Raw genomic sequence first — 72,076 nt, forward strand, 5'->3', positions numbered from 1 at the left:
CAAAAACTGACTTTGCGGGTACTTGACTTTAAGGAATTTATAACAAGACTTCAATTATGCCCAGAATCAGAATATTATAAGCAAAAAATTCTACTGTCCCTAGACATTTCTGTGACCCAATAGACTAGTGCCTACGCCTCATTAATTATCATAATCTATGTCTCATTAGTGGCTTTACTCTTCTGTTATCTTTCTTTAATCAGAATCGAATTCAGAACAACAAGTAAATAGGTCTACAAGGCTTCCGAGTACTTAACTACATTAAACTACCTAGAATATGTTAATGAATACGACGCGAAACTACACTTAGAAAGTTTATTCTTCTCTGTTCTTCCACAACGAAATAGAATTCTAATATTAATATTAATATTTTGACACAAATATGAAGCAAGGGTGGAAGTGAATATGAAGAAGTCTTTATATTTCATTAACTACTAAGATTACGGTAAAGATCTACATTACCAAAGCAATAATCAAATTGTAAACCAAAACAGTAATCTATTCTAAAAAGCAGTAAGGTGAGCGGCCAAATGAAGAGAAGATCTCAACTCCTCTGACCATTATTATCTAGAGAACTCCCTTATAGGGTTGGAACTCTCGGAAAGCACAAAAATGTGCAGAAAGTAATGTATGTTGTGGATCACATAGTGATATGTTACAAATGGCATATGTCCTTATTTATAGGTCTATGGGGATGGCGGTTGCAGAGCAGTTAAACGGAAATTGAAACTTTTTGGGCAATTAGACGATTGATGGAGGTTAATCTATTAAAGAAGTTGCACCGGCCATAACTCCCTGGATGCCACTTCGATCGGTCCGAAATGTAAGGGCACAGGTCTTCTTCTCTTGCCATGATGGCTGGAGGGTATCAGTGCAGCTCAAGCGGTGCTATCGTTGTTGACTGATAGTGGAATGGCTGGACCGCTAAGTGATGAACACTTAGTAAATTTTTGGAGTAGTCCATTCTCGCTTCTGCAGCGGAGGATGTCTAGTTGCTGGCACTGGTGCAAGCGGTAAGAGCGTCGCTTGCCAAGCTGGAGCGTTGTCGCTTGACTTTCAATACTTGGGTTTTCTGGGTCAGAAACATCGCTTAAAAAGGCCAAAAATATCAAAAATCTCAACAGACGAGCTCTAGGTCATGCCAATCGAAACAAATCAATAAAGTATGCCATAAATCATATGTGATGAATTTCACATAAAAATTCAAGTAATACACAATTTTGTCAAGCGAAAAATATACTGTTATTTGAAGTTATCAAACCTCCTCACACTAAACCTTTGTTTGTCCTCAACAAACTCAATTGTGTGAATAAAGAGTTAACTCGTTCAAGGCAGTCAAGTATTGCATAAGATTAGTGTTATGGTTGTGAATAGAGTGAATCTCAAACATAAGCAATTGATCCTTAAGCATTCAAAACTTGTCAAGTTGATTTAAACATGAGCGGAGTCATCCAGGTATAGTCAACTTTGTTCGCTTAGCAGGAACTCTTTTTTTTTGGATAAGAGACCTTCAGCCGAAAGTTGCGGAATTTTTTTTTCATCGCTCATTATATTTTGTGATAGGTCACAGAGTTTCAAACAAACAATGTGTTTTCTCGTGACCTTATTTGATTTTCATCGCACCTAAGCCTTTTCAGACCCTTTAATAATAGGTCCTCCCCGTTTCGCTTACATCATCTCTCAAACCATATTTAAGAACTTTCATTTTCAATGTCATTTCATTTAAGCAAAATCAATAGGCAGAATTTCGCTTGCCCTACTGAGTATGCAAAAATTGAAACGAATGGGGCACTAACATTTTCAACTCATATCAGTTGGTACTTGGTTTAACTCAACATTCATATTATTGAATAAGGTAAAGGAAAAATTACTAAGTTTAGTGTTTTCAAGTTGTCTAACCTTACTCTAAAACATATTGTAAGTCTAACACAATGATGTGTTAAAAGAATTTCAAGTAATAACGCATGTTTCCAGTTATGATAGGCATACAGTATTGAAAAGTTCAACTTGTAACCAAAAGTCCGTCGCGTCATTGATCATCAGAATTTTTTGTACATGCCTTGCCATTATTTTCAAAAATTTGTACAAGACAGGGGAAAGATCCTAGTTCATTTATCGCTGGGCTATGAGGATCCTAGTTCCTCCCATCGTTGTTGGCTCCGGGCTGAGTCAAGCTGTAGTTTTATCAAGATCGCATTCTGCCGGGTTACAACTGCGAGAGCCTTTAAGATATCGCTCTGTCCTTTCTCGATGCTCTTCATCTTCTTCTCCAAATTTGTAGCTTGAGACTCCAACCTTTCTACACGCGATTCTGGCGCGGCAGTTATAGAGCTCTCAGCAGCCAGGTGGTTAGCCAAATTTTTGACATGGTTATCGATCAGTGATTGCAACAAGACATATTGGCTAAGTAACGCCGCATTGAGGTCATCCAGTTGTCTTTCGATTCGATTCAAATGCCACACAAGAGGCAGAAGTGTTTGCTCGGCGGTTGCTGGTGACTGTTGTTCAGAAGTAGAGCTGATATCTACCGGCTCTGGCTTCTTCACGGGGTGCTGGCTTGGGCTGAGCCAAGTTGTAGTTCTATCAAGATCGCATTCTGTTGGGTTACAGCTGCGAGAACCTTTAGGATATCGCTCTATCGTTTCTCGATGCTCTCCATCATCTTCTCCAGATTTGTAGCTTGAGACTTCAACCTTCCCACACGCGATTCTAGCGCGGTAGTTATAGAGCTCTCAGCAGCCAGGTGGTTAGCCAATTTTTTGACATGGTTTTCGATCAGTGATTGAAACAAGACATATTGGCTAAGTAGCACCGCATCGAGGTCATCCAGTCGTCTTTCGATTCGATCCAAATGCCATGCAAGGGGTAGAAGTGTTTGCTTGGCAGTTGCTGATGACTGTTGCTCGGAAGCGGAACTGATATCTACCGGCTCTGGCTCTTCTTTCACGGGGTGATGGCTCAGGGGTGACTTCTCTCAAATATACTAGTTACCTCGTTGTCTCATACTCCCGTTGCGCTGCTTTCTTCGCCTCGAAATCTCTTCTGAATAGCAGTTGGAGTTGGGTCGACAGCTTCCACCATCTGAACAGCTTGGCCAGCACCTTCATTTTACTTTTCTTTTTTCGCTCGCACTCTCGCTCTTGTTCTAGTTTTTGCATCTCTACGAGCAGTCGAGCCTGTTGCTCCTTAAATTGTCTTTCCTCCTCATCGATAATAGTTTTGTCAGATTTAGCTGAGGATGGAGTCGGAGCTTTTTCTAGTGTGGTTGTCTCTGTTGGTGTCTAAAGGCTGTAAGGCATGGGTTCATTTTCCACTGCCCGCAGAGTTGTTGGCTCTGTTGTTTTTGGAGGCACCTACAAAATAGGCTACAACGTTATCACTGTCTCGACCCTGTCGGTTTCATCGGCAGATTCAGCGATTATGGCAGTGGGGACCTTGACGGCTTGGTACTTGAATGATTCCACAGTTACATCTATGTCGTCGATGATTTCTTTAGTGATCACGGTCTCCTGCTCCTCCTTTGTTTCAACATGTGTTGGTTGCATCCGAGGTCGAAAGCGCTCTGTCTCCTTCCTTGAATTTCCTTGCACTAACCCTTTTTTTTTAATATTTCATTCGAGTCTGGCTTTCCAAATACATACGATCGATAGCTTCCATTCGAGACACGTCCACCCGGTCCTTTTTCTGCCCGAGAATATAGGATCTCAGATGAGGGACCCTGGGGGAGCCGCCGACTCCAACTACTTTCTTCTTCTATTCGATTGTGCTCTAAGGATCATATAACATTGATCAACTGGTAGAGTATGAAAGAAAATCTCTTACATGCTCCTTATGTGGAGCTGTAGCTTAAAGCTAGCTCCAAACCAAAGGAACAGCAGTTGGCTTTCCAACTTCCAGCTGGTTAACGGGAATGAATTTATCGTCAGGTGTTCCAGCAGCAGTTGGCTCACTTACCCCTTGCTAGTCGAAGGGAGTAGGTTCATCGCTAGTTGAATTATGTTGACAGAGTGGCGTCTCTTCGCGCGGTTGGCCCACTGGCGAGGGTTGCTCGGATTGGTCAGTGGGCTCTCTAATTGTGATCCTCTTTCTCAAGCGAGAAAAAGGGATCTCATCCAATTTGTCCTTCTCCTCCACCGCTTTACCCTTCCCCTTTTATATAATTATTTTTAATAATATTTAATTTGTTTAATTCAAATATGTATTATTTTTTATGATTAAATAATAAAAATAATAAATATCGGTATAATATTTAAAATATTAATAGAAAATATTATTATAAGTTAAATGTGTAAAAATAGTAAAATATTTAATGTGTATGTAAATTTTTTAAAAAAAGACACTTAGATTTAAATCCCCCTAGCATAAAAACATTTATATTCAGTCTTTTTTCATTTTTATAAAGTATTGAACTATCTACTTTTTATTTTTATTTACATTTGACTCACCAATACTCATTTTACCCTTAAAATCATCATATATTGTAACGAATATTGTATGTGCTTCCGTTATTTTTATATAAACCTACATTATTTAATTACACATTCCACAATTATTCGTTGTACAAAGACAATGTCAGAGTCATATGCTTGAAAATTTTATTTATGTACTAAAATCACTTACAGAAATTTAACCTAAAAAATAAAACAAAACCTTAACAAACCCACCATCCGAAGTTGTGGCTTAGTTATTTCTTCCAAACTTTTCCTCTCACACGTTTTCCCTCACCGAAGTAATTGCTGCCGAGCCTCCCCGCATAAACTTTCACCACTGCCGAGCCTCCCCTCATAAACCTCCTTCCCGAAGTAGAGTTCGAAAAAGTAAGTTGATTTATATTTTTTGTTGGATCGAGTTTTTGAGTTCATGGTGTGCTTGGATCTATTTTATTTGTGCCTTGATTGGTTTTATACAAGCCTCGATGACGGATCATTCTACTTGCACATTGTATTGCACTATCAGGTCGAATATGCGTTATTTTGATGTGTTTGAAATTATAAATAATCTTGTTGTCTATAGATGTATCTTAATTTGCATTTTTATTAGTTTACATTTATAGTAAAATGATTGAGATGTGAGGCGGTGCTTCTTGTTTTTTTTCAAATACCATAGGTAACTTGTTTCTTGTTGGATATTTTTTAAGTACTAAGGTGTTAGACGATGTCTTCATGGAATTGGTTATAGATGTATATATTTTGTCAATTACTGAAAATTTTGTTTGTTCTTTTTATTATTTGCGAGTGTCTCATATTGCCTTTGGTGTGGGTTGATTTTTAATTTATATGCCTTGAATAGAATGTTACTTACCTTCGTAGTTATGCCATAAACTTGTGTTTGTGTTGAGTATACTCATGAAGACATGTCTTTGTTTTGAAATAATGGCAGACCGAAAAAAAATACAAAGGACTTATCTCTAGATTCTCTATACATTTTTTCTATACAACAATTACTAAACTTAAAGCTATGATAAACGATAAACATCTAAAAGCTCTGCAACTCACACCTTTTGGGTATTTCTAGATTGTCCGAAAATGAAGCTACCTTAGCATCAATTGTGGGTGATTTTGAGGTCGAATCTTAGTCATTAAAATTTGGTGATGAAATTGAATAAATTCGTATGCTGAAGAATTCACTGTAGTTCTTGAATTACACTTGAAGACATATATCTGTCTGAGAATATTATCGCACCAAGTGAAAGATTTTCAAAATTGTTCGGGGGGAAAATGAAGTCCATCACCAGGATTGAGATTCTTGCGAAGTTAAAATAAATTATAGCAACTGAAAATGATGTTGTGGCCATCGATGACTTTGTCGTATTAGGGTAGTTAGTCATTGATGTTATGTTTTGCCAAAAATTTTAAGAATCATTATAATGTCTAATTTAAGATATGACCTATGCGGTTATCCATAAGTATGAACATTTGTTTTAGAGTTACATACACAAAAAATTAAAAAATTTACTTCGATTCACAAAATATTATGGTTGAGTATGAGAAACCCCAAGTTTGAACAACATACCACCAATGAAGATATTTGTTCCTCATTTTAACTAAATTATATACTTTTGATATAATTGCATGTACATCACATTGAGGAATATATTTTATAAGTAACCATATGTGTATTCAATAAGCAGTAAAGTGATGTGTATTCACTATATTGTCTTCAAAGCTTCGATAGACACTTTCATTGTACACATCAATGGAAAATGCTTACTTATAGTGTGTGTAGTTCTAATATATTTTGTGTATAATATTTACTTATCATATATTCTAAATCATTGTAAGAACTACATATAAAAGTTTAAAACCCGTATTAATCAATGTAATTCATATGAATGTGACTTCAAGTAAACGAATGAAATATTCTATATACCAAGCACTATCAAAAAAATCATTCAGCCTTCCAAGGATTTATCTATATACACCTTCATTTCGATAATGTATATGCTTGTATATATGATGTATACTTCGGTTCGTAAAATTTTATGGTTGGGTGTCGCAAGACCTTTAAGTGAAAGCCACACACTTGCAATAATGATATTTTTTATTTCATTTCACTAATTTACATACTTTTGAATTGATTAAATGTACTCATTTTAAATAATAGTCTTTATAAGTAACTTTATACATATTCGACTTATATTGAGAAGACGTGTACTTACCAAATTATTTTGAAAGCACCGGTGAACCCGTTTTATGTACACATCAATGAATAATGCGTTCTCTAAAGTGTGGAAATGCCTAATATGTCTCATGATTAATACTTTCTACCTTGTAATACATCTCTTCTTGTTGGATGTTTATTTCCACTCTAAAAAATACTTGACAGACAATCATAATACACAGAAAATTATACGTCATTAGTCATGCACTAACTTCAAAATATCTATTATTATGGTTCACCACACTATATGTTATGTCACATCGATCATAAGTGACATTCACATCCTTCCTTAAATACATAGATATGTGATCTTATATGTCGTCTCAAAAGTATTTGTTGATGCACGTTAACTTCCGAGAAAATGGATGTAATGTAATCAATTTGTCGTTGTTTGATCCAACAACAATCATTAACTCTGCCTTCATTACTTAAATACCTGTGTTAACAATAATAATTCTTGGACACAAATATAAATACTTTCATACACAAAGATGCAATCTCTTACTTGGATTATTATATCTTTAGCATTAATAAATATATTATATGAATGTCACAATATATTCATTTTTATTGTAATAAATCTGACAAAAAAAATTAAATACTTGCATAAATGACGAGAGTACATTGTGGGCCCTGTTATACCGTAACGAGTACTTAGAAGACACATTTAATAGGTCAATATCATGGGTAATGTACTATCGTTGTTGATAATTACTACTTCACATTATAATTTATATAACTACAATAACTCGCAACGTGCTTCTGTTGTTAATTCACATATCTTTGGATACTATTCTGGAAGAATTGGTTTGGAATGCTACGTACCTTGATATAATAATTGTGTACGTCTAGGAATATACAGAGGATTATCATCTAATTTCCAAATAGTTCAATAGTGGTCTCGTACACAGATCTACGTTCAATATACAATCTTCTAAAAACAAAAGAAAATTCTAGCCACAAAATGAGAAACCAGAAATATCTACGATAAAAGCCTCCTTGCAACTTCGTTGGTCATGTCCTAGACGACCACAACGACTATATTTTTTAGTCTATTTCACCTAATGTTATTCAAATAACCTTTTTTTTCGGGCCTAATTGGACAGATGATGTGGGAGGAATTATCTCTGCCTACAGGTTGTTCCGCGCTACGTCCATACTATGAGTTGGCACCGGATTAATGAGTTCTTGATAAGTTCTTTTTGCAACGTTCAACGATATAATATTTATTACAAAAATCATATATAGACATATGACAACAAATGTTATACGTTGCTCAAAATCCTTCCATAGAGATGCATAACCTGCTTTGATGAAAACAGACGTCCATCGTTTCTTGTTATGCATCGAATATTTCTGCATTATTTATACAAAATATAATTACCTTGTGCGGAAGTTGTCCATTAGGTGCAGGGGACAATGACTCTAGGAAATACGGCGAGGATAGATTTTAGGAGTCTCGAGTGTCTATTTGAGAAAAAAATGTATTCTTTCCAATTATATCAACCATTTACATAAAGAACAACCCTTAACCCCCAGCAAAAATATTTTTAATCTTCATCATTTTCATCATATACCGTTGCATAGCAACAAGATTTTACGAACATCCAATATACTAAGCACATGAAATAAATATCAAAGTTCATAGATGAATGATCGTAGTATATATCAACAAAATCATAGTATTTCCAAACAAATACATCATACAATATCAAACAATATGAGTATAAGATTACTAAAGATAGGTATACTACACTGAAAAAAACTTTCATGGGAAAATTCTAATGCGTAGGGATGGCATACCGTACCGTACTGAAAATACCGGTCGATACCGATACCGTACCGAACTTTTCGGTATGACGGAAATACATACCGGTACCGTACCGAAAGTTTCAATATACCGAATTTCGGTATACCGAAATTTTTGGTACGGTACCGGTATATACCGTTTATACCGAAAATTTCAATTTTGGTACGATACCGGTATATACCTCTATACCGAAAATTTTGATTTCGGTAGATACCGGTATATATCGAAAATATAATTTTAAATTTCAAAATAATTAAAAAATTAATAAATATCATCATTCTCCACCACAAAAATATTATGAAAAAATCAATAAATTTTCAATAGTTTACATATTTTTTGTTATGATTTAAGAAAAAATTAATAATTATTATTTATATTAATAATTAAATTATTTAATTAAAATAATATCGGTAAGGTATCATACCGAAATACCAAACTCTCCGAAAATTCATACCGATACCATACCGAAAACTTCGGTACGATATCCATACCGTACCGAAATTTTCGGTATTTTCGACACGATACGGTACGATAAGTCGGTATTTCAGTATGTTCGATAAATTTCTCCATCCCTACTAATGCGTACTACTAGAAAACCACATTCTGACTATACCTAAAAATAAAAACAAAAAAAAGATATCCAAAAATCAAATAAGAACATCGATTGATCACAAAAATTATTTTAAACAATACAGTTACTTATAACATCAAATATATAATCAATCATACCTGAGTTCTGATCTTCATGTTCAACTGAACGTGGGTGGGATTGATCGCTAGCCCTAATAACACCACCATAATCAACAAATAAAATTATCGCACCGAAAGAATATCACACGCAGAGGAATTAAACATTTGCCTTACCCGTTTCTCTCACGTACAAAATAAACCTAAAGCTTGAGATTTGGATTCAGAATCCATCAAAGATTAGCCATTGATTATAGAATCCTTCGCACGATGAAAATCAACATTGGACATATGAGCCTTCCTTCGTGCAAAAAAAAAAACCTAACGTTGGAAAAATAAAAATTGATAAAATGAATTTTTGATTGAGACAAGGGTAATAATGGAATAAGGTAGAAGTAAGAAGTTAATAGTAAAAGTTTTTAAGAAAGAGGAAGTATTCTTGCATGTAAACTACTAAACTTGAAAATAGAAAAAAATATTTAATTTCAATTGTCCGTTTAAAAATCATACAAAATAATACTATCATATATACTATATATTTGGAGACGAAAGTTGTTCGCCACGTATCGCACTTTGGTTTTTTATTTTTTTTCAATTTTTGGTGGTGGGACCCACATGTAATTATTATGTATTTTCTCCGTCCCATATAATATGGGTATAGTAACGTAGATACAATAATTTATGTAAAATATAATTAGTAAGTAATTAAGAAGTGTATTAGTAAAAATAATTATTGTATAATAAAAATAATTATATATTAAGATTAAGTAACTAAATAATTTAATTAAAATTTAAAAAATTCTAAAATTTAAAAGTTAAAATATGATTAAAGTGTATAATTATATTTTTTAAAAAGAAAATGACAAATTATGTAGGACAGACAAAATAGAAATAAGAAAAAATTATATGGAATGGATGATGTAATAATCATATATACAATCCTTTGTCTGTTTAAATTATCTATTTTCGTTTCTTAAATTTTTCATGTGATTTTTTTTTTTAATTTTTTTTAATTTTGAAATGGTGAAAATGTAATATATAATTAAATTTTATTTGATTTTCTTAATTAATTAAACCTTTCTAAATAATATTTAATTTTTTTACATTTGTTTTAATTATTTACTTATTTTTTATGTGGACTTATTTTTATTTTAAGTATATTATGTGCATTGTTTTTTTTAAAAAAAAAAAATTATATGTGAATCTCAAATTTAATTTAATGATAATTTTTTATTTTAATTAATTTATTATATTTTATTTTAATATTGTCGGAGTTCCAAGATAAAGATAAAGTGGTGGAGTTCATTTTTTTGAAAAAAAAAAAAAAACCATTTTTATAGAAATATTGATTATATCACTAATATTTTTAGAAATATTGATTATATCACTAATAATATAATATACTCTTTTTATCCAGCAAAATACACAGGTTTGTTTGAACACTATAAGACTAAAAAATAGTGATGTTTTAATATTAAAATAAGATATGCAAAAAATAAAGTGATGATATTATGATAAATTTATTAAAATAATTTATAGAAATGATGGAATAAGTAAAAAAATAGTGACAATTTGATTATTATTTGTTAAAGTAAGAATGAAAAAATTATAGTAGGATAAAATTGTTTACTATAAATAAATTGTATATAAATTTAAAGGATAAAAAAAATGATGAAATAATTTTGACGGACATATAGCGTGTTCTGTTATATTATTATTTGTTTAATATTCTTTTGTATGACAAAATTTCACTTAAAATAATTATTGAATTTGATATAAATAAAATAAAATCGGTATTTTTAAATGTAAAGAATGTAATATATTATATATAAAAAATATGTATATATTTTGATATTTTTTTAGAAAATTTATATTATATTTTAATATCTCATCCGTACTGAATATATCGTTACGGTTATTATTCATAGGGAAACTAGAAGAAGTATAATTAATAAATAATTAAAGATATATTGGTACAATTAATTATAATATAATGCAATAATTATAAGTTAAGATTAAGATAAAAATTAGTCTAATTAAAATTAAAAATTTTAAAATGGTGTGTAATTATTATTTAAAAAATAAAAATGACAGGAGATATGAAACATACATACATAAAAAATATGACATTAATGTGGGATGAAGAAAATAGTAATTTTGTTTACTTTGTATGAATATATTATTTTGTCACCGCATTTTTCAGTTTTATTGAAATTGTATCATATTTTAATAGGATATATCAATGTAAATAAAAATAAATATTGTGATATGTGATAGAATTTACATTTCATAAAAAAAAAATTGATAATTTGTATTTGAATATTGGAACAATTGTAAATTTATTATTTTTCAAACCAATAAGATGAATATGTTATTCTATATGAATAATAAAATAGGCGGTTGAAAATAAATAAACAAATAGTATAATTTTCACACTTTGTCACTTATTTCTATAATATAACTGGGAATTTAGAAAAATAAAAATAAAAAACATTATTATCAAAATAATTTTTTTATGTAAATATAAACTTAAAAAAAAAATAAATTTAGATAGATTATATACAATTACATACATTATAAAATACAAAGATAAAAAGATAATATATGGCATCGTTAATTTTTGTAAGAGGATAAAACATATGTTGGGAATCGTATTGAAAAAAAAAAGATGGTGGATGAACAAACTTCAAAATCTTTCTTATACACATTTATTTATTAATCTATTAAAATACTAAAATGGTACATGTGATTGGGATGGTGGGTATGATATTTAGATTATTATTATTATTTTAAAAAAAATATCAAATCAAAATTCTATTTAAATCAAACCATAAAGAAATATTTGATTTTAAATCAGAATCAAACAAACACAATTATACTCTTATAATACAAAATATAATAAACTTTAAATTGATTGTTTTTTGGATCAATTGCAAATTCTATAATTATTATTATTTTTTTTTTAAAAAAAAGTTAATTTCTTTTTACCTTTTTATTTATAATTAATAGAAAAAACCTTAATTTAATAACAACTATAAATGTATAAAATTTTTATCTTATTTATGTGTTATTTTTTTTGAATATATAAAATTAGAAAGATAAATATATTGATAAGATGATCAATCAAATTTTCAATAACAATATTTAAATTAGCTGATATAAATATATATATTATTCAGTATAGGATAAATAAGTAGATTATGCATTAGTTTTACTCCATTAGTCTGGATTTTTTATATCATATTGTTTTGATATAAAGACTAAAACTATTTTAATGAAAAATTTGATTTTTAAAAATAAATTAAGGATATTACAATAGATAAGTAGAGAAATAGTACAAAGTTGATCATTATTTGTTGAAATAAGAATAATAAAATTATGGAGGAATAAATTTTTTATTATAAATAAATTATGTATAAGTTTAATGGATAAAAAATATGACAAAATTATCACAAGTGGATGAAGTATTTTATAATTTAATTATATTAAAATGACAGTAACAAATTAATGAAATTTGACTTTGTCTTTATTCAAAAATCATCAATTTTTAACGATATAATAATTAGACACCCCTAATATTATATATAAACATCATTTTCCCAATATCTAAAATCTATCAATTTCTAATATTTAAAATACTAAACTTGATCGTGAAATATTTTAAAATATTAAATTATTATATATTTAATAATAAAAATTAATTTTAACAATTTAATAAAATTTATAACTACCGCAGTTCCCCTCTAGTATATAAAGAAAATAGAAAATTCATCTGTTCAAACCAGGATATCAAGAAAATAGAAAATTCATCTGTTCAAACCAGGACGTCTCAGGTCACCTGTTTCGCCTAATATGACTTGCCAGCAGGTATTAGGTTTGGCCGGATATTTACGGTGTACTCTCGAGTAGCGGCGGGCGAATTTTCACATAAATAAATAAATAAATAATAGAATGTATAATGGGAGATTATGTTGCAAAAATGGCTATGGGTTTGAAGATGTTTTAACACTGTATGTATGTATGTATGTATGTTTGTTTGTGTTTGTATCGTGTATGGATATTGGCCCGCTCATTCCTATCCACAGACGCGCAGGCGAGTCGACCTTTCCCTCCGACTTCTCCAAGTCTCCTCCAATCTTCCTCTCCCTTCCGTTCTCTCTCGTGTAACCAAATACACCACACCTGCATCCTTCACTTTCCGATTATTCCATTTCCTTCGCCAAATCTGGTAGCAATCCGCTCTCCACCTTCTTCGCCGCCCATTAATTCCAACTTGCTCGCACCACTTTTGCCTTACCCATTCTTTTTTCCTCCCACGATTTCTTCCTTTACCCTCTACTACTTTCTTCGCGCTTCGCTTGCGTCGCGGTCCCCCAATTTCAGTCCCACTCCGATTTCAGCCCCTCCACTTTTCGCCGGATCGTTCCGTCACCGCTCTACTCCGATAAGGTAATGGCAAAAAATTCTTCAACTTTTTTTGTTATTTCCCGGTGAGCGAAATTTCGAATGTGACGAATTGTTCAGTCAATATTGGTAGTCAAGTTCGTAATGGGAATGAAAAAGCCAATGTATTGAGATTTTGATTGCATAAAGGGGCCACATTTGTGAGTTATTAACTGATTTTAATTAAACGTTAGAGGTTGGCATGTATTGAATATAAGTGTAATCAAATTTTCCCTAATAGCAGCATTGTTTGAAATAGCCCTGGAGGAAGTAAGAGAAAGATATCATTGAATGGGTTTATTCCTTGGCAAGCTAAAACGAGTTTCTATACTAACTCTTGTGACCTAATTATGTGTTGGAATTGTGTTGTGCATGACACTGCATCAATTTTCTAGGAATCTTGAGATATTGTGTTGTGACGATTATGTGAATATGGGTATCAGGGTTTGTTAGATATGTTCTGGAAGTGTTACGAAGCTTTGGGTTGGTTTGGAAAAAGAGAAAAGTGTTTGATAACATATATAGGTGTTGGATTTTATGCATTATTAGATAGATAATAATATTTTAAATGAACATTTGGTTTTGAATGTGATGTTTTTTAGAGTGAATTTTTTGTGAGTAGTGCAAAAACATAAAAAAGTCGGAAAGCATAAGTAAATAGAGTGTTTGTGTTTGGATTTGGTTTTGGATGTTTTGGATTTGAAATTTTGAGAGGAATAGATGTCATGTTGTTGAAAATACAAACATCTCCAAATCAATTTTGGAATGGAAACTCAATTCAAAAGTCATAAAAAGTTTTTTTTTCCTGGAAAATCCGTGAAGTTTGTCCTACCTATAATATTTGAGATGGTCACTTCAGAAATTTAAGGATATTGCAATGGAAGTTTTGTGCCTTGGGTGTTATCTATTAAATTTGCATGCATTTTTACTTCTTAAGTTTAAATTTATAAATTGCTGAATAAGTGCCTTCAGCTAACTTCTCCATGTCCCTGTTCTTCTGCAGTCTTCTGCAGCAAATTGCAAAAAACATTCTAATCTAACTGATTTTTGAGCCCTCATGATGTCTTTCCCTCTTGTCTCCCTATCATCAGCCCCTAATATAGTGCCCGACGGAAGAAATTTTTTCCCTTTTATCCCCTGTGCTGGACTTGCTTTAGTTCCCTCCCCTCTTTGTAATCCATCTTTCTCTTGCTGTTCCTCCCCACGCTCCAATTTTAATCCCATTACCCTTCAACGCCATCATCTCTCGTGTTTCCGTTCAATTTCCAACATTTCTTTTACATCTAGCATCTCCAACATTTATGGTTCCATCCATAGTACCCGTTGCAATTCCTCGGCTGGTAATGATGAGTTAGGAGAATTTGATTCCGATGAAGATGAAGTCCACCTCGAGGTTGGCAATGACAACAAGGAATCCTCCCCCACCATGCAGGACAGATGGCATGTTTTGGGCCTTGGTCAAGCTATGGTAATTTTCTATCTTTTTCAATAACCTTTCTCAGTTATATTTATTTGTTCTTTCCTGTGATCCATGCTAGTTTTTCTTGCAAGATGCATTGCTTCAAATCCTTTTAGTCAATTTTAAAGATTTTTTATTTGTGTGTGAGTGTGTGTGTGCACGGACCCTCACAGCTGTATGCATCTCTCACTGCAAAGTAAATAGTTTAACCTAGAAAATTATATTCTTATTTCAAAGCTTTGACGTTCAAATTTGAAGTAATGTTGATGAATAGCCCAACCTGGATAGATTGTACGTGAAACCTTTGCACGCATAGGAAATTAGAATCTCAAAAGGGTTCAGCATTCAATTTGGTGTTAGTGGAGCCTCAGTGGTGTCACATATGACTGGTTGGTTGGTTGGTGATCTTTAATCATTCGTAATGAGATCAATCCTAGGTCATAACTGATTTGGTTTTGAGAAAAGCTAGTCCTATTTGCATAGAGAAGGAAGATGGACTAAATTGCATAAATTTAACACTATTCTTGGGCTAATGGCTGAAAATGTAACAACACTATTGCAAACTGGTTGCTTTATTAGTTTTCTGTGTGCCTATTTCTACTTTTCCATCCACATACTGCCCACCACATATACTGTTGTACAATCCAAAATGTATTCCTTCATCACGTTGCACCATGCTTAGTGTTGTCTATTTTCATAAGACTCCAATATCTCATCAGGTGAGATATTGTTGGGTCCAAGGAAACTGCTCTATCCATTTGCATTGATACACGATCTTATCTATATTTGTAAGCATGAATTAAATGAATCTATATTCATCATCTTAGGTGGACTTTTCTGGCATGGTTAGTGAAGAATTTCTTCATAGACTTGGAGTAGAGAAGGGTACAAGGACTGTAGTGAATCATGAAGAAAGGGGTCGAGTTTTACAGGCCATGGATGGCTGCAACTACAAAGCTGCTGCTGGGGGTTCTCTTTCCAACACCTTGGTGGCCTTGGCAAGACTTGGTGGCCAATGCACTGGAGGACCTTCACTGAATGTTGCCATGGCGGGCAGCGTTGGAAGTGATCCATTAGGCGGATTCTATCGGTATGCTTTCATTTCTAGTTTCTGCCTCTTAAACTTTCAACACACTTCTCTGATACTTTTGTAAGTAAACTGTAGAATGATAGATCATTTTATATTATTTTATTTTATTTTATTTGAGCACGGGCTAATCATTCCCAACTGTATCTTGTCTTTAACATGAATCATTTCATTGCTTATAAGTAATTCGACTTTCGCAATATTTCTGAGTTTTTTCATTCTCATGCTTTCTAATGGAGGAAATAAGTCAATCTTTTGCTATCCTACCATATACATTGCCATCTTTAAACATTTAACCACTCATGTATCCTATTAGCCTTTTCAATTATATGAACCATTTATTCAATTAACAGAGGATTATTATTGAGTTTGGCTCACGCATACTTCTCATGTTTTATATTTCTTGCATTAGTTTTAATTGTTCTGATGAATTGATTGTGCTTTCTGGTCTTTTGCACAGGTCAAAACTACATAGAGCTAATGTAAATTTCCTTTCATCACCAGTGAAGGATGGAACAACAGGAACAGTTATTGTCCTAACAACACCTGATGCTCAACGTACAATGCTTGCATACCAGGTCAGTAGTATATTCGCTGTCAAAAGATCTTGGTGATTCTTTTACTGACTAAATGTGTTTTGAGAGTGTGCTTCTGTAGACAAGAATAAACTCTATGGATTATGTGGTAAATTTTCTCAGGATGCTTCTCTATCAGAATTTATTTAAGTTATCAATAAATGTATTTTGTTTTTTAATAATCTTTTTCCATTATACGAATTTATGTACTTCCTCCGTCCACAAAAAATAGAACATTTTGGTCCGGTACGGAGATTAAGAAAAATGAATATTTTATTGAAAAAAGTGATAAAAGTATAAAGTAGTTGGAGGTATTTTTGAAAATTTTGTTATAAATTAGAGAAATGAGAAGAGAGAATGTAATAAAAGTAATGTCAACTATTGAATGGAGGATAATAGTTAAATGTTGATTTGTTGACTGTGTCAAAATTAGTAATTGGGTAAATTCAGCGGACTTACTAAAAATTAGAGTAAATTTGGTAGACGGAGGGAGTATTTCTTTTCTAGCAGGTCTTCAGAAATTATAAGAAAATTTTATAATTATTACTCATAAATAAGTAGGCAAATGGTGTTTGTGAGCCTATCATATGCTTATGTTAAGTTGTTTCAAATAAATTATTTGGGTTGAGATAGTTGAATTCTTGTCATATGTAATTTATTTTTTGTAAAAGACATAAAGATGAAATGAGTTTGACGTCTTTATTTTCCCTGCGTAACTGCAAATGACTCATTTTTATTCAAAATAGAAACAGCTCCATGATTTTTGTGTAAACATAGCATTGTTTGTTTGAGGTCAAAATTCGAATTTGGTGTGGGAAAATTGCACAAGATAGTTGTGGCAGATTATGAAGGGAAGGCGATGCACTGGAGAGTGTTGGATATTAAGTGGGGATGCATACAATAACTTTGGTCATGGTGGAAATAGTAAACATTGGTTGGAGAGGGGTGTAATGGTTATGGGGATGACATGAAAAGTCATTAAGGATCAGAGGATGGGAGCAGAGTGGATAAGATGGTGATACACTTACATAGTGTATGATATATTTTACATTTAAGTGGAAGTGGCATTTTTGTTCAGACAAATTTTTCTCAGAAGTCTCACAACCTCTTGTTGCACCTGCTGCGGTATATTTGTATAATCTATGAGGAAGACTCCATTTATTTGACAGATTTAAATTAGTTAATTGAAATTCTGGATTATCATAATTATTCATATGTATGTAATCATTGCCTAGCATTTGTTTTAATCTCAAATGGAAGAATTTTCAATGCTTCACATAATTAAACACAGGTTCTTTTGAGATAGCATAATAAATTGATTAAAGATTTTCCTTTGATAATACCAGGGAACATCTTCAAGGGTAAATTATGATTCCTGCTTGGCAACTTTGATATCGAGAACAAGCATATTGATTGTTGAAGGATACCTATTTGAATTTCCTGACACAATTAAAACAATTAAACTGGCATGTGAGGAGGCCCATCAGCATGGTGCTCTAGTCGCCATCACAGCTTCAGATGTAACCTGCATTGAGAGACATTATGATGATTTCTGGTAAGTAAATTGCTGAACACTTCTATTTTAGGACTGTGTATTAAATTAAATTACTTCAAAGTGTCTTGGCAACAGAAAATTTTATGGCAGGAGTTAGCATTGGACTCCATAATTCTGTTGGATACATATTTCTTGTTTGTGAACCAAAAATAAAATATTGGTTTTATCATTCACTGGTTGATTCTAGCATGCAAATCAATTTTTCTCTACCCTGGATGGTTGGATTGATATCACCTGTTGTTTCGGTTGGGATTTTGGAATTGCCCTATGCTTAGTTTCTTGGGAAGGTTAAAGAAGCAAATCTTGTAGAAGATATGAATGTCTATTTGCGCTTCATATCCTTTGTTGAAACCGGAGGATGTTTGAGATTATTGACATCACATGATTCCTCCTTTACGTTTTAAGATATTGTAATTTTCAGGGACATCATGGCAAATGAGGCTGACATCATCTTTGCAAACAGTGATGAGGCCAGAACTTTCTGTCATTTTTCCTCACAAGAAAGCCCTGCTTCTGCCACAAGGTACCTGAGCCACTTTGTTCCATTTGTCTCAGTCACAGATGGCCCTAGGGGATCGTATATAGGTGTAAAAGGAGAAGCTATTTATATCCCTCCATGGCCTTGTGTTCCGGTAGACACTTGTGGAGCTGGGGATGCCTATGCGTCTGGCATACTTTATAGTTTGTTACATGGTGTATCTGATTTAAATGGGATGGGTTCAATAGCTTCTAAGGTTGCATCCGTTGTGGTTGGACAACAAGGGACTCGATTGAGGGTGCAGGATGCTGTAAAATTAGCTGATGCGTTTGCATTGCATCATGATATATCCCCTAGATGGGCAGATGTGGGTTCTGATCATATTTCCAGTTAGTAAAGTAATTTGTGTGAGAAAGAGGGTGAGAAATAGAGATCAGTTAACCTACATCTATCTAGTCATGTAGACCCCCTGAATATTCTTTATTAGAATCAAATATACATATATTATTGAATTTGTACATGTTATGTTCTAAGCTACTGAAAAATGGTGATGATAATTTGTTTAGCTTCTATTGAATCAAGAAACAAAATAGGTTTGGTTGGCCTTGTTTTGACATTCTCTAGATAATTCATTTCAAGGCAATTTGATGTCCCAATCAAGCTGATGGGACCGATTAATAGAAAATAATCTACTTTTGTTGTATATTTCACCTATTTATGGAGTTAGGTGCACATTCTAGTGCCTTGGTACTGAAGTACTGAACTGGTGACATTAAGATCCCACGTGAAAGAGTTTTAGTTCTTTTCAAGGTATTACATTAAAGAGAGTTCAACTTGGCTTGGTATTGATTTATCAATTCGACCTCTTGGAATTAGAATAGGCTGAGAGTGGATTTTCTGTCAAATGGATGATTTTGCACGTATTTGAGAGTATAAACTTCAATAAGATTAACATACTAGGGAATCAGCAATCTCTTTTGATGAAATGACCTTGTCTCCGAGCAAATAAGTTGCATTTCATAATTAAATAGGGAAATTCATCTAATGTTTAATGCGATTTTCCATTGACAAGAAATTAGCCATAACGTAACATAATTTTCCAACACATATCTGCATTTTATGTTTGTATACTGTAGATATCTGCATTTTATGTTTGTTCTTCCTTTGAAGCTATATCTTATGAGTTCAACATTGTTAACTAGCATAGACATCTCATATAAGGTATAGAATTCTATGCTAAAATATAGATGTATATAAACTAAAGGAAATCTTTAAGAGAAAAAGGAAAAGGTGAAAAAAAAGACGCACGTTTTATTATCGCACGTCTTGTTGGATAATTTAAATATAATCTAATATATGGGACAATAAATTCTACTGCCAATATCCTGAAGGGAGCGACAGTTCTCTTCTTTGAAGGATTTATCTCTGCACAGTTCACTGCGGAAACCTGCTATTGATCTCATTCAATCAATTATAGTGTCTGATGCAGCAGCATTTAGCTCTATAATCTTGAGAGATCACATGCATCCTGGTGATAAACCAATAAAGCCCATTCATTACCAGGATATAGAAGAGGAAGAGAGAAGAGATTCTGTCTCTTCCATGCCAAAGAAAATAACCTTAATTGTTGGAAGGAGTTCAGTCTGCAGTATAAATATAAAGAGTTCAGTGTGCAGCTATGGTATGGTTGGAGGTGTTGGTCGAAATAGATTCATTGGTTTTTCCACTGTCCTCCAAACATGTTTTTAGGGCAATGTCTCGATTGTCAGTTGATGAGCTGAAAATAGCATGGATATCTCTCTCAGTTAAAAACTGGTTTACAACCCATGCTTCAGAGATGTCACATCTTTTTGGGTGGAAGGTACCTCATGGTGGTTCTGATGATGGTCGGGGTGGAACAGAATTGAGAAACTCTATTCAAGAGGTTAGTTCCTACATTATACTTTTGGCTTCTGCTTTGTTATTAACTACGTCTGATCATAAATTTTCGTTCCATATAATAAATCTTTAAGAGTTGATCCACTGAATGAGTATTGCAGGTCACAGCTGATTGACTTGTTAGAATGGGACAAGGAGAGCTGCTTAGGAAGCAGTGGACCTGGGAGCCAGTAATAAGCAGTCATTTGATTCTCTTGCTTCAGGACCTGAACGCAGTTGTTTGAGGTTTTCATGAATACTATTGTCCATTATATATTTATAGATAGAATCCATTCAAACTTGGCCCCCAAATTTATCTGATGGCTGTAGAGTACATGGTAAGTTGGCAGGCTTATATTAGACCAAGTTTCTAATTTGCATGGTCTTACTGTTGGCCTGCAATTTCTATGCTGCATTCAGTCATCATTGTTGGGCATCCTTTTGGGATTGTGGCGTGCTTTGAAATTGGTAAAAGATTTAGTATTAAAGTGTCCTTTTGTTTGAGTGTAAAAACTCATGCTTCTGGAAAATGATAAAGTCCACACGAATAATGTCTTGTCATCGATCTACGTTACTATCTTTAATTCCTTTTATGTATCTGTTACAGATTCATGGGTTTGTTTTGTGATGATTTTTATTGTTAACAGTCTTGAACTCTTAATAGAATTGAAGCTAATTTTCGTAGATTTGCATAGCTTGTAGTGCATATCTCATGCTAAAGTTTTTGCTTTACTGTTGAAGCCAGTATGGTGTCATTTCTAAAACTGTGCTCGAACTGCTAGTTATTAGATTTGTTCAACTTCATTTCTGGACTCAGTTCTGTTGAGCTTTCCAACTTCACATCATCTCTCTTGCTTTTTTTTTTTTCGTTCTTTCTTTTATTTTTTGATCGGATTGCATCATCTTTTTTTCATCGTTTGCTAAGTGTTCAGAGAAGGAAATTCATCTGCTCTGTCCATATGCCAAAATCAACAAGATGTTTCTAACATTTCATCAATACTTTGCTACCGTGAACTTGGAAGTTGTGGGAGAAGTTTTGCTGCTTGCTGTGCTGTCACAACTATCATCTCAGGTCATTGCAAAGCTTTTTGGTTTTGATATTCAATGTCATTGTGCTCTGTGTTCTTTAGATGCATTCAACAACATTGAACACAGCGTTATTGTCCTTGCAAAATTTTCTGCAACTTTGCCAGCATTTATGTGTTGTGTTGATGAATATAGATTGGAATATTTGATGCTGTTTTTTTTACTTCCATTCAGGTCAAATATGTTACACATTTCTGTGAATTTTTTATGGCGGAGAGTTATTTTTGTGCTAAATTTCGGCTTCACTGTGTAATCAGGATTTAGCTTAGGGAAGCTTCTATGAAGTTTAAGAAAATTTCTATATTTTTTTTAGAGGAAAGATCAAAGGAATAATATAAGATGTTGTAAGAACATAATTTAATTTAATTTACAGAAATTGGACGAAATTGCTACTCTTTGCATCTTATAATGTGTGTAAAATCATTTTTTTAATTATACTCCGTCAGTCCCGTATCTATGTATCCATTTACTTTTTGCACGGAGTTTTAGGTAAATTAGTATTATATTGGAATGTAGTAGAAGTAAAGATAAAAAAGACTAAATTGCCCTTATTAGTATTGTATGATATTTGTGTAATATATTGTAAATTGAAATTATATTTGTAATGTTAGGTAGATAGTACAGTTACTAAAAAAAGAAAAAAAGGAAATGGATACTTTTTTATGGGACGGACGAAAATGGAAAAATGAATAGATTGTTAAGGGATGAAGAATATTTAATTTTCATCATTCACATGCATCTGTGTATTCTTGAAGTCGTCTCCCTGTTGATTTTGAAGAGCTTCCCTAAAATTCTTAGATATTGGTGGAAATATTGAGGGGAGTCGTCACTTGAAGGAAACACTGGTGGGCATATTGAGGGGAATCATCTACTATATAGATGCATACCCGCACCATACATACATTTAGGGCTAGCAAACGAATTAGGTCGATTTCAGGTTGAGATCAATTATAACCGGGTTAGAAAATCTTTGACTTGAACCTGATCTATTTAATTAAACGGGTTGATATTTGCAACCTTAACTTGATCTTTTATTAATCGGGTCAATCTGAATATGAACTGTATAACGTGTTTAAGTCTGAAATTTTTAAATTTTAATTTAAAATTACAATTTCTACTAACAAAATTTTCAAATGCATAATATATATACATATTAAAGTAAAAACTATTTATTCATATGGAATTAAGAAACACTATGTAATAGTATACAACAAAACCATTTGTTTAATCTTAATTTTGTAGAATTTTAGCTTAAGTTTTATTTTATTTTATTTTTAGAGTAAATTGCGTATATCATACCCGTGTTTTAATAAATTTGCAAGAAATCCCCTTTATTGAAAAAATCATATCAAAATCCCCTATATTACAAAGATATTGCAGACGTCTCATAATTACTAACGGTGTTAATTTAGTTGTTGAAGTGACCGTTATGCCCTTTGACTTTAAACTCATTAATATCTCTTTTATGAAAATTCATAAACAATTCTTTTATTAATTAAATGAAATTAACTTTCACTGATTGCCCAGTTTACATCCATTAGCAACAGATTCCATTAACGAGGGTTTTATTCTTCATTCTCTTCTCCCATTGAATGTAGCGAAAGGAGTAGGGCTTTCGTTTTTCTATTCTCTTCTCCCGCTAAATCTTATTTTCGACTATTGTTCCATTAGACTTTGGTGCTCGATCTTAGTTTTTGTTGTCGGCAGAGTTAGGTTTTGAAGGTAAGAAGATGCTTTGGCAAACTTTTATAATTTTGTTGGGTTTTTTCCTGATATTATTGTTCTTATTACTAGTAATTATAAAAAAAACTTTACCTTATGTCATCTTTGGATAAATATTGAAAGTTCTTTTCGGGTTTGAAGATTTTGTATGCGATTTGTTTAATTTTTTTTTGCGACATCCGTTTGGGAGGGGACCGTGTTTTATAATTTTTTTTAATTTTGATAGGGTGTGGTAAATATACTATTTTTTGTTGGCGTATATTATAATTTTGTTGTATCTTGCAGAGACCACAAGGAAGATTCCCTCACTGTGTTCCTATGGGTTGACGGTTACATAATTTGGGACCCATTCACAAAGTACATGGAATGAAGAAAAGTCAAGTTTGAAGGTCTCAATAAGGATAAATTAAATTATTTTACTTTAGTAGATTTATATGTGATGGCCGGTGGGGTGGGGACCAATGTAGAATTTTGTTACGGTTTTTCGGGTAGAAATTTGGTGGGTAAGACAATGTATATCAGGACAAATGCAGATGTTATAAATCTCCTATGCTTGTATAAGAATGAGTCTGTCATTCAAGCATTTGTCACTGAATTGGGGGGCCCTATAAAGAGCTTGGATAATGAAGAGAAAGACTTAGTCGTGCTAGTGAAGTTTTGCATTTATCCTGGAAAGACACAATTGTAAAATGTGAGAGGCGAATAGTAGAACCAATAGATGATGAAGGGCGAAGTGCAGAGTTAGAAGACCTACTTGATTCTAATGCAGGGAGACATGATGATCCTAATCCTGATTTGGTTCGAGATGTTGTATGGGAGAATTGGGATACGATTAGAGATTTTGGAAATTATGGTGATAAAAGTAATGATGCTTCAAGTTTCAAAGCTTCTAATGTGCATTGGGTTGAGTATGGAAATCACAGCACACATGAGACAATATTGATGAAGGGATATCTAAGGGAGATGCAGGGGAGGCTGATGATGCTACAGAATCGGGGGTCAGAAGTTTCGATGAGAAGCTAGGTGGCAGAGGTGGTAGTGATAGGGATGAAAGGTTGGAATTGTGTGGTGATGACGGTGCTGTAGATGGATTTGGAGGATTGACCACAATTAATGAGAGCGATTCCGAGGATCCATCATGGATGTATGGTGATTTTGATGGTCCGTCAGACGATGATATTTTTGTTGAGAAGCCAAAGAATGACCGAGATTGAATGAAGAAATTGTTGAAGAAGTTGAGGGTTTTAAAAAATGAAAGAAAAAAAGAAAAAGAGAAATTTGTTGTCGATGATGCCAGTGTAGGAGAGAAGGTGAGTGGAAAGAAGAGGGAACAATGTTCTATTTGTTATAGCGATGATGCATCAGAAGGAGAGACTGTTTTGAAGACTCCTTTACTATCTGAAGAAGAAGAAATTGGACAAAGATATAAGGAATGTGATGAAAGCCTGAATATGGCTGCCATCAATTTGGAAGTTGGCATGAAATTTTCATCAAGACAAAAATTCAAAGAAGCATTAAAGGATTGGGCAGTTCGCAAAGGTGGGGACTTGAAGTACCCAAAGATGGAAAAACACGTTGTAAGTGCTACTTGCAAAAATGGTTGTGAATGGTATATTCGAGCATCAGCAATCATGAAGGGTGATATATTTCAAATTAAAACACTCAAAAGAGGACACAAATGCGCTCATATGACAACAAATTTACAAGCAGATTTTTGGTATGCATTTTAGTCTTCATAACTTATCCTATATAATTATGTGTTAGTAAATGGTACCATAATGATGTTATGGCTGCTATAATCCTATTTTGTGAGTTATATTATTTCTGTTATTTTTTGTGTTATTAATTCATGAATATATATGTGTGTGCGCTTGGGTGTTCATCAGCTAATAAATAATGCTAGTATACGTTGCAGCCTACAATTAAATTACATGTGGATTAAATTAGCTTAATGTAGTGAAGTTGTAAATTATTGAAGGGGCTTTAGATGGTATTATAATGATTTTATGACTTTTGTATCACTATTCCGTGAGTAATATTATTTATGTACACTTATTTTGTTTATTTAATGGTTTTTGTGTTATTATATAATATTTTTTTTGGAGTACCAGTATTTTTACAATAGGTACTTGGGCAAAAGAATTATGAATTACGTGAAAGACAATCCTTCAGAGTCTCTGGAATCTTCATGGAGGAAGATCCGACGAGATGTTGAAGTGGATGTAAGCATCCATAAAGTTTATTGAGCAAAGCAGCATGCTATAGATCTGTTGAAAAGGGATATTAAAGAGCAGTACAATAGACGATATACAAACACAACCCTGGTAGTTCTTGTGTATTGAAAGTAGATCGAGAGCTAACTTCTCCAGTACTGCAGAGAATGTATGTTTGTTTAAAACCTCTTTCAGATGGTTTTAAAGTGGCGTGTAGGCCAATTATTGGAATAGATGGTTGTTTCTTAAAAGGGTTGTATAAGGGGCAGCTTCTAACTGCAACTGCAATGGACGGGAATAACAATATCTATCCGATAGCAATGGCGTTTGTTGAGGTCGAAAAGTTTGACAGTTGGGATTGGTTCTTGAATTTGTTATTTAGAGACATTGGAGAAGCTCGAGAGCGGTAAATGGTCATTCTTGTCTGACAGACAAAAAGGTCTGATTGAGGCGTTAGGAAAACATGCGTCAGATGTTGAGCATCGTTTTTGTCTACGTCATATGTACAATAACTTCAAGATGAAGTTTAAAGGATTGGAGTTGAAGAGGTTATTTTGGAAGGCAGCCTCAACATACAATATCAAAGAGCACAAGAGAACCATGAAAGAAATATTGAAGTGTAATCCAAAAGTGAATGAGAATAAAAATGCATTTGAGTGGTTGTCCGACATTCCGGAACATCAATGGGCAAGGTCTTATTTCCCGACGAGAACTAAGTGTGATGTTTTGGTATACAACATTAGTGAGTCCTTTAATCACTGTATCATGGCTGCCCGCGATCTCCCAATCATTGAAATGTTTGAATGGATTAGAAGCAAGAGCATGACCCGCATCCAAATTAAGAGAGAAGGAATGGAGAAATATGATGGCTCAATCTGTCCAAACATTGTGAAGAAGATTGAGGTGCAAAGAAAGGAAAGTAGGAACTGTTTCCCGAGTTGGGTAGGTGAGGACAAGTTCGAGATCAAACATTGGCAATCAAATCATGTTGTTCATCTTAAGTCGAAGAGTTGCACTTGTGGTATGTTTCAGTTAGTGGGATACCTTTGTTGTCATGCCATTGCTGCCCTGGACATGCATAGACAGGATCTATTGGAGTTTGTGGATGTCTACTTCAGCAAACAGATGTACCTATACTTGTACAACCACATAATCAGTCCAGTACCTGGAATGCATGACTTTGAGAAGGCCTCTCTTGGAATTGCTTATCCTCCAATTATAAAAAAGCGAATTGGCAGCCCAAAAAAAGCGCAACGGCCTGATGCAAATGATATCAAAGATTCATCGAAGGCAACAAGAAAAGGGTTAACTCGTACTTGTGCTATATGCCATGAACAAGGCCATAACAAAATAAGCTGCAAAAAAACTCCACACCCGAATTCCAGATTTGCAAAGGTAATATTTTAATTTACTGCTTGAATTATTAAGTGATGCATGCATGATGAATTATTAAGTGATGCATGCATGAGAAAACACTAATATGTATTCTATAGGGACAAGGTGAATTATCTGTTGATGTTGATGGTCCAGCTCGGCCCGAACAGACCACGACCTGTGATGGACATGCCCGACGAGCTAGTATACTTTCAACTAAAATAATATATTGCTACAAATGATAGTTAGATATTAGTCTTGTAATTTTTCATGAAGTTTCCATACCTACTAATCCAATGTGAAAAAACAATTAGTTTTGTAAAAGAAAGATGACTCACAGTAGCGCACAAGATACAAGAATATTTCACCAATGCATGCTCAGGTTATTGATTTACTACCTTATGAAACTATCTACGTTGGAGAAATACAATATATTGAAAATTTAATATCGTACATTTTTTTTTAACCGATAGAGGAGGATTCTCAAACAGCTATTCCTGGAAAATTTGGGACAGATGTTCAAGCCACAATTTCTACGCAATCAACCGGCCAAGTTAGGACAGAAGCTACCGATTTCGATCAAAGTCAAACAAAAGTAAATATAATTTCCGAACTTTGTAGTTACCTGCCCAAGTAATAGCTCTATATTCTCTGCATGTTAATTATATTTTTGTATTTTATAGGAGCAGCCCTCAAAAGTTCCTCGAAAAAAAAAAAATCCATATCGACGTTCCGAAGCCAAGGAAATGTGATTACCACATTCAGCTCTCAGTCTTTTAACGGTTTTGCCACGTCTAAATGTTAGAACTCAACTAGTTGGATCATCACTTGCATCCAGGTTACGTGCATTAAGGTTCTCTAACAAGCCAAGACAACCTAATACCTCGTATTAAGGAAGTAATGGTCCAAGGCGTGCTACTGGTTCTGAATTGGAGTCGTGATTGTATTAAATAGTGTTAAATGTTTGTTGTTAGTTAGACAATGGCATAGTCTTCTCGTATATGGTTTTTTTTTTGGGTGATTTGGTTGCAAATTGGCACGTAGTTTGTGTCAATTTGAAGTATGTTTTTTGTATTACCTGCCAGGTTATTAGACCCTCAAACATGTGGCATCATGTGCTGTGATTTTGAACATATATTATTAGTTTCGTTTTGAACTCCTTTGCATAAGGACATGACAAAAGATTGTTGTTTTCATTCATTTGCCATAGTTTAAGGTCATGTCTGGGATTGAATGAATGAAATGTTTAGAAAAAAATAGGAATAATCAAAATATTAGTAGAAGTAACAATTTCTTTGACATAAAATATTCATTCGTTCATTATTATTTTCTACGATCAAATATAATAATATCAAACACCAAATAACAACACAATAATTTCAAGCACTAAATACAAGCAATACAATACTATACAATATTGTTAGATTCAAAACATAAAGTTCATAACAACACAATGATATCAAACACCAAACACAAATCATAACAACAATTCAAACACATAGTTCAAACACCGAATACAAGAGATATTTCTAAATACAACACCGAAAAACATAGACACCTACTTACATATTACCATAAATGCAAGAACAACAATAACAAAAACATAAAGATATGTAACCCTATTCGTATTTTTTTCCAAACGCTTCATGTTCAACTCTATCACTCTAGCAATGTTGTCCATTTCAGCCCTCCCTATGGCACCATGACCTGAATTCATACTTGCTTTGGGTTTTGAAATTACTTTATCTTCTTCGTCGGAGTTAACGACTCCCAACTTTGATCTTTCCTTCTCTTGTGCATTCAAGGGTTCAAGCCAACAAAAAAATCACATTTTCTGATTTTTCAATTGTAAAACAACTTACCTTCGGTATTTTTGGTAGGCTCAACGACCCTAATAGCAGCATATATTCCGTATTTACATACTGGATTCTTGTATCTTAAATCCAGTACTTCCGCTCTTAAGCCTCTTTTGCTATTCGAGGATGTCGTAGACATTAACGCCACCTATTCAGCAACAGCAAAATCGACTATACAATTCAATCCGAATATTTATAAGAAAAACAAATAAAACAGCCCATTCAATGAAAATTGTTCTAAATTAGCAACAAACTCGATCAACAAGTCTTCATCGAAAACTGGCTCGAACATAAAATATCTATCCCTAATTTCTACTATCGCTAAAATAACATCACTACTGCCCGAGCAACTGAATTAATTCCACAAAAATAATACAAAAGGTTAAGATTTTCTACAAAAATTGAATAAAATTATGAGGAAGAGAGCGACGCCAACGCATCAAAGTTTAACACTTATACTATCGTCAAAACAAAACAATCTTCTTTCTTAACCCAACGCAAATTCTTACGTGAAATCAAATTACTCAGAAACAATAACACTAATTTAAGAAACTATAAATTCTTACCTGCACGACGAATTTGTTAATGTTATTTTTGAATCCCTCCCTTGCGAATATCAACCGCGTTCGGTGAAGAGGGCTTCGACGGTAAAGGAAGAATGCTTGAGTTAGGGCATATGATCGACAATAAAAAATTATATTTATTGGAAAAATATTCAGATACAATGAAGGGCATTTACGTCATTTCATAAGACCTTTGAGAGCTTGTTTCTATAATACACGCATAAATAGCGCATGTATTTTACTCTCAGTGTGGATTGGGGATTTACTGCAGAATTTGTTATATCATAAATGTAAATTATACAATAAAATAAACATAAGGTGTATTACACAAATTTCAAATAACACAAGTACCAAGAGTGAAATATACCCTTATTTTTATAAAATCGGCCATGAATATTTGAATTGAATTGGTAAAATTTTAAAAATATATTTAAATTTAAAATAATATTAATTAAACTGGTTATTAAATATGTTAAACGGATTTGACCCAATTATTAATTGGGTCAAAAATCTCAACCTAAACTCAATTATTTCAAGTCAGGTTTAGGTCGGATTATGGGTCAATTTTTGCCAGCCCTACATACATTATATATAGTCGGCATTAAATAATAAATGGCTAGTTTAATTAAATATTATATGTTTTATAAGAAATAAATTTCAATAATATAAATACCCCACCGTCCAAAAACAAAGTATCATTGATTTTTTGTGTGTAAATATTTGAATATTAATAATTATAAATAAAAAGAAAAAGTTAAAAATACTTCTATTAGACTTTTATACTGCAAATATAATGATAATATGAATATTTTTAATGTTAAGTACAACAACATAAATAAAAGGTAGTATATTAATTTAATTATGCACATATATTAATTTTTGTATAAAAATATCAATAATTAATGAAAAATTATTTAAAATGAAAGATATCGTATAAATGTTATAAAGAGAGATTGGATGTTATAATATCATTTAAACTATAGCACCCAATCTATCCCAAATATAATATTATGTGTATATATATAAAGTTATAATAAATTTGATAACAACATAAAGTAATCTTATTAATAAAAAAGTATTATAATTAATATTTTCTTAAAAAGAAGAAAATAAATTTTTAGCAGAAATGGAAAACATCCTATAAAAAATAGAAGTATTAAAAATTCTCGTATCGCTCAATTGGAATGCGTTACGTGGCATAATCCGAAAAGTAAATTGAAATTATTCATTTTCTATAAATAGAGGTCATTGCCAAATCATTCAAAACAAGCGTTCTTTGTCGAAAATTCACTAATTTAGACAAATGACTCAATATTAGTTGACAAATCAATAAAGTTAATATTCTTCTTCGTATGTCTAAATCGGAAAAAAGATCACAATTCCTAAATCCATTGAAAAATCTGTCAAAGGCAAAGAAAAGTCATCCAAATTTATGACAAAGTTTGAAGACATTTTTCACGTTTTTCACCGAATCATCAAATCGGCCCTCTTTAATCTAAAAATCTATGGAATATAACGCCAAAAATATTATAAAGCACCAAATCCACCACCACAATGACCAAATCATCATAAGTCTTCAAAGAACAATCAAAGTCAAGTCGAAAAGTAAATTTACCTTCATGGAGATCAAATCCTCCAAAAGCCAACAAGTCAAACCAAAGACTAAATAACTCCAAATCCGTCAAAGAAGCCAGATTGAAGATAAAATACTATTTCCGTCCACCGTCAATCTATCAATTTGCATTTGGCATAATTGTTTTTAACATTAAAAATATCCTTATATTTGTATAATTTTTTGTACAAATGTCGTTACATTAGTATTATAAGACACCAATATAAATATTTTTGTCGTTTTTTTTTTAATTTGTACTACGTTTTGATATAATTATTAATATTAAAAAATTAACATGCAAAAAGTAAACGGATAGATTTACTGTGGACGGAGATAGTACTATTATTTTTTAAATCTACTGGGTCCGTTTACTTGTAAGATTTTAGGCCTGATTTTACTATTTCAACTTTCTTTTCCTCCGAAGACATCAAATCAAACACTCAATTCTTATTTATTTTATTACACTAAAATCTAATTTTACATTCAAAACATCACATTAACACATATTTATATCACATCAAACAACTATTTCAATTCAAAATTTTATTATTCAAAATCAAAACCCAATAATATTAATATTACAAATATTTTATTAATCTACATTATAAATATTTTATTGATATATAATTTTTAAAATATTTAAATATATATTCTAAATTTATTATAATTATATAATAATTATTATTTTCAAACTATCAATAATATTGCTCACATAAAAAGAGCATAATAAAATTATATTACAATTTATTATTATAAACTAATTAAATTTCATTAAGACAAATATAATATTATTTAAAGGTAAAATATTACTTATTTTCTTATTCAATTATATGTTCATTTACATTCATATATATATTTATAATATCATTAGTAACGAAAAAATAAAATTTAAAATAATATTTTTTTTAAAAAAATAAGAATTTAATAAAAATAATAATTAATTATTAATTTTTTCATAAAAAAAAATCTAAAAATAAATTGATTTAAATTGATTTTTTAAAAAGAGTAACGTTTTTATTATTAATTTTTTTTAATGACTCAAAAAAGTGAACGAACATCACATATGAACATTTAAATTAAATTTTAAGTAAAAATCTCAACATTTGTCTTTGACGGCGTGTTGCCGCGCTGCTATGCGAATCGAGCATATTTAAGGGTGTGTTTGCTTGGAGGATTGGATTTAAATTTAATTATTCATTTTATTTTTTTTATAAAAATATCAAATTAAGCATCTATTTTTTATTTTTTTACATTCAAAACATCACATTCAATATTTATATCACATTATTCAATTATTCAAATTCAAAATTTTTTATATTCAAATCTCAATCCAAAATTCAAATCCCCAACCAAACACACTATTCGATGATTTAGCTAATCCATACGCTCCTCTATTTCCTTTTTTGATGATTTTGACTAGGAAACTAGCGGAGAAGTCTTCCGAAGGAGGTAAGATTTTGAGGGAAGTAAAGTAATTTACTGGAATGGTTTGCAAGTGGGTTCTGCCCCGCTTCTTTCTGTGCAAATTTCGTATTTTATTCAATTACTGTACTCACAACACATCTTATTCTGGTTTTGTCCTGCTGTGACTCCTAATATCCAGCCGATTCATATTTAGTGCTGCTGTTGATGTTAATTTTTAAAGATAACTATAAACGCGGTGCCCAGTATTTTTTAGGGTTATACTGTTCAAACAATTTAATGCCTGACACCAACACTATTTGTAGCCCCTTATTATTAAAATGAAAATGAACTCGGATCATGTGATTATGTTGACTTATTGTATTAGATTATATGAGTTCTGCTACCGCTTATTAAATCTGTATTGCCTACTTGTTGTTAAGAACGTGTCTGTGTGAATAAGTGGCATTTAGTAGTGATCTTTGTTTAAACTGTGATGCCTGTACTCAATTTGAAAACGGGTTGCTATGATTAAGCTGTAAGATTCAATGAAACGTTGTTGTCAAAATGAAAATTTGAAATAATGTCAGGGATTGAAATAACATAAGGGTGCATTTCATATTGTAAAACTGTATGAAAAAATGACTTGTATTTTGAATTTTGAGCTTGGACCTCTTTTTCTGAGGCAAGAATCATACTACTAGACCGAATGTTTGGATGTCTGTGCCTAATTTGTATTGCATTTCAATTTTTTTTTTTTGTAATTGTTTTATTTCATGTTCTCTATCTATAGATTTAGCAATATAGACCCATCAACTACTTGTGAAATTTAGTTCGTTGACAGAGTGATCTGTTTAATCCTTTGAAAAGTTCATTACAAGCTTATTTAACAACATTTTCGCTGCCTTTATTATTTGCCAGTGTTGTTAGCAGAGCACTAGTGATAGTTTCGGCAAAGTGCAATGTTAATTTCAGTTTGTGGACTGATTATACCACGCCTTTGTTGAGTAGTTTTGGAAAAGCCCATGCCTATCAATTTCTTCCATCTCTTTTGGTTTTGGTCCAATTTTTAAATGTGTATTTCTTTCCCATTTTGTTTGCTATCTACATCTGGATTCAAATATAGTTATCCACCCCCAGCTCTTTACTAAAGGACACAGTCTGATTCCTTTTAACAGATTTCAAACTATTTCCTGTTATTCATATTAGCCTGTGTTAGTTATTATATTTATGAAATAGGCTGATGTTATATGATACATCTTGATTAAAAAACTGTTTATATGAAATAAAGGTTAATGGTGATTTGTTTGGTTTTACAGTTGACTTTAGTAAAAAAAATCATTAACTTGTTTATATGGGGCATTCCGAGAATCGAACTCGGGACCTCTCGCACCCAAAGCGAGAATCATACCACTAGACCAAATGCCCAACCATGTATGCTGATTATGCTTGTTGCATGATTAATTGTGGCCATGCATGCCTAATAATTGTTTATGCCATTCAATTTGTGTATTTGTTCATTTGAATCAATGGTCAAAATTAGATAACATTCATCAATTATATAGTTCTGAGCAGTTCTATTATTGCATTCCCCAATGAAAGGAATGTCCTAGAGTTTAGTTTGGTTGCATCTCTTTTTAAATTTCTAAACATAGTCTTTTTTCTATATAATTTACTTATGATAATTCTTTCTTTCTCTAGATGAACAGGAGGATCCCATAATCTTAGACTACTTTACCTAGCCAAGCCGACACACTAGCTAACAGAGATGACTTTCTGCTTCAGCATTTTGCATAGTGGCTCTTTCATTGCTGATTGGATTATACTATTGTTTGAAGGTTCAACTGGTTTCAATTTCAAAATTGAAAGGTATCTCAAAGACCCAAACTTATAGATGGCATGCCATTTTACTTGGCTACTTTAAAACAAACTGCTTTCTTTGGTTGTGCAACTTATTTGATCTATAAAGGTTTAAAACATCGATGATTCACAACGAAGTAATGCATTTTCTTAGTTACAACGATGTGAAGAATTATATGGTGGGGTAGATAGGGTCATTTCAAAAAGTTTATTACTGGTCAGCAATATCACTGTTGCTGTTGTTTACTGTTTTTTAATATATTTATTTGCCATGCATGATTAGATCCACTCGAGTAAACCATAGCCTAATCTAACATGATGCTTATCTGGTCTCAGCACCCAAAGAAAGATAGGATATGTAGAAGTCAGAAATTACTTCCAAATGATAATGGCTTATCTGAATAAGCATACTTTATAGAGATACCAAATTAATTTGTTAACATGTGTTCATTGGTTAACCTTTGTTTAGGTTTTTCCTCAGACTTGTAGGATAAATATTTTATTTGATAGGTTGTTAAGTTTTTATTTTAGTTGCTACAAATACCTTTGTTTGTGGCACATCGTACAATTGAAACCTCTAGATTGACTTCTCCACAATGCATGGAAGTATATTTCAGAAGATCCCTCTATGACTAATTTAATAATCATTTATTTACCTCTATGTTAATGATGTCCCTCTAATATGCTGAATATCTGACACGAATCAAAGTATTGTTGGATCAACTTCTGAAAAATTTTCAGATAATATGTATGACCTCTTCTATCGATACCATTACCAGTGTGACGGTATCCTTAATTTGTGTGGGTCTGTAAGGTTAAGCAATAATATTTAATGTCATATTGATTGTTTGTATCTGACTGCTAGAAATGTATTAAAATGTTTGGAATCAGTCTGCTTATGTGTTCTTGACTTTTACAGAACATGATGTTTCGAAGTAAATCTGGGAGTCTCCACTCACTAATTTAATATTTATTCAATCACCTCTGTTTTCATAATGTTCACATGGCCCAAAAAACTCAATCAAAAGATAATAGGTTTAATGCGACATTCCAAGAGAAACTGTGGCATCCTAACCACGGATCACAACTTGACCAAATGCCCAATTGATTATTCAGGTTAAGCTTCATACAGCATAACTTTTATAATACTTTCTGTTTCTAGGAAGGAGTTACTTTCCTCAGGCTATGGCAAGTATCCTTATATGATCATGAAGATTAATTAGTTCATCATTGTATTTCTCTGATGCCTGGGAAACATGCACCAAGGAACTCCTCATGGTGGAATGTCCTGTCCCCTTGTTTTTCATTTTTTTTTTTTTTTTTTTTCTATGATCGTTATTGTTGAAAAGATATTTGATCTTATAAATAGTAATGGAGGCATTAACACCAAGAATTAAACATAAGAACAAGATAAAGCTGTAATTTTCAAGGATGTATATGTCGTTCTTGCACGGTATGCCTTAGCAAAGCTGAATTTTCAAATTCTGTTTCTGTTCTTTTTATTCATGATCTTTTGGAGTTGTATGATCTTCTGCTTAAGTGCATTGAACAAAGATATTGTGTAACCCTTTGGAAGTCCAATAATTGCCTACCTCTTGTCTTTGCCAAAATTTTCATTTAATTTCACACTTGCAATAGTTTAGCTGCCTAACCCAAAGCACCCTAACACTTTCAGTTAAATGATTCTACAATATACGATATATGTGATTGTTGACTAACTTATGGATCATGATGCATCATTTGTTTTCTGCATTGCTTTGGCTTTTCTGATGACAGTCTAAGTTGAACAATTTGTTTTGATAGATCTTTTTTACAGGGCCCTAATACTGCTATCAATTCCCTAAATTTATTGCCATTACTAGGTCTGGTTTCTTTAACAAACTTTGAGCTATTTTCTACTACTATTCATATAGACTGTGCTTATTCACTAGATCCATATATGTTTTACCTAAAATATGTTAAAAGTCTTAAATATGAGTTGCCTAAATGGATTCAAAGTTCTAAAAGATGTCAGCAAAATAAATACTACACCTGTTAAAAATGGGGCATTCCGAGAATCGAACTCGGGACCTCTCGCACCCGAAGCGAGAATCATACCACTAGACCAAATGCCCAATCATGCATATTTCTTCTAATTATGCTTATTGTCTGGTAAGCTTGTTGGCTTGCCTCCCTCCCATGTCCACTAGCGCTTGTGTCTGGATCAGGGAAAAGGTGAATAAGCACCACCACAGCAGCATAAGCAAGCTTCTATTTCTATGCCACAATAAAGTAGGGTAGAGCTTTGCACCCCATTGGTTGGTTATATTGTTTATGGTTACAGTGTATTAGTCCCTTGACCCTTTCCTTATAACACTATGAATAGACTTTGTATGATTAATGGGTTACATTGTCCTAAACAGATTTGCACTTCACTATTCAAATGAATGGTTAGGTCAATGTGTGGTTTTAGGTTTCATTGTTTCAGTGTCGAGCTAGTCCTTTGGTTTTTCCAATGTAGTTTTCATTTGAGTTTTAATATTTTTATTCTGTAAGGTTTTCTTTATATATGGGTAGACCCTGACATGCACAAAGAACTTTATCTAGCCTACTTCGTGATTTGAAAATATTGCTTCGGAAGTTCAATATTTTCTTACGATATATTTGTAATTTTATCTGAATTTAATAGCTATGCTGCTATCAAATATCTAAAGTATCCCAAGGTGTCTTGAAAACTTGAAAGAATGTATGCGTGTTTGTTTTGTGAAATAGTTTGAAGGGACTTTTTTTTTTTTTTTTTTTTTAATAAGGTATAAGGAATCATGTAGGTATATAAAAATAATGAATGTGTGTAATGTGTTCTTTTTTGGAAAAATGTGAAAAAAAACAAAAACACAAAAAGAACACACCCTGAGTTTCTTTGCTTGGTTGCACAACATTTGATACATGAGGATTTATACCATTGATGACTACCAGTGAATAATGCCTTTATTATGCTTAGATGTTGAAAATTGATATCATCAACAATACTCGCAACATTGCTAACAGGGCCTCATCCTGTGCTTAGAACCACATGAATTAAAGAGTCTAGGCTTCAGTAATTTGATGTTGATTTGATCTCTCAGAGGAACTAAGACAGCTCTAGTTTTACTTTAAATCATCTGCCAAAGTCTGGAATTAATTTCAGAAAAGAATTACCTTCCAAGGAATGATATAGAAATCCATTGAATATATTCTCAGGATAGACACTCAGTAATAGGTAAATATGCAATATGTGTACGCTTTACTGGAGCAATGGTAGATTAGTACTGACTAATGAGGGTGTATTCATTTGAGATTTTATTAATTTTAGAAAGTTTATCAATTTTTATGGATTTAAAAAATCCACAGAGAGTCTAGGTAGAGTTTAATAGATTTTATGTATTGATTTAAACGAATTTTTATAAATTTAAATAGATTGTTTATGAATTTATATAGATTTCATAGGATTGTAAAATAATTTTTTATTGATTTATATAATTTGTATAAATTTATATGAAACCTATTTGTAGATAAAAAAATATTCAAATAAGTAAATAAAAGTAAAAAATGTAAATATATATATATATATATATACAGAGAGAGTATTACTAGTGTGTTCTTTCAACAAAAGATGCACATATTTTCCAGAAAATATTAATATATCACACATTCATTATTTTTGTACTCCCTAAGCAATTCTCTATACCTCACATAAAAAAAAATCCCTTTAAATTATCTCACAAAACAAATATACCCACATTTTTATAAAATAAAGTATATTATTTATTGTCATTTTTATATATGAATATATATTATGTAGTATATTATTAATGATGTATAATAATTATAGCATAATACTATTTTTATATATATTTTTTATTATATTATTATTCAATATATTAATTTGTTTTAGTTGGTTAGAATTTTAGCATATATTTAATTTAACAAATTTAATGTGAAATGACAATGAGATAAAATGGACATAGAGAATAATGTCCCATTGCCAAGTGATAATAATGATAATATATTTTTAAGAATCTATCAAAATCTTTGCTAGAGAGATTTTATACTGTACAAATTTTTTATTTATAATTTTCCATTAAAATTCAATAAAATCTACGGATTTTTAAAGTCTATGGATTGTTGAATACCTTGTATTAAAAGACTTTTAAAAGTCTGGATTGAATACTTTAAGATTTTAAAATACTTTTAAAAGTCTGAATTGAATACTTCTAGATTTTAAAAGACTTTTAAAAGTCTGAATTAAATACACCCGATTTTAAAAATCCAACATAACTCATAGATTCTCAGTAAGTTACTCCCATACCTTTCCAAAATAAAAGTCATTTTAGAAGTTTATTTTTATTCCTAATTATGTTTTATATGCTTCTCATTGCAGATATCTCTTCTATTCCAATTTTTAACCTTATTCAAATTCAAACTACAAAAAAGTACAACTACAAGTTTATTTATGATTTTGTTACTTTACAATATTTCTTATTAAGGGTAATATCTTATAGAAGGATTTGTATATTGGGGTGGAGGGAGTACCACTCCCATCTAATAGTTGACTTTGACTGCATTATATTTGACTTTTTCAAAAGCAAGAATATTCCACTTTCACTAATTTAATAATGTTCATTATCTTATTACTGTCCCACAATATGCTGCAATTTTTATTATTCAAAGGATAGACTCATAGACATATATGCAATATGTAGTTAGTAGGTATGACCTCTATCTGTCTCTTGATTGCTTTGTATTAATTTGCTGTCTCTGAGCTTTTGCAATGATAGAAGTATTTTATATATGAATTCTCCAGCTTTGTTTTAATTTTGAGGAACATTTTGTTTGGAAAAATGCTTACAGATACTAATGATTTGAGTTACCTCTGATTCTTCTGATGTTTTATTGGGGGAGGTTGGAAAACTAAAATTGTAAGATTATATCAATGGCCTATGCCCAAATTGAGAATCATATAACTAGTCCAAATGTCCAATTTGCTTCATATGATCAGTGGCCACAAATGATTACTTCGTTAAAGCTCAGGAAACAAGAAACAAAGGATTGCTTATCATGGAGTTTCCCACCCCTGTATTATTTAAAGTTATCGGCAATCAATTAGACGTCTATTATAATTTTTAGCTCATCAGTTGCTAAACTTAGTCCCCTAGGTGAACAACTATTTAAAGACTAAGAAATTATCAGTTAATCTTATTTACAGTTTGGAGTTATTATTTAAACATATACTAGATTAAGTTATCTGTTATCACTTGCCTTTATCCTTTCCGTACCACACCTAAAAATTTGGTGATTATTGTTTATTATTTGCTTTCATCCCTTTTGTACTATGCCTATAAATAGACTATGAGTTCCTTATTAATAAATAACTTCAGTTTCTTCCAAAATGCAACATGTTGACTTTTAAATAAGGTATTGTAGCATATAAGAGATTATTATGTGTTAAGCAAGCTGCAAGCATAGAAAAATTATATTAAAAGCTGTGGTAGTAATAATCTGGGGCATTCCGAGAATCGAACTCGGGACCTCTCGCACCCAAAGCGAGAATCATACCACTAGACCAAATGCCCAATTATGTGTGTGAATTATATTGGTGTTTGGTAAGCATGTAGTCTTTCCTATTAATTCTACTGTTTGTGGTTTCAGGGTACCAGTCCTTTCACCCTTTTCAGTAATAACACAAATTCCATGGTTGGAAATTCCTGTTTTATGTTCCTCAGAAGATGTAATATTTTCATTTCCTTCTAGAAATGAATGGTCAGACAAAAGTGTTGTGGGTTTGGTTGCATTGGTTTGGCATTTCTGATAGTTCATTGATCACCAAATGTAGTCATTTATTTTGAATTTTGATTTGTGAGCTTTATTAGAAACCTTCAGCTGGCTTATATAGCTGCATTATTGTCAAAAAGTCTTTACCTTGTAGCATTATGACAATTGGTGCTGTTTTTCCTATTGGAGGGTATCATTTTCTTGAAAATTCAATTGCATTACTATTTTATATCTGAATCATATCCCCTTTGATGTTATTCAATTTTAGTTTCCCAAGCTGTGAGAACTTGGGATATGGCATTCTGAGTAATGGGACATTCCAAGCAAAACATTGGAATTCGCCACTAGGGAAATATTAAAATTGAACGCAGGACATCTCTCACCCTAAACAAGAATTGTACCACTACACACCTGCCCTCTTTGTTGATCACTTGCTTGGAAATTATAACGTTGATCATTCTGCGAACTTTAGTTTTAATTTCTCTGTTCACAATTATTATCTGAATGGTATTATTGCATCGTCGTTCATGTAGGAGATGAATACATGATGCTTATATATCTGTCCAAGCTACAAGTTATAGAGGATGCTTCAATTTTATATTCTCACTGTAAGTTTGATCAAAAGTTGATTCATTCTTTAAAGGAATCTTTTTTAAACAGAATATGCATGGCCATTTTTGTGGAACTGATTGTACTATTGCAACTAGATGTGTAAAAAAGTAAATATAATCTTTTTCATAATCAGATGCAGTATAGGTTTTTTAATTCATTTGTTGTTTTATATCTCCCAGGAATGCTTTCGGCATGCATGGGAGGAGAAATTATACCCCTTTAGATTTTTAAGGGGCTGAAGGTGAGCAAGCCATCATTTTGGACCACCATTTAGTCCTTGTTGGGAGACAGGTTCAATCTTTGATGGTAAGATGGAATACATTCTGGAGTTTGAAGAAGTTAAGTATGGTGAACCTCAAAAACCTAAACTAACAAGCCTAGTGCCAATAGCATAGCCAAAGCATGTGCCTTGGATGCCAAGAGCTAGCACCTGTTGGGAAGAGTTACTTTTGTGAATTTGTCATTGGATACGGTGGAATAGTTTTCTTTCTCAAAGTTTAGCCAAAAATATTCCCTATAACAGCTTCAAGTTTTTTTTTTTCACCGACTCTCTCATAACTCTAGTCATTCTTCATCACCACCTTGTTATAGCATCCACTACATTGTGAATGTGCAAACTTGGCACCATATCTGTGAATTCACATATTTGGGATCCAGTTTTGAAAAATAAGATGATGTGCTGTTAACTGATCTCGTTTCCCATCTGGATTAGAATCAAAGTTTTCCATCTAATTTGCCATTTACCATGGTTATATTGCTAAGCGAACTATTAGACATGTCACATGTAGGTCATTTTGGGGCGCCATTCTGTTAGAAATATTGTATAGAGGCTCATTTTGTATTTAAAGTGTAGTGTAGGGACATTTTAGGTATTTATTGTATATTATGTAGAGTTTTGTGCAATAAAAACTTTCATTGAGTGAAGAACGTTTCCATCGAGTGTAACCAACTATAGCCAGCATTTTCAAACTAAAGATATGAGACCATTGAAGTATTTGTTTGGTATTAAAATTGCTAAATCACGTGATGTATAGTTCTTTAACAAAGAAAGTATGAATTGTATATTCTTGAAGAAATTGGTTTATCTTACTGATAGACTCTCATATGGATTCAAATGTGAGTATTGTGAGCCGATTTCTTTAGTCTCCATGCAATGCTCATTGGGATGCTACGATTTGAATTTTGAAGTATGTCAAAGGATCTCCGGGTAGAGAATTATTGTATACCAATCAAGATTACAGTGAAGTGATTGACTACTCGGATGCTAATTAGGGAGGATTCTCAGTTAACAGAGGCTCTACTTCAGGGTAATATTATCTCATGGAAGAGTAAGAAGAAGAATGTTGTTGCTAGATCAAGTGCAGAGACAAAATATCGAGCTATGACATTAGTGATTTGTGAACTTATTTGGATAAAACTGCTTCTTCATGAATTGAAGATAGTGGAGGTTTCAGAGAGAATAATTTTGTGACAATCAGGCTGCTTTGCATATTGTATTGAATCCAGTATTTTACGAGAGGACTAAACATATTGAGATTGAGTATCATTTTATTTGTGAGAATGTATTATTTAGATGTATTGCTGCCTATTATGCTACTTGGAATGGCCAACTTCTAGATATTCTCAATAAATCTCTTAGAGGTCTTCAAATTAAATTTTTATGTGACAAACTTGGATTATATGATTTTTATTCTTCAATTTGAGGGAGAGTGTTATAAATATTGTTAAGAAGTTCATTTTGCATTTAAAGTATAATGTAGGGGCATTTTAGGTATTTTTGGTATTTATTGTATATTATGTATAATTTTGTGTAACCAAAAATTTCATTAAGTGAATGGAACGTTTTCACATTCCTTCGGAGAGTTGCATGGAAATAAGCATGTTGGCATTTGGAAAATCAATACAAACTGTTGTTGTAAAAATTCACCTCCAGCAGCTTAATTGAAAAAGTCTGCCAGAATCGAGTTGTTCGAAGGGTTCCTCGCCTTCTTCAAGAAAGGATTCGGACTATCTCGCAATTAACAAATAATTAACCTAAAAAAAATACAAAAGTGGAGATAAAAAATTATGAAAATACAAGAAGATGGAGATGAATGGCATCTGTCTTTGATATGATCTTGCTTCTTAATCTTATTATTTTTTGAATTTTGTTTGGATAAACTATTATCCTACTTTTTTCTTCAACCACGTCAACCTCATTTTCCAACATCTTTCCTCCCTTGATTACTGCAAATGCACCAAGCCGACTGAGTCATTGGGTTCAGTAACGAAACTAGCATTTAAATTCGGGGGGGGGAGCAAAATGTTATATTTATTTAATATTTAACTAATAGTTTAAATAAAAAATAATGACATAATTATATATAAATTTAGATAGTTTTTGGGTGCAAATTGTGTATAAATATATAAAAATTAATATTTTTAACACTAAAAAAATCGTAAAAAATTGAGCTTGGAGAGTCAATTGCCCCGAACCCTAGTGTAGCTCCATCCCTTTCATTAATCTGGACTTTCTGCTGAACTGCAAATATCCCAGGGTTTGGGCTGTACTTGTACTGGGCAAGCTCAATTAATTTTGAGTGTGTACACGGACATATTAGCTCTCGTGAACTAGGTTTGGCTGGTATTGGTGGTGTGGCAAGGGACTAAAGGTAAGTGTATTTATCCTTTCAAGATGAATTGGCCATATGTTATATCAAAATCATACTATTTTATACACATTGTCGGTGTTGGTTGAAAGCTAGAGCCAGCCCTTCACTTATGGTATCGAATGAATGTGATCTCAAAATTGATTTGTGGATGACAGCTTAAATTTTAGTTGTAACAGCCATTAAAAGTGCCTTATCTCTTGGCTGCTCCTTTACTTTGATAAGCATATTCGATTTCGTATTTCCTTGCAAAACGAGTGGTAATCAATTGCATATTTGATTGTAGTTTTTCCGGCTGTATTAATTTTTTGGGTAACTTTTGTAATGGAATGAGCCATAGTCAACTAGAGGCTAAGGTCATGTCCAAGACATTGAAACATTTGCATGTGAATGTGGTTTATCTTATATGTGTTTTGCACCTTCTTGCCTTGTTCTTTCAATTTCGTTGTAAATAAAATTATATGTGCATCTTGTACCAACACCACGACAAGTGTAATCATTTCAAACAATTTGACCAATTAAAATGAAGAATTAATTTCAAATTCTAGTACTAAAATTAATTCTAATTATCGTTTTTGAACCTCACCGTTGCAGCATACTAAAGTGCAGTATAAAAGAGTACATATCATGAATGAACTTAATATTATGAATGTATATAAAAATTATCCAAAAATATAAACTAATAAAACTAAAACATAAAAATGGAAACATAGGTGCAATACAACATTTTGAAGATATATGCAGCTTCTTCAAATTCTAGTAGTAAAATTAATTCTAGTTATCGTTTTTGAACCTCATCGTTGCAGAAGATATATATGCAGCTTCAAAGCGAGAATCATACCACTAGACCAAATGCCCAACCAATGGAGTAATGTATTTCCTTAGTTAGAACAATGTGAAGAACTATATATATGAAGGGGTAGATAGGATCATTTTTTAACACCAAGAATTTAAAATAAGACAAGATAAAACTGTCATTTTTAAGGATGCATATATCTTTCTGGACTTCTTGTGTTCTACTTAAGTGCATTGAACAAAGTTATTTTTGTAACCTGTGGAAGTCCAATAATGGCCTACCTCAAGCCTTTGTAAAAAATTTTAGAGAATTTTTATATTTAACTTCACACTTGCAATAGCTTTGCTGTCAAAGTCAAAGCATCCTACTTTGGTTTCTCAAATGTATTTTTACTGTTTACTGTCACTTTCTTTCCTTTCTGTCAACGAAAAATATTTTCATTTATTTTACATTTACAACAAAGAAATTCATTCTAATTTTTTATTTATTAATTTTTATTGTTATAATTATATGTACATATACTCTCTCCGTTGTAGTTACCGTGTTCACCTTCATTTTCGTATGTCACACTTATTCTATCATTTTTTTTGAAAAGTATTATACACTTTAATTTTATTTTAAATTTTTTAATTTTAATTATACTAATGAGTTATTTCAAATTATTTTATTAAATTATAATTATTTTCAATAATACAGTTTTAATTTTTTTTACGTCGGTAAATGGGACATCATATTGGGGAGGGAGGGAGAATTATTTTTTAATTAATTAATAAATCATTAGTATAATTTGTCAATATTGTGATTTATTAATAATTTATGGAAACAAAAAATTATATATTATATTTTAGTAAACTAATTTTAGTTTTTATTTTTTATTATATTATTAAATAATTTTTATGTTGTATTTTTATTATTATGGGTATTATTGATTAATTGAAAAAATAATATGTAAAGATAATAATTACTTTTTTTTAAGAAAATATCACATTACATTAAAAATATAAAAAAAATACTATTAAAATTAAAATAGAAACAAATAACTTAATTATTCATCCAACCAAATTTTAATATAATTTTATATTATTTAATTTTGTGAAATTTATAGTTATATTTTATTTAATAAATTAAATTATTTTTTTAATATTGATTTGTTTAATAAAATTAAATAAGTCAAGGTTGAACAGTACTTTTCACTGAGACTATAAAAGATTTTGAGATATTCTTTATCTCAGTTTCATGGTTCTATAAATAACCCAACCAAGTCCTAACTACATACTTACAAAATGGCTATTTGTATTTATATATTTTTAAATTAATAAAATATATTTAATATTAGTATTAAGGTAGAATAATTTTTTATTTTATTTTATTTTTTTTCTAAAAAAGCAGACACAACCACAATTAATGTTATGAAACTATATAATCTTTTTGTGTCGCAATTGACACCCTAGTTAGGACATTCTTCATATATAGGTGGACTTTGATGTGCAAAGGAAACTTTATCTAGCCTACTTACTGATTTCATAATAATATTGCTTTGGAAGTTCAATTTCTTTTACAATATTTTTGTAATTTTATTTGAATTTAATTGCTTTACTGCTATTAAATATCTAAAGTGTCCGTGTGTTTGGTACAGAGAATTGGCAGCAGAGAAATGGATTGTTTGTTTGAGTCACAGAAATGAAAGTTGAGAAATAAATCATTTTCATTTTTCTATTTTCATTTCTCTCCTATATTTAGAGAAATAGAGAGAAATGACGTTCCAATATATATATTTTTATTTTTTTTATTCTTTTTTATACTATTTAATTTTTATAATTATTTGTATTATATTATTTCAGTTTTACAAAAATTATTTTTAATTTATCATTCAAGTATTTAATTTTTTACAAAAATTTATACTAAAATATATCTTTCAAAACTTCGTATATAATTTATAATTTTTTGTTTTAAAAAAAGTCACCATAAATATTTTTTTCATGATTCTCACTTGCTAAAACTTTTTTTTGTTAGATTAATCATTTATTCTTGTCCGGTCCATTCTTTTTTTTTTTTTTTTATATTTCTCAACTGAATTCTCTATTCTACCAAACAAGAGAATTAATTCTCATTCTCTTCTCAATTCTCTTTCTCTCCAATTCTATTCTCTACTCTCATTTATCTGCAATTCCATTCTCTGTACCAAACGCTCCCTTAGATCCCTGAAAACTTGGCTTTAATATATGTATATCATTTCTTGTCTGGTTGTGCAACTTAGTTTTTCTTGTGTGATTTTGATACATGAGGATTTATACCATTGGCAACTAGCAATGGATAATGCCTTTATTATGCTTAGATGTTGGAAATTGATATTATCAACAATACTCCAAAAATTGCTAGAGGGCTTCATGTGTGCTTTAGAATCACATGAATTAACTTAGAATCTAGGCTTCGGTAATTTAATGTTGATTTGATCTCGACGCGACAAATATCTAGTTTTAATTTCTATATCATTTGCCGAACTCTGGAATTAATTCTAGGAAATAATTACCAAATCCAAAAGAAACACATAACTTCAAATCCACCTCAAAATTAAAATAAAAATCAAATCCAAACCCAATTTTTCCTAAACTCCCTTAAGAAACACACCCGTAATTTGTTTATATTATGTTGAAATTATATTAATTATTAAAAATATAATATAATATATTTTTCAAAAAATATGGTAAAAATATATATATATTAGTAGATATTGTGATTTATTGTTCTAAAAATAAATTCAAAAATTGTGACTGAGATTTTTTAAATTAAGGGGTTAACGACTTTGCCATTAAACTACACTAAATCGTTTTTCTATAAATATTTGCTGACTTTATCAAATTATTTGACTGAACCAATCAGCAGAACAATTCATTTATTTTTTTAGCAGTAACATCTCACTTTGATTATATCTTTTTAATACCAAATAACATACTAATTTAATCTTATTAATATTTCTTAATTAAAAAGTCATTACATATTTTTTTTAAACTGTCTTTCAATTATTATGAGCAACATGATTAAATTTTGCTTTCGGATTCTCTGTCTCACTAAGCTCCCAGTCGTCCCTGTCGAGCCAAACGGATGGCGACGGATGGCGACGTATTTATTTTTTCAATAAACATAATTAAAAATATTTTTGCATATTTGTTTGATCCCAACACGATTTTCATTTCTTTCCTCAGACTCAAATCTCTATTCCCATCTCCAGACGTAGCCGCCGCTCACCTCCTCTGGCCATCGACTGTCGCCGCTGCAATCTCTTCCTCCGGCGTGCAGCCCGTCGCCGCCGCTCACCTCCTCCGGCCGTTGTCGTCCCAGCGTTGCTGGAAAATTTCCTAGCAAACTTTTATTCTTACAGTCACAAAATTTTCTCTTTTTTCCTCCAATCATCACCGTCCATTCTTCGTTTTCTGTCCTCACAAAAAGAAAAATACAATGTTGTGTGTTAAATTATTTTTGAAAATCGATTTGAAAATTATTCATTAAAGTATAGGGTTTGGAGTTTATGCAATTTATTTTACTTGTTTGAAAAATTGAGTTGAAATTATGAGTAGTTGTTGTGGGTTTATTTACGTAGAAACAAGTATGATATATCGGAGAACGAATGGTTAAAGAGGTTATTTAGAGTAAAAGAAAAATGGACATTAGTATATGGGCATTAATTCTTTTCTGTTGATACGACACAACGTACTAAGAGTATGAGAAGTGTTGTCGAAAGATATGGGAGTTCTAAGAATCTTTTGTGACTATCTTTTGAACCGTTCAAAAATTTAATTGAATATTGCCAATACGAGGAGTTGATTGCTGATTTTAAAGCACGTATGAGCAGTGATGGAACTAGCTGTAAAAGTTTGGGGAGGCAAAAATATCGATTTTTTTATCGTTTTTTTTTATGTGGATTCAATGTTTTTTTTTTTAATTCATAGCACATCCTGACAAAAACAAATTAAAAAAAAATTCAACAAAACTACATAAAATTCAATATGTTTTATTATAAAAAAATAAAACTTAAAGGCTAGAAATATAAATTCACAAACAGATAAAATTTTTATAATTTTTTATATTATTAAAAAAAAAATAGAAGGGGTAAATTACTAAAAATATATATATTTTACTATTTTTCACACTAAAAAATAGATATATTTTGAGGACTTCCTAGCCCCCATGTAGATCCGCCCTACTCAAGTCTTTCCTTTACTCGTTCAACTCTTGAAACATGCTGTATACACTGGACGCAACCCAACAATGATAATGCGACTCTTATAAAAAAATAAAAAAATCTTAACAGAGTTAAACAATATTAAATAAAGACCACTAACACTAGTTAAACAATATTAAATAAAGACCACTAACACTAGTTAAACAATATTAAATAAAGACCACTAACACTACGTGAATAAAAATTCCGATAAAAACTTGGCTTTGATACCAAATTGATGACGCAGCCCAAGTAACAAAACTATAATAATCGAAACTTAAAATTAAATTTGAATGAAAACTAAGTAAATAAAGAAAGATAGTACTAATGTCCGATTCGTCAATCGATTGGATGTGAACCCAAGCGTTGCCTAGACCCAACACCTCTAAACCAATGGAGACTTGAACGATATGACTAGAAACTCCGATCGATTTTGGAAGCCACGAATCCAAGGAATCAACGCAAGAACTCGATTTAAGAATGATACGTGTATGCAAAGAAAAACTCTCACTCACACACTAATTTCAATATAGTGGAATAAGAAAGAAAACTTTAATTGATATAAATTTTAAAGTGTCTTACAAATGAGATCAAGTGCTTTATTTATTGGGGAGGCTAGCTTGGCAAAAGGTTCTACAACCAATGTAGGAGAATAAGTACACATTATTTAAAGCCCATTAATTTAAAAAATAAAAACAAGGCCCAACTAATTAAATAACTAAGATATGTCCAATTAATTAGATAAAAAAGGTCCATCTTATTAAATAAAATAGAACACCTCTTATCCTACATGGGATAATGATGCGAGTAGTAACTCCCATGGGTGTTATAAATTATGGTCTTAAAGGGAATAAAGTGCATTGACATGGATGCATTCATGTTTCCACTTTATGCATGTTCTCTTCTTTCAAGTATAGACCATAACATTAGTTTGAAACTTCTTAGTACGGTTTCGTGTAATCGAACTAGGTGGAAGTGCAAGTTCATCATTGCTTTTGACAACCTCGTCAACACCTAAAGTTTTTAAAAGTTTTCAAAAAGAATTAGTGAAGGCTTATGACTGCACAGTGATTCTTAATGGCACGAATGAAGCAGTAGCATTATATCATGTCAGTTATTTGGGAAGGTCAAAGCATCATGTTGCAAACTAAAACTCTTTAGATGATAATGTTTCTTGTAGTTTCAAGAAGTTTGAATTTAACGGCTTGTTATGTGCTCATGTGTTGAAAGTCTTGACAAACAATAATGTTTTCAAGATTGTAAAGCAATATGTGATGAAAGATGGACAAAATCTGCTAACATAGGGGGTGGTTTCCTTGGAAGATGACGTGGATGATTCGAAGAAAGTGGTGGGCACGAGGTATAGAGATTTGAGTTTTTTTCAACAAACTGGTGATAAGGGCTTCATAATCTATGGAAACATATGAATTGACGAAAGAATTGTTTGTAAGGTCACTAAGAAGGTGAATGAATATTTACACAAAGTAAATATTGTGAGTGAATGATCGTCTGGGAAGGATACTCAAGAAGCCTTACAGATTGGAGCGGCTGCGGAGAAAGAAGACAACGTCCATGTGAAGGGGATAAAGACAAAAACAAGAATATATTCCGGTAAAAGACCAAAAACCTGATTGGAAAAGAATTCCAAAAAAAAAAAAAACAACCGGAGGTAGAAAGAAATGCATTTTTAATTGAGAAAATGATAACTCCAAATAATAGCATATTTTTTGCTTAAAAAAATTGTGTATTACCTGAATTTTTATGTGAAAACCATCATAATATCTGATTTATGGTATATTGTCCTATATCTATATAGATAAATTATAAAATATAATTAATGTTATGGATAAATTTCTACTCATTGGCATGTTATTGATTGGTGCAAAGGAATGGAATAATTCACGCCCATGCCATGTTTTCGATCAAAATTTTGGAAAGGCTTGATCTAAGCTTGTATGTCAAGGAAAGTGATGGATTATGGGGACTAAGACGTAATTGTAGGCATGATGATCGAAATTGAGTGATTAAAGGCGCGATTGAAGAACCGATCATCTATAAAAAGGAGGCCAAGGCATGGGATGAGATATCACAATTCAGACTCACTTTTCATAGTCTAAGTGGAGGATTGAGAGGATAGTTTAGAGAGGAATCACTTTCGGATGATCATCAAGTTTACTGTTTTATTTATTTATTTATTTATTTATAAGCATGAGTAGCTAAATTCCTAGTCTAGTCCAAGGTTGAATGTAGTTTTCGGATTGAGATTTGTCAGATTGTGTTTTGATTTAATTTGAATCTTGTTTAAGTAAGTTGATATTTGTGTGATTTATGTGATTCATGTCTGCAATTATTTTATTTAATATTTTATCGTGACCATATCTTAGATTGGTTTAGCTATTGTGTGCCAATTGAACATTTACATCCGTAATTGTGTATGCGTTTCATAAAGTGGTAAATAGGCCGACAAGCTTAGCCTAGGAATCGCATGATCAAATAATTTAATCTTTTCGTAATTGATTAAATATTTGAATTGGGTTTTTCTTGTACTATTTTCAATTGGGAAAATTAATTTATGGTCATACTTAGATTATTTTTTTGATTAGAGATGCGGTTAATCGGTTGTACCATTACCGCCAATAAAGTAAGGAAAAATTGGGCGTTATGATCGTATCTAATGCCTATAACCAATTTATCAGTTGAATAACAAGATTATTTAAAATCAATGATCGAATCTTTAATCTGGTTTCTTATTCACTCCTTGGGCTAGAAGTTTAATCTCTCTGAAATCTAAATTTTATTTCCCATCGCTTATTTAAATTCTTTTAGTGAATTGCTAATCTATCCCCCCCAAATACTTAAATATATGACAAAATCAGGAAGTAAACTTCACAGTCCCTGTGGATCGATCTCAGCATCACTTGCTACACGTGGTGTTAGAGAATTTTTATTGGAAGATCGAGGCTACCAATTTTTGGTGCCGTTGCCGGGGACTGGCGTTTGTTTTATTCGTGTTTTTGTCATTCAGTTATATTTTATTATTATCTATTATATATTTCAATAGTTTATGCCCCGGTCTTCCTGCACAGAAAATTTAATATACGAAGCGGAAATTGAGAGATAGCGAGGACATTGCAGAAAGAAGCAAAAATAAGGTTGAAATCTCATAAGCCTTCGAGTTCGCAACCAAGCGAATCGATCAAGCAAGAGCCTGATATGGCGGAAGAAGATACCCGCATGCTCCGGGAGTTGGCTGTGCCTAATTTAAATTTACAACCTCTATGCATTACTTTGCCGGAAATTGATGGTAACTCTAGTTTCGAATTACGATCCGGACTAATACACTTTTTGCCCTTGTTTTATGGCCTTGCAGGAGAGGAACCACATAAACATCTGCAGGAATTCGATGTGGTTTGTTCGAGCATGAAACCACAAATGGTTACAGAAGAGCAAGTAAAGTTACGGGCATTCCCTTTCTCATTGAAGGATCTGGCGAAGGAATGGCTATTTTGTCTACCGGTGAGAAACGTCACTACTTGGAGGGACATGAAACATAAATTTTTGGAAAAGTATATTCCAGCATCACGAGCGGCGACATTACACAAGGAAATTTGCAAAATCAAGCAACAACAAGGAGAGACATTGCATGAATACCTGGAGACGTTCAACAGGATTTGTGCGCGATGCCTGCAACACCAAATTACTAACCAACTTTTGCTCCAATACTTTTATGAAGGACTGGGCATGCGAGACCGGAACAACATTGATGCTGCTAGCCAAGGAGCACTGGCGGATAAAACCCCGAAAGCTGCATAGGAGTTGATAGCAAAGATGGCAGAGAATTCGCAACAATTCGGAACCAAAAGAGTCGAATATTCGGAAAGTAACGATTCTCTTTGACAACAAGATTCTGAACTTACAAAAGTTATTCATCAATTGGCTATATGAAATACACGCCATGTGAGAGCATGTGGCATTTGTACGAGCTTGGTGCATGCCACCGATGCATGCCCTGCCTTGCACGAGGGACGTCATGCCGATGTGAATGTAGTCGGTTTTGGTCCACCAAGGCAACCATAGTATGACCATTATTCAAGCACCTACAACCCAGGGTAGAAGGATCATCCGAATCTCAGGTATGGGAATCCACAACATTAAGGGTTCCGACCGCAAGCACCTCCGCAACAATTCTTCCAACAACCACCTCCACCAAACCAATCTATCATGGCACTAGAGGAAATAATGAAAACCATGGCTGCCAACGCCATTCAATTTCAACAAGTTACGAGGGCAAGCATTCAAAGTCTTGAAAACCGCATGAAGCAAATGGCGGCGGATCTTCGCCATGTCAAAGAAAAAGAGACGGGAAAATGGCCATCACAACTGGAAAGGAACCCAAAGAATGTTAGTGCCATGACTTTATGAACCAGAAAGATGGGGAGAGCACCATTGAAAAAGGAATCGAGAAGAAAGATGCAAAGAAAATTGAGGTAATTGATAAAACTGTCACTAAATTGAATACTAATCTTGCCCATTTTTCCGTCCAGGTTGGCAAAGCCGATAAAGCCGAAAAAGGGAGAATGAGATTTTGGAGATTTTTTGAAAGGTCGAGCTCAATATACCCCTATTGGACGCAATCAACCAAATTCCAAAGTACGCAAAGTTCTTAAAGGAGTTGGTGTACCAACAAGCGGAAGTTGAAGGGCGACGAATGCATCGTGGCAAGTGAGAATGTCTCTGCACTGCTTCAAAAAAAGATTCCACCGAAGTGCGGAGATCCGGGTACGTTCAACTATCCCTTGTAAAATATGACAATTAAAAGTCAAGCGTGCTATGTTAGATTTAGGTGCGGAAATTAATGTAATGCCGAAATCTATCTATAATTGTTTGAATCTTGCACCACTAAAGAAAAATGGAATTGTTATTCAACTTGTTAATATGATGCATGCATATCCAAAGGAATTATAGAGGATGTCCTTGTCCAAGTTAATGATTTTATTTTTCCGGTCGACTTCTATGTCTTAGAAATGCATGATGAAAATTCACCTAACCCATCGCCGCTACTCTTAGGGAGACCTTTCATGTGTACGGCAGATACTAAACTGATTTTAAGCATGGTAATTTGATGATGGATTTGATGGAGAAAAAATTGAATTTATAATTTTTGATGCGATTGAACATCCCCAAGGATCTCACTCTGTTTTCTCGTTAGATGTCATTGACTTTGAAGTGCAGGATGCTTTGGAAGTAAGAGGCAAGGAGGCGCTAGAACGGATTTCGCACAGGTATGCCCATGCTCCTTTATTGTTTCTCGAGACTAGTACACAATTATTGCCTTCAATTGTGCAGCCATGGGAGTTAAAAATTAAGCCGTTTCTTAATCACTTGAAATATGCTCATTTGAGAGATGGTGAGACACTACCAGTGACTATTCATCCACAATGATGAAAGCCAAGATGAACTAGTTGAAGAACGATATAAAATATTACATGTGGAGTGACTCGTTCAAAGATGAAGAAGAAGTTTGTTTGTTCGGATGGCTCTTGAGGAACCTTCGTCCTAAATTCTCAATTAATAATTTCTAGCAAAAGACGTTAAAAAAAAACGCTTTTGGGAGGCAACCCAATGTTATTATTACTATTTTTTGCTTTCTCTTGTGTGTTTAATGTGTTAATTGGCTTGTCTTTGCTTTCCGTAGGTGATGGTGATCTCAGCATGCCCAGGACTATATTTTGAGCACTTAAGAATATCATTCTAGCAGGCGGCATGACTTTAGGCATGCCCATGCTGGCCTTGCAGCATGTCCATGCCAGATGAACTTATCAGAGTTTTTGAAGATCTTGCGCACCACCCACATCCGGTTCAGGGAAGCCCTATTGTCCTTTGCTCTTTTTGTTTTTCGAGATGCATTTACATTGAGGACAATGTGCGTAGTGGGTGTGGGGGAGTGAAATATCTATTTTTTGCCCAATTGCATGACTGACTTGTGTGCTAAATACTTGTGTGTATTTCTTTTCAACATGACATGTTTTCATTAGATGACTTGCCGATGAAGTAGACGATAAATATGTTGAGCATGGCATGTTTTACCCTATGCGAATTTTGAGCCTAATAGAGCATTGATTTTAAATCCTACTTATTTCTTCTTGTGTGTGATTGTTGCTATAGACTTGGTTTTCTAGAACTTGCGTAGCAATGCGTGTCAAATTTGATTTCCTAGAAGTCTATGCAATTAATATGATAAGGGCATTAGGATGAACCATTTGGCCTAATATATTTCCTACCTAAAAAATTAATCACTTAGTGAGCCTATTTGAGCTTGAATACCCTATTTTATTGTTAATGAGCCGCATATTAACCTATGACCTTTCTTTCTAAAACCAAAATTTATTTGAACCTATAGTCAAAGTAAAATATTTCGAACTCATATTATTTTAAAGTTTCCAAGGGAATAGGAAGTTATGTCTATTTATTGTTGTTTATTGCTTATGAGAGAAAAGTTAAAAAAAGAAAACAAATAAAGAATTGAGAAAAACCAAAAAAAAAAAAAAAAAAACACATTGCACAAATTTTCATTGCATTATAGTGGGAATGAGCGTTTTGGTGTTAACCAGTCGGTTTAGTTGGGTGTACTACAGGTTATCTTAGTGAGCATTCTTCTTACGTAGTTTGCAAGAATAAACTCTTGAGATATGCATGTTAATGAAAGAATAAGTGAGGGATGAGAAATTTTATGTATAATTGTCTACCTAGTGATACATGGAGACTATATATTACAAAATGAGTTTGAAATATTTTTTTTTTGACTTATTTTAGCCAAATAGTATCCTATATCCTACCCTAACCTAAAGCCCTGTTACAACCTTATTTAAAGACCCTTTGATTTTTTGCATTAGATTTTGAAGAATTACGAGATGTGATCAATATTCAAACCTATGGGATAATCATTTTCACGATGCGACACGAGTGACTTGTTAATCCATATATATTTGAGTTCTGAGTGTATACACTTTATTCCTAGTGAGGTTATGTTTCGCTCGGTATGTTTTGAGTTTCATTGAGGTAATGATGATGTGAATTTGTTTGTGAAGATTATGATTGCATCAAGTTCTTGCGTGTGCTTGTTCGGTTTATGCTTGAGGACAAGCATGGTTTGGGTGTGGGGAAATTGATAATGCATATATTGTCCTATATTTATATACATAAATTATAAAATATAATTAATGTTATGGATAGAATTCTACTCATTTTGGCATGTTATTGATTGGTGCAAATGAATTGAGTAATTCACGCCCGTGCCATGTTTTCGATCAAAGAATTTTGGAAAGGCTTGATCTAAGCTTGCATGTCAAGGAAAGTGATAGATTACGGGAATTGAGACGTAATTGTAGGCATGATGATCGAAATTGAGTGATTAAAGGCGCGATTGAAGAACCGATCATCTATAAAAAGGGGGCCAAGGCATGGGATGATATATCACAATTTAGACTCACTTTTCGTAGTCTAAGTGGAGGATTGAGAGGACAGTTTAGAGACAAATCACTTTCGGATGATCATCACGTTTACTGTTTTATTTATTTATTTATTTATAAGCATGAGTAGCTAAATTCCTAGTCTAGTCCAAGGTTGAATGTAGATTTAGGATTGAGATTTGTCAGATTATGTTTTGATTTAATTTGAATCTTGTTTAAGTAAGTTGATATTTGTGCGATTTATGTGATTCATGTCTGCAATTATTTTATTTAATATTTTATCGTGGCCATATCTTAGATTGGTTTAGCTATTGTGTGTCAATTGAACATTTACATCCGTAATTGTGTATGTGTTTTATAAAGTGGTAAATAGGCCGACAAGCTTAGCCTAGGAATCGCATGATCAAATAATTTAATCTTTTCGTAATTGATTAAATATTTGAATTGGGTTTTTTTCGTACTATTTTCAATTGGGGAAATTAATTTATGGTCATACTTAGATTATTTTTTTGATTAGGGATGCGGTTAATCGGTTGTACCATTACCGCCAATAAAGTAAGAAAAATTTGGCGTTATGATCGTATCTAATGCCTATAACCAATTTATCAATTGAATAACAAGATTATTTAAAATCAATGATCGAATCATTAATCTGGTTTCTTATTCTCCTTGGGCTAGAATTTTAATCTCTCTGAAATCTAAATTTTATTTCCCAATCGCTTATTTTAATTATTTTAGTGAATTTTTAATCCATCCCCCCAAATACTTAAATGTGTGACAAAATCAGGAATTAAACTTCACAGTACCTGTGGATCGACCTCGGCATCACTTGCTAGACGTGGTGTTAGAGAATGTTTATTGGAAGCATCGATACTACCAAAGTCTTGTTGTAAATCCCTTAAGGTCAAGTATCTGCGATTCAAGTTTTGTGTAAATCTGCTTGTATGATTACATTCACATCTTTTGTCGCTTGCGTGTGTATATGTATAAATTTCGCTTATTTTACTAACATCATTCATTCATTTCATCGATGAAATTCTAGCCATTACGGAATGCACAGATCACACACTATACTAACTGGTCACCCCTACCGCTCACGTAGTATACATATACTACTCTCCTTTCATCCGCTCGCTTCCGCTCACCCAGCCGCTCATTTTTATTCGTTTTCTTTAAAATTTTGTCTTTGTGTAGTTTTGTTCTTTGGCTCGTGCACAAGCAAGCCTCTTTACCGCTTTTCCGATGCGTATCACTAGTTCAAATGTTTGATTGAATTTCGCGACTTAAAATCCTTGTGTTCGACCTAGAAACTCACCAGCAAAAGAGTATAAACAAATGTATAAGCGATTCGGGGTCTACAACTTCACTTCTTCATCTATATCTGACCATACAAAATATTCCACACTTCACTTTATTTTCATAATCAATCCCCTAAACTTAAATAAAAAATTTTCATTATCAGGAAACTGCACTAATTTTATTGTTTTGTAATTACTTTATTTTAATTGATATTAATATAATTACATTGTTCTACGACAAAGCCATCCATAAATGAGATATGTGTTGAAGGACATGACAATGCATTGAGGCAAGATCAAACAACCCTGCAACTGGTTTATTTTTTTCTACTTTATTCGAATGTTACATTTTTATAGTTGTGCTTTTTTTTTTTTTTTTTTTCTAATTCATATGTTTAATTATAGATTGAAACACTTCTTCACCAAAAGTACATCACCAATGCCCCCGTTGACTCGACTTATGCTTTGAATTTCACTGAATTACTTAAAGTATTTTTTATAATTCATGTCGTGATTTAATGAAATAAATTATTGTAGTTTCGCTCAATTACTAACATCTACATTTATACAAGTTCAATCATCTCGTAGTTATGGATTTTATGGAGCCGTATAGTAGTTTGAAATGAAACTTGCTTTGTTGTGTAAAACTGTCAGTATTACTTTTAGTTGGAATGATTATGCAAACTATTTTTGTCACGATTAAATTTAGGGATTTTTTTTTTAAGAAATCACTCGCTCGGTCTCAAAATGAGAATTGAGTCATGTTGAGAGTAAGCTGGTTAAGCTATAGATTAGTTATGCATACAACATATATATATATATATGTTGAATAAACTCAACCCTAAATTTATTAATTAAAATGCAGACATCTTAATTAATTATTAGTAATAAATGTTCTTCCATTATGTATTTTCATAATTTCTTTTATCACATTGATTTTTGTTTGTTGGTAAAGAAGTGAGTAAACAGGTATCATATGTACACAACATATATAATAATAATACTCTCGATAATTAGGAATAAGTATGTATAGATACTTCACATAACAAAAATAGGAACAATACATAGTGACAATCGAGTTAGTCATAACAAAAATAAGTGGAGTTTATTCATTTGAAATTTTATTGAATTTTAATAAATTTTTAAAAGTCTATAGATTTACTTGGATTTAGAAAATCAATATAAGTCTACGGAGAGTTTGATGAATTTTATTTATTAATTTAAATGAATTTTTATAGATTTATATGGATTTCTTAGGATTGTAAAATAATTTTTTTATTAATTTATATAATTTGTATAAATTTATATGAAAACACCTTTTTAAATAAAAAAATTCAAATAATTAAATAAAAATACAAAAATGTAATAGTAAAAGAATAATTAATTATTCACTATTTTCATATTCATTCTCGTCAGCTTCATTTTCATCACCATTATACATCTGCCTCATTTTCCACGAGTATTAGCAATACTCATTCTCCATGCATTAGCTCCGGTTCTTTGTTGTAGTTCACTTTGAAAAAGAAATTCCAAAGTTCCATCTTCCATGTCAAGATACGGAGAATCTTGATCTTCATATTCGACTGGAAATTCATCAGATTAGAATTCTTTCCGAAGAAAATTATGTAATCCAGCACAAGCCAACACTAACTCTGCTTGTGTTTGAAATAAGAATGGAGGGGCTGTTTTAAAAATTGTGAATCGCAATTTAAAAATACCAAAAATTATTTCAATCACATTTTTTTATATGCACAACGAAGATTGAATAGCTCACTTGCATTTATGAGAGGACGACCTTGACCAACAAAATCTTTTAAATTATATTGAACACCACGTAATGGAGCTAAAAATTAACGCCGGTCAGCACATTCACAATCCACAAGAAAATATTTACCTAAAAAATAATATTAAAAAAATAGTTAGCTTGTCATTATTTAAAAAAAATATAAATATAATAAAAAAAAAATATGTTACCTTGAGGCACTTTAAGTCCATTTCTTCTTAATAATTCAGTTTTGAGTCATGTGTTGACCCTTCTTGATAATGCATTTCTTCTTGCAAGCGGCCAAAATATTTTGTGATTGAACACCATGACGGTTGCGATAACTGCTTACTTCACGACCTATTACCGTTGCTGGAATATGAGTTCCATTGATAGCTCCGATGCAATCCTAAAATAAGTGAACACTTATTCAAAAAAAAACTACAATATTTAATTTAGGTCATATATAATATTATTAAAAAGATTTATACCTTAAGGAAATGGTTAAACCTTATACTTTCTTGAATTTTAGCAAGCACCCCTGTAGATGGCTTAACCATCATTTCTGGTGCTATAGTGTTAAACGCTTTTAAGATTTTGTTGAAGTTTCGACTAGTAGAAAAATGTGAACGACCAAATCTTTGTTGAACATTACCATAATGATCTTTGTGTCCTACAATAATCAAGAATGTTGTCACAATATCTTCTACAGATATGTATCTGATATCTTCTAGATAAGTTTTCTCTACGATGATAGTGCATAACTTTATAAATGCATCTGGATACATCCTATACACCTACCGAAAACTTTGTGGATCTCTTTCAATCATATCATGTAAAGAATAGTATCATTTCTTTTTAATTGGTCATTGCTTTAAGTAAGCTCCAATATGTGGAGGTATCATAGTGATTTATTCTAATAAAACAATCACCACCTTAATTTCCAACATTAAGAGTCTTATATTTTCGTAAAGCTCCATCTTCAAATTCCCTTCAATTTCTTCTTCTTTAAGTTTTGTTTTTTTGTTTTTTTTTTTTACTTATGCGAAATAAGTCAAATGCCTTCAGACGAATGTCTTCGTCCAAATTTGGGATCTCTTTGATAGCATCCCAAGTTGTATATGTTCTTTCTCTTTCAATTTTCTCTATTACAATATCTCTTTTCCCTAAAAGGTTATAAACTCATTCAAAAGTGCTTGTTAGTTTTTTAATCCCTCCCATGAGTTCTTTTTTAATAATACTTTCAACAGTTATAGAATTTGCTTCATATTGAGTTCTATTTCTTTTGAGTTGACTTCTTCTTTGATTTGAAACTTCAAGTGCTTTAGGAAACTTTGAACATGGTGTAGAATCATATGATGGATCAGTTTTAGATAGTCCTACAAACATCTCATTTTTAGGATAATAATTCAAATCTTCTATACGTATATTTCTATTTTCATCATTTTTTAATGTCATTGCATCAGTAGCACTACCCAATTCAATAGAGTTTTTTCCAACAGTAATACCATCTCCTACTGCAATTGGCAACTCCTCATAATGAGGATGTTCCTCATAGCGCAAGTGCATATCATTTGAATGATCCTAGCATAAAAACTATATATATATATATATATACTCACTATATTATTTGTTACTAAAGTACCCTTTCTTGTTTTGGCATATGCTAATAACTTTTCAAGGTCTTGGAACTCGAGGGTGACCCAAATATGAAATGCAGCAGACTGTTGATGAAGATCTTTTGTATAGTCTGTTTGTGCCCCTTTTGCACAGGTTTTGTCTGGATATGAATTGTAAAACATAGGAGAATGTTCTGCATAAGAAAAAACAATGTTGCAGGTTTGTGGTGGCGCATTTAATACCCCAACGTTGGTTAGTCAAACACTGCATTAAGGCAGTGTGTTTGTTTGTACAAACAGATTGTGAAATAATCTTGTGAGCAAAATGAAAAACAGAGTGAAAAATCTAGGGAGAGAAAGAGTGTATTTTCTCTCCATCTTTTCGTTTTCACTACTCCTTGATCTGAAGAAGAATATGAGCTCTCATGGAGATTTGAAGCTCATCTGAAGAAGGAGGAAATGGATTTCCAATAGGAGAAGAAGATCAACTTGTACCCGTTTACTTTAAATTGGACTGGTAGTCTGCTAGGATTAGAACTGCGGTTTAATCCCTAGTTTCTTGTACATTGTGATGTAAAGAAGACTGTAGGAGAGGATAGCTTTGGGTCCATGTTTGTTGAGTCATTGAGTCCCGTGTATACCTGGTGATAGGTTTAGTGGATATCTTTTAGATTGGAATCCCCCAGACGTAGATAGTTACACCGAACTGGGTTAACAAATCTTGTATGATGTTTGTTTTATGTTTGATCTTGGCCAGCCATAGGCAAGTATCTGTGACACACCCAAGAGTTATAACCATAGAACAATACCACGTGTTTCCGAAGTGCAAACCCCTTGTGGTTTCCTATTTCCGCTGCCATTAGACTCGGAAGAGTTGGCCTCTTACGTGAACATGTTCCAGTCCACGTCTTTCTTCTTACCCAACATTATCAAAATAAATTAATACTATAATATTATAATATGATGCTTAAAAATTTTACCTCTTAGTACGCATCTCATACTTCATCTGAAGCTATAAACGTTTTAGTAGTTTTGTCATACTCAGAACCAGAGCTAAACCTCATCAGTTTTGAGTAGGATATCCAACGGTTTTGAAACTATTTGAGGTGGTTTTGGTAATTGTTATACGTTTTATTACCCTGAATTCTTTAATTAAGAATAGGAAATATTCTTTCTTCCACTGTTACTTTAGAAAAATGCCATTATTATCACGTCATCCCCGAGTCGCAACAACAATTATGAGTTCTAACAATAAATCACTTTATTCCTTAGTCCACTGTTCGTAGGGTGTTTTTGTTTTTGTGTCTTGTTGCGAATCACCCATGATAATATACTATATTAACTATACAAAATAGCTTATTAAGATATATACATAAATAATATATTATTTAATACTTTATTTTTTTCATAAAACAGATAGCCTGACACAATGCATATAAATAATTAAGTAACTAAATGAAAAATAGATATCCTCTTCTTATATTTCTAGAGAATAAATAATTTATATGTATAAACTTAGAATTATTTGCATTAATTCCACTATTATATTAAATAGACCACTAAAAAAATAATAAAAATGTAACAATATGGAATTGAATACTGCATAAAATATTTTACAAATATAAAATATATAATTAAGAAATCATAAAATATCAGAACAGACAAACATGTGTTGTAAATACAAATGAAACCGATCAACAAAATAAAACCAAAACCAATTTATCATGGTTTAATTTTGGTTTCAATATTTTTGAATCGTAAATAAATTTGTCTTTCAGTTTCAAACCTGCGGTTTAAAACACCGGTTTTTTTATTTCAAATACTTAACCAAAATCAATTTTTACACAGTTCAATTTCAGCTCTTATATTTTCGAAATTATAAATTTTCGGTTCGAATTGAAGCTGGGAGTTTAATATTTATTTATTTATTTTTGAAACTATAAATTGTCGGTTCGACTTGATTAATTTATTTGTTTATTTATTTTATTCAAAAAAATTATTTAAGATATTTACATTTTTTATTTGTATAAAACTTGCATAATGTAGATCTTTATTTTTATGCAGATAGGCAAGAGGACAACGTCTTTTATTTGATTGACGTCTGTTAGGACATGCCTCAGATATTTGAGTTATTTTTGTGAAATGTTGAGGTTCACAGACTTCATTTGTGTTGCTATCATTGGTAGCACCTGGTTGTTCAATCAAGAAGTATTCTTGAAGACCATCCAAAGGTATTCCCAAATGACTGCCTTCACAAATGTCAAAGAATTCATCATAGGCACTGCTAATAGGGCCAGACTTCAGGATGCACTTATGTGATCCATCTGTTAAGCTACCAGAGTGGAAAGGAAACATAGATTCGCAAAAGTTAACATCACAGGAAACAAAGACTGTGAAGGTTTCATGATCTAAGACCTTGTAACCTTTTTTATTCTCGTCATAGTCAATAAAGTAGTAGCGTGTTGCCCCGGGATGAAACTTGTCTGACTTATTCATTTTAGTCGCATAGTAGAGGCAACCAAACATTCTTAAGGTGTTTAAATCTGGATTTCGTCCATGCACAACCTGAAAAGGACTCAATTTATCAAGCAAGGGAGTAGGAAACCTATTTATCACATGGACAACAACAAGCACATAATCCCCACAAAAGTTAGCAGGACAATGGCTTTGAAACATGAGCGCCCTGGCACCATTCAAAATATGACTATGTTTGCGCTCAACAACACCATTCTGCTAGGACTATAAGTGCATGATGTTTGATGCACTATGACATAGTTAATAAACAAATCAGCAAGGCGAGATTTCATAAATTCAGCTCCATTGTCAGACCCAAAAACCTTGACAGTCTTACAAAATTGGTTTTTCATCAAGGCAATAAATTGAGTTAAGCACATGAAAACCTCATATTTACACTCTATAAGAAAGACCCAAGTCTCAAGAGAGAAATCATCCACAAGAGTTAGAAAGTATTTGAAACCATCTCTATTTTCAGTGTGATAAGGTCACCAAACATCTTCATGGACAAGATCAAACAGACTTTTTGACTTATGTGTACTGTGGGAGAAATGTGTTCTAGTTTGTTTTGCCAAATGAAAAATGTCATAAACTAGTTCAGAAGTGTTAGATAGACCAAGATCTTCCTTAAGTAAATCAGACACTTCCGATGAGAGGTGTCCAAGGCGTTGATGCCAGAGGGTATATCTATAAGTAGTTCCAGCATTGGAGCTGGAATATATCATGAAAGAAGGCTGAGTGTTGTGTATTTTGTATAGACCTCCACAATACTCAGTTGTGCCTACAACACTTCCATCTAAGGTACTTTGAATGACACAAGCACATTTTAAAAAATTTATAGTGACAACATCTGAAGAAACAAGCTTACCAACAGACAACAAGTTTAAAGTGAACTCAAGAACAAATAGGACGTCTTCTAGTATGATGTTACTATTCAGACGAAATTTTCCAGACTCAACAAAAGTTGCATATTTTCCTATAGGTAAACTGACACGTATTGGCACATTTTTGACAGGTTTAACATCAATGAGTAAGTTTCTATTAGCCACCATTTGATCTGTAGCTCCTGAATCTATTATCCAATCACCAGAAAGAGTAGAATACATGAATAAGCATCTGACATACCTGCCATGCTGAACTGTGTTGACTAGAAGCCTTTCTTTTCCTTTAGCAACCTGATCAATTCATCACAGACATCAGAAGTTAGAGCTATTTTTGAAGTAGTAACAGTTTCTTCATTGTTCAAACTTTCAACATAAGAAGCATTAGCAACAGTAGAGCCAAGTTTATTAACTTTGAAGGTCTGTTTCTTATCAAGATAACCTGTTAACTGATAACACCTCTCAACTAGATGACCACTGCAAACACAATAAGAACATTTCATATTGGGATTTTTCGCATTAGACCTTATGGCTTTTTTTGCAGCAAAGGCTGCAGTGTTCTTAGGTGAAGGATTCTCACCACATATTTGTTTGTGAGACTCCTCTTGACTTATTGCGTTGAATGTTTCCGTAACATAAAGGGGTGGATTCATAACTAGAATGGTGCTTCTAACAACAGAGAACCTATCACTTAGTCCCGTGAGAAACTGAACCAGACATTGAGTTTGTTCATATCTAACAAAAAAATGTCTAGCATTGCACACACAGGTATCAACAACCTTAATCGAGGTTGCATGATCCAAAATGCGTTTCAGCCTTGTGTAGTAAATGTCAACAGTGTCATTTCCTTGCTTACAGTTACCTATTTCCTTTAAGATACCATAAATGTTGGTACTATTACTTTTTTCATATGTGTTCTTAAGCTAGTTCCACATATCAGAAGCTTTGGGACAAAAAACAAGTGTACTGTAAGGGTGTGTTTGTTTGGGGGTTTGGATTTTGAGTTGGGATTTGAATAGTAAAAATTTTAAATTTGAATAATTGTATAATGTGATATAAATAGGTGTTGATGTGATGTTTTAAATGTAAAATTAATTTTTAGTATAATATAAAAAATGAAAAATAGGTGTTTGATTTGATGTTTTTTGGGGGAAAAAATTGGATGAATAGTAAAATTTTGTTAAAATTCTACAAACGAACACACCCTAAATAAATTTATCAACAAAGGTTAACATCCAAGATATAACAGCATCACACATGCTCCATTTTTCAGCATGTTCTTGATCATTAAGCACAATGACTTTGCCTTCTACAAAATTAAGCTTGTTTTTTCCTTTTAAAGCAATCGTCATATCTCTTTTCCAGATAACATAATTTGCACAACTAGTTAGCACACAGGAAATTAGAGAAGTATTTGACGAATCTGATGAATGCAAATACAGCGGATCAAAGTAATTTGAACTTACTAGAAAAGGATTAGATGATGTACCAGAGATCGTACTGATATTTTCACCCATGATTTATGGGGAGGTAAACACAAGATAGTCAGAGACTTACCTCCACACCTTTACTTACCACTAATCTAGAGAACAATCGTAGCCAACACTTGGGGGGAAAGAATAGAGATGTTAGAGTGGCTCTGATACCATGTTGAAACTTGTAAAATAATAACCACATAAACATAAGTTCGAGTGAACAACGGCTACACTCGATTCACAAGATTTTTTCATAGCACTGATGTATCATTAGGACGAATCAAAGTAGTTCCCACGATCACAAGGGATCTAATCAATCATTACACATTAATTAACTAGGAAATCACAATGTTCACAAGCGAACACACCTCTTACACAATCACAAATTAAATCATCCAAAAAAAAATCAGTGAATAAGAGGAACTATACAACCAAACGATGACATTATTGCTTCCCTTTAATCTTGTACACCAGGAGCTCAATTCAAGCCATAGAATCATAGTAGAAATAGATCATAACCTGTGGAAGAGCGGAGAGTGGAAGAAACATACCAAAAAGTAGAGTGAAAAGAGTAGCAAGAAAGCGTATGAGAGAAAATCGATACGGAGATCGATTAGAGTACGAGAGAGATGATAAGAAGTGATACGATTTAAGTAATCGCTATAAATCAATTATGCATAGTGTGTATGAAAGTGTATGTGTGAGGATAAAGATGAAGGTGGATTGTGCACTGTGCGTGGCGATGACAGTGAATGGATGAAGTAAAGGTAAGTGTTATGAATATATATATATGTATATGTTGATCAAAGCCCACAAGACAAAAAGTGGGCTGAGCCCAAACAAACCTAATCGGCCCAAGAGTAGAAGACCTCTCGTTAACAAAACTTAAACCTAAATCAATAACATCATACTGAAATTGCAAAAAGTCTTACACATACCGGGCTGAGAGACGGGCTGAGCAGCGACGACGGGCTGGCAGGCTGGATACAAGCAGCAGCGACGAGAACTACAATTTGATTCTGAAGGAAGAAAAGAAATAAAAACTGTAGCCTGAGTTGGAGGACACTCCAAAATGGGAAATTTTGGAGGAGGTGAGCGGCGACGCTTGGACAACTACTGCCGGGGGAGGTGAGCGGTGGTGGAGGGCTGAGCGCCGGAAGAAGAAACTGTAGCGGCAACTGTCTGGAGATGGGAATAGAAAATTGCGCGCCTGAACTCATTATAAACAACTCCTTTATGCAAACATCTCTCATTTAAGAAAATTAACATCTCATTCCAAAAGTTAATTACCTATAGTTGAGTATACCACATTGGAAGTGATTAAGACTTTCTATCTTACGAAGAGTGAAGAACTACACTATTTACAATCAATTAATTTTAAATTGAAACCCTGAATTCTTTCTTAAGGTATTAGAATCGTAGTGTCTGTATTGAATATTGATCCTTACAACCAATTTCTATTCCTATTTGAGCGGATCGGTAGCCAACCGTGACAGAATAGGGCTTGCTGAGAAGAAGAAATAAATAAAGACAAGACAAGACAGAAACACAATAATAAATCTATTATAAAGATATGATGAATTATTTATTACAATCAGAAAGAGAGAGAGCATACCTAACTAATTTGGCTCCAAAATGACCACAAAACATAACATGTTTCCGGAAAACCATAGCCATACCAAGTAGTACTTACGATGCAAGAAGGGCTTCAATTTTCGAAATCTGATCCTCATCCTTCTTAGGGGACGGACTCTTGTTCGCCTCATCATAAAGGTCGTGCTTCCATTTCTCAACTCGCCCAACAGGCGCGCGATGATTATGATACCCACTGCCGCTGCTGCCTCTGTATCTATTGCCGGGATCAGATCGATCTCTAGATGAAAAGCTCCTGCTCCTACCCATGTTCAAATCCCGCTGTCTCTCAGAATGCCGGGACACATACCCTCTCTCATCTCTTCTACTGCTTTCTACACCAAGTTCGGGTGGATTTGCATTTGGCATCCCTGCTTCTGCTTTCTGGGCTTTCTCATCAGCAGGGATCTTTTGCTCTCTGAAAGCCGGCCGCCTACGTAGAGGAGCGTTAGGGTTCGCCTGCATTTGGAAGTATCCATCATGGCGCCATACACGATCATCTGCCCTGCCATTGTCTTTTGGCTTGTCATCCTTCTCATTTGATGCCATTTTATCGACTCCCTCCCTGGGATCTCTCCACCAACCACGTTCTTCATAAAAGATTATTTAGCAGCAATCAGTTATTGAAGTAAGCAATGTTGGTCCCTATAAATGTATCCGTGTAGCTGCATTTCCTCCAATAAGCTAACTAATATATGGCCCCAAAAAGTAAATCTCAGCTTAGATAGTGTCTCTTTATATGTCACATGTCATTCTCATTTCAACCGTGTAACTGAAAATTTGTAAACCATCTTTACATGTAAAATACATTATCTACTGGTCAGTTGTGCACTTTACCATAATGATGTCTATGCTACACTGAAGCACAAAAATCCCAATATGGTGCATTCCAAATGTAAATATACTCTGCATGCTGTTTAACTTTTTTCAAAAAAAAAAATTTAGCTGAAAATGATGAAAAGGGCTACCAAGTAGCCAAGACTTGGTTGGCATTAGTAGTCTTCAGTGCCTTGCAAATTTAAATCATGTAGTTATAAGATCAGGAAAGAAGCTCCCAGCTAAAATACAGAGAACAGCATTAAAAGACAGCAAGTATAGACAGAAAAAAATAAAAATAAAAATAAAAATAAAAAACCCTTGCTTACCCCTGTCAGTCCTGCGATTGAAGTTCCTTCCTACTTTTCCAACGGTACCACGATCATCATGCTGTTATAAGAGACATTGCCTAACACTGTTATATAGATGGAGGTACATATCATCACGGGGATTGCAGAAATAAATGTTTGACCATTCACCATAGAAGTGAGATGATCATGAATGAGGTTCAACAATCATCACGATCATGAAGCTCTGATATGGACGCAATAATGTATAGTTCAAGTAGTTAATGACATGTAAAAGTCTACTACCTTATAACTCTAATTCACAACCCAAACTCTAACAATGAAACAAGCCCTAGATTTATCCAGTTTCCAGGCGAGTAAAAGTAACCAGTGCAAAAGGAAAAAGAGGCATTTGATTCAGAATCAGAATTATTGTCAACATCAAAACCCTCCACAACTGTAGTTTATAGATTCAAATCATTTCTAAATTTTGATATCCAAACAAAACAGGAATGGGGATGGATTCACAACCTTGGATCAAAGGTGTACGGAGAGTTTGCAAACTCTTAATAAAGTTTCTTTTGTTCTTCTGCTAAAATATGCAATAAGCGGCATTTGTAAATTCCTAGTCTAGCTCTAATTATTTAAAACAATATAAATTTATAAAAACCAAAGGTGATTTTCAAAATAATATATTTCCTTCATCACCCATAAACATATCTTCCCAAGATCATTAGGAAACAATGTATATATATATATATATATATTCAACCAGGGTTATAAATGTTTAATGTAAAATTGATCATGAAAGAAGACTTTCTTCCCCAAACACCTATAATCAGCCTTCTTTCATTATGCCTTTATATCAAGGCATTCAACTAAGACTGAATTTGATTTGGTTTGAAGTAATATGCAAGAATTTTTGGCAAACACCCATCCACAAGGATGGAAAACTGCAGATATACCATGCTAATCCAACTCTCACAAAATCATAATTGCCAATCTCGAATAGCATTACATAGCAGTCGAACTCTAAAATGCTATGATAGGAATCACAAACACTTCCAATTATGTTCGTCTATCAACCACTGACTAGCAAAACTTCCTAAAAATGGCGACAATGCAGGAAAGGGGACATGTATAAGCTACAGGTTAAAATATCATAGCATATAAAGCAAAATCCAATTCAGGAGTGCTCTCAAAACACATGGGATACAAAATTTTGCAAAATGAGAAGGGAAGTAGCCATATACCAAATTATGCGCAGGTAGATAATATGCAATGCAGATGTAATTGATGACGCTAGACCATTCTTAAAATGAAGCACTAAACCTCGAAGTATGACCGCGATTGGGGTATCCTCGCAGAATCAGAAGACTGTTTAACAACTCCATGTTGTCTGTCAGTTCGGTTTTCAGATTCTTTAGTCCTCATTTCAGATTCAAACTTGGAATCACGACGTGACGGTACTTCCAGAGGCAAAGGATCCCGAGGCCGACGACTTGACTTAAGACCACGATCCAATTGGGTTCTGTCGGTCTCAGGCACCGCGAGTACCCTTTCAAACTCCGCCTTTCCATCTCGCCTGGATCTCTTGGGGCTTAAAATGAACAAACAGAATAACAAAATCATCCCACACGATCGCGTATCCAATTACACCACACCGAGAAGAAATTGCGTTAAGAAAGTAGAAATGGTCGTTTACCTAGGCTCACGATCGAACCGAGAACGATGGCGCTTCGCATCAGAGCTACGGTCTTCCCTACGCGACATCAGAGCGAGTTCCGAAATGAGAGGATCTTCGTTGCAAATACAACGGCGCCACTCCCTGCAGTGGCCGGAGGCGGAGAAACAATTGCGTCAATCCCTAAGACAAGGCCTGAGCCAATTCTAACCACTGAAGGAGCTGCAGAATAATGCACAATTAATTCGTTTTTACGAAATTGGGCTGGGCTGGGCTGGGCTGAGCTGGTTTGTAAATGGGCTGTTCGTATATACATACAAAATTTATATTTTATATTTTTATAAAATACTCCCTCTAACACTATACCAAGAGTTTTGAGTTTAAAAGTAGATTATAAAATTAAGGTAACATCAAGTGTGTAAAGTTGTATTTTTCTTTGTTTCTTTGATACATTTTTGCTATGTAGATTTTTTTTAAAATAATATTCCCTCCGTCGTTCAAATTTATTTTCTCTTTCTTTTTCTGGTTGTCATTCAAATTTATTCTCGTTTCTTTTTTAGTAAAAAAATATCATTTTTCTTTACCAAAAAAAGTCAAAATTTCCATTTTTACATATTTTTCTTAAAACCCGTGCCCGGTCAAATGAGCACACAATTGAATGACGGAGGGAGTATCAAATTAAATAATTTTTTTTTATGTATTATACTACAAATTTATTTATATTCAAAATATTACGTCAATATTTATTTATATCGCATCATATAATTATTTAAATTCAACTTTTTACTGTTAAAAATTCAAACCCCAAAACCCAAATTAACAAACAAACACATGTGTAATGATATATTTATAATTTAAGTAAAAAATAAAAATAATTAAAAAAAAATTTTAAATTTGAACGGAGGAAACATAAATTAAAAAATAGTAATATTGTTTTATTGGTTAGTCAAATATGATTTTCCATTTGATATGTATAATATATAATTATAATTTAAATAAAAATTTAAAGAAATAATCATCAATAAGTGTAATTTATTTATTTATTTATTTTTGTTTTTCTAAAAAAAAAAAAAATTACTCACTAACCCTTCCATCCTTCTTTCTTCTCATTAATAGCAAAAACCAAAAGCTTAAGTTTTAAATTACAATTCATACGTGGGGTGTTAAGCCATAGACATCTCCTTTATACTACTTTCTCTGTTTCAAATATCATGTAACATTTTTTTTTATATGTCCGAAATATTTTGTAACATTTCTAAATTAAGAAATAATTAATTATAGTTAATATATATCCTCATATTTTATCTCATCACATCACCCTAATAAAATAAATAAAATATACACTTTTCTCTCTATCACATCACCTAATTACTCAATTATCCTACTTAATACTTCTCACCTAAAATCTCGTGCCTAACTTAAATGTAGCACCTTGTTTGGGACGGAGGGAGTATTTATTTTAGATTATCTTGAGTCCTATATATATTTTTGTACTCTTATTTTCAAAATAATATGATTTTATAATTTTTTCACAAATTCTAACATGGTATTGGAGCCCAATTTAAAAAATTCGAAACCCTAGCCGCCGCTGCCGCTATTCACCGCCATCTTCCGCGCTCCAGTCGACACCGCCGCCACCATTGGAAAATCACAACGTCATTGCTGGCCAGTCCTCCAAATATCGCCGCCAACTGCAGTGCGTGCCACCCTCACACGCCACCGACGCGAATCACGGCGGAAGAATCTTTGCCACCCTTCCGGCAGCGTGTGCGGGCGCGGCCCCCTCCGACCGCCGGTTTTTGGCCGTCGCCTTATGTTTTGATTCCCTATATCGTGGTGTTGTTGGTTTTGTCATCGGAGTTGATTTTATTTTCGTGTTGTTACTGGGATGGCTTCTGCAATCCACAATATCGTGACTCTTTCGCATCAAATTTAAACAAAAAAAAAATTGAATATTTAAAAAATATATATAAATATCTTTAATTGTCATTTCATGTATAAAAATTAAATATTAAACCATTATTTTACAAAACACATTAATACAAATAACTAGTTAAATCAATTAATTGAATAAACTATTAGCTAACAACTAATTAAATCAGCTGACAGCTAAAAACTATCAGCTAATTTCCGGACGCACTCATAATCAGCTAATGTCAAACAACTATTTTAATAAACACTTTAGCACAATAGTTAATATATTTAGCTAGTCAAAT

The 72,076-nt window shown here is 32.6% G+C and overlaps 3 protein-coding genes, 1 long non-coding RNA gene and 3 other non-coding genes across 8 annotated transcripts; 3 read left to right on the top strand and 4 right to left on the bottom strand.

Annotated features, from left to right (window-relative positions):
- The first annotated feature begins 13,209 nt into the window (after nt 1-13,209).
- Nucleotides 13,210-19,266, top strand: LOC127252520 (uncharacterized). The gene is made up of 6 exons (XM_051276713.1): nt 13,210-13,606; nt 14,604-15,068; nt 15,887-16,149; nt 16,607-16,724; nt 18,068-18,276; nt 18,698-19,266. The coding sequence occupies exons 2-6, from the start codon at nt 14,658-14,660 to the stop codon at nt 19,146-19,148; spliced, it is 1,452 nt and encodes a 483-aa protein (XP_051132670.1). The 5' UTR covers nt 13,210-13,606; nt 14,604-14,657; the 3' UTR covers nt 19,149-19,266.
- Nucleotides 19,267-19,404: 138 nt separating this feature from the next.
- LOC127252521 (uncharacterized) lies at nt 19,405-28,179 on the top strand. Of its 2 annotated transcripts, XM_051276714.1 has the most exons (6): nt 19,405-20,678; nt 20,794-21,743; nt 23,765-27,087; nt 27,186-27,448; nt 27,540-27,661; nt 27,750-28,179. In XM_051276714.1, exons 3-4 carry the CDS (start codon nt 26,194-26,196, stop codon nt 27,306-27,308), a joined length of 1,017 nt encoding a protein of 338 aa, XP_051132671.1. In that variant the 5' UTR covers nt 19,405-20,678; nt 20,794-21,743; nt 23,765-26,193; the 3' UTR covers nt 27,309-27,448; nt 27,540-27,661; nt 27,750-28,179. The 2 variants fall into 2 exon arrangements, with proteins under 2 accessions (XP_051132671.1, XP_051132672.1); XM_051276715.1 differs by lacking the exons at nt 19,405-20,678; nt 20,794-21,743 and adding an exon at nt 23,298-23,479.
- Nucleotides 28,180-32,441: 4,262 nt separating this feature from the next.
- Nucleotides 32,442-41,600, top strand: LOC127252353 (uncharacterized). Its single transcript, XR_007839067.1, has 4 exons — nt 32,442-32,546; nt 34,200-34,367; nt 40,682-40,756; nt 40,940-41,600. It is a non-coding gene; the product is annotated as an uncharacterized LOC127252353 (long non-coding RNA).
- On the bottom strand, nt 33,855-33,926 carry TRNAP-UGG (transfer RNA proline (anticodon UGG)). The gene has a single exon. It is a non-coding gene; the product is annotated as a tRNA-Pro (tRNA).
- On the bottom strand, nt 36,401-36,472 carry TRNAP-CGG (transfer RNA proline (anticodon CGG)). The gene has a single exon. It is a non-coding gene; the product is annotated as a tRNA-Pro (tRNA).
- Nucleotides 39,878-39,949, bottom strand: TRNAP-UGG (transfer RNA proline (anticodon UGG)). Its single transcript has one exon. It is a non-coding gene; the product is annotated as a tRNA-Pro (tRNA).
- A 25,379-nt stretch (nt 41,601-66,979) lies between the features above and the next one.
- LOC127252641 (uncharacterized) lies at nt 66,980-70,069 on the bottom strand. Its single transcript, XM_051276913.1, has 4 exons — nt 69,882-70,069; nt 69,509-69,776; nt 68,219-68,279; nt 66,980-67,663 (listed from the first exon to the last, which is right to left on the bottom strand). Exons 1-4 carry the CDS (start codon nt 69,947-69,949, stop codon nt 67,131-67,133), a joined length of 930 nt encoding a protein of 309 aa, XP_051132870.1. The 5' UTR covers nt 69,950-70,069; the 3' UTR covers nt 66,980-67,130.
- Nucleotides 70,070-72,076: the final 2,007 nt, after the last annotated feature.

Source organism: Andrographis paniculata, unplaced genomic scaffold, assembly GCF_009805555.1.
Source record: "Andrographis paniculata isolate CXL003 unplaced genomic scaffold, ASM980555v1 Contig46END, whole genome shotgun sequence".
NCBI classification, from domain to species: Eukaryota; Viridiplantae; Streptophyta; class Magnoliopsida; order Lamiales; family Acanthaceae; genus Andrographis; species Andrographis paniculata.

Coding starts and splice junctions, on each gene's coding strand:
- LOC127252520 (XM_051276713.1), top strand. CDS start 14,658: ATGATGTCTTTCCCTCTTGTCTCCCTATCATCAGCCCCTAATATAGTG. Junction 16,150..16,606: donor CCATTAGGCGGATTCTATCG/GTATGCTTTCAT, acceptor TCTTTTGCACAG/GTCAAAACTACATAGAGCTA. Junction 16,725..18,067: donor GTACAATGCTTGCATACCAG/GTCAGTAGTATA, acceptor TGATAATACCAG/GGAACATCTTCAAGGGTAAA.
- LOC127252521 (XM_051276714.1), top strand. CDS start 26,194: ATGTACAATAACTTCAAGATGAAGTTTAAAGGATTGGAGTTGAAGAGG. Junction 27,088..27,185: donor CGAATTCCAGATTTGCAAAG/GTAATATTTTAA, acceptor TGTATTCTATAG/GGACAAGGTGAATTATCTGT.
- LOC127252641 (XM_051276913.1), bottom strand. CDS start 69,949: ATGTCGCGTAGGGAAGACCGTAGCTCTGATGCGAAGCGCCATCGTTCT. Junction 69,777..69,881: donor CGGTTCGATCGTGAGCCTAG/GTAAACGACCAT, acceptor GTTCATTTTAAG/CCCCAAGAGATCCAGGCGAG. Junction 67,664..68,218: donor CAATCGCAGGACTGACAGGG/GTAAGCAAGGGT, acceptor TCTTTTATGAAG/AACGTGGTTGGTGGAGAGAT.